We start from the raw sequence: 72089 nt of genomic DNA, 5'->3' as shown, positions 1-72089 counted from the left end.
TTAAACCTGAGTTTAAGTTAAACCCGACTTCAGAATATGGGCCAATGAGATTGGAAAAGAAAGAGGGAGATATTGACCGGGACGTCGATTTTATGTTCGAACTATGGGGCGCCGAATTGATGTTTGAACTAGGGGGGCGAATTAATGTTCGAACTAGAAGAGGGCGTCCAATTGATGTTCGAACTAGGGGTGCCAAATTGATGTTTGAACTAGGGAGGGCGCCCAATTGATGTTCGAAATTAGTGGGGGGGGGGGTCCGCCAAATTGATGTTTGAACTAGGGGGGGGGGGAATTTATGTTCGGGTTAGGGGATCGCCATTTTGATGTTTGACCAGAGGAGACAAATACATATTTCAAGTTATATTTCACATAGGGGCGCTAATTTCATGTTCAACCCAAATTGACCTTAAAGTCGGGGGGCTCTATGCCTATTCATATTCGACCGGGGGCGCAACATTGCTCGTATTGCCTGTTTATAGTGAACTACATGTCCTGCAAAAAAAGATTAAATACATGCGGCTGAACTAAAATATCCCGTTTTTACGTGGTGGGTTACACTTTGTAAAAGACGATTAAAATGTCATTTTTTATATCGGAATATAATTTTTTTTTCGGTTCGCTCTTCGAGCTTGGGTCATTTATAAGAAAATAGTGAATATATCCCCTCCTAATCATTAAAAAAAAAAGTGCATAGATGTCCCATTTTCCCAAGTTTAGCCCGCGATTTGCTCTCGCACAAATTGTTAATTAGGTATCAATCCTGTCAAAAGTGCTCAGAATATCCGCTTTTCAGGTCGGAAAATTTAAAAATAATTCACATCACGCTTCATTTCAATCGTTTCGCATAAAATTTTTCGGGTCTAAAAGTTGGAAAAAAAAAATCAACTCGCGCTCGCATATATTGTTAAGTTTAAGCTCGTGCTTCGCGCTCGCATCAATATTGTTAAGTTATATACGCATCCCGTCCTCACAGTTTTTATGCGAACGAGAAGCGCGAGCTGAAAATATTTGATATTCTTACCTGACAACTGAAAGTGTCCTTTTCATTTCATCATTTTCAAAGTTTTCAGCTAGCGCTTCGCGCTCGAAATTATTTCTTAAAATCAGTTAGGCATCGTGTTTATCATAACTACTTAAGCTTTCACGATAAAATCCATGAACAATTAAAAAAAAATCAGATCGTGCTTCGCGTTCGCATTATTTATTAATGCCTTGTTTGCCTTTTTGGGGAAAATTGGTGTGATACCCTTAACGAGTGCACGTGCAGCCCGCGCCCAAAATAAAAAAAAAAACCTTTTGGTTGGGATTTTTTACCTGATTGCTAAGAAAGCATGAATGCTTGTAAGCAAGCAACCAGAGGACCGACGGCTTAAGGTCCTCTCCGAAGGACCTGGTAATGAGGATTAATGCCTTACCAAAGGGCAATAGCGCACTAAGTGTGAATCGAACCCGGGTCACCGGAATACGAATCCCCCGCTCTACCGACTGAGCTATCGCGCCTCCTTTAAACGTGTTTTTTGGGGGTCACGCATGTATACAGCAATATATTTGACAGCCCCCCCCCCCCCCGGGGAAGTGTCAGGGGGCAATTGTCTTTGGGGTTATTATTATAGAAACCCATGGTCTCGTATAATTTGACCTTTTGACCTTTCGATGGCATTTCATCTCATTATATCCTGATCATAATTTTACACACACCGCGGACTATCGGACCCGCGGACTATCGGACCTGCGGACTAACGGACCCGCGGACTATCGGACCCGCGGACTATCGGACCCGCGGACTAACGGACCCGCGGACTATCGGACCCGCGGACTATCGGGCTGTAACCCCAGCGATCATATCCCCATCAATATTTTCATTTTATCTCCACCCATTCGTCAATTTAGTATGAAAAATTCGCGTTAATACTCCCACCTTTCTTTGATATTATATACTGGGTAGTATTTGATCTTTGTTGACTCTAGGCCTTGATTCCCTTGACCTTCGAAACCGATTCATTCACGGTTGTACTTTTAACTGACTCAGAATTGTGACCAAATAGCGGAGCGCCACTCCGAGGTGATCCACTCGTCCCACAGAACAACCCCTTAAGCGCCTTTCGGAAAGGAGGATAACGGATAGTATAGATGATCGGGTTAGCGCAGGAATTGAGGAACATGAGCAGGATCAAGCTAGAACTCAAAGGACTCCAAATGAAAGTAATGGGTAAGACGCCCAGGTTCACCAGGAAATAGGCTGTCATATTCGGGGTGAAGCAAATGATGTAGGTGCTGACAACGATTAGCATGAGCTTAATGACGCGGTTCCGAGCGACAATATGGAAAGTAGGTTTATCGGTTTTCTGGATCTGTGCTCTCTTGGCGATCGTGCGTTGCTTGTGAAGGGAATATGCCGTGAGACCTTGCGTGAGGAGGAGAGTTGAGATCGGTAGGACTACGGTCACCAGATAATTGAAGATTCCGATGGGGAATACAACGCTTGGGACAGCGCGATAGAGGCAAGTGCACTGGGGTGTTATCACAAAGACAAACGGGATGAACAAAGCGGAAAATATACCAGCCAACCACAGGAGCATGATGGCGATCTTGCTGCGCCCAGAGGTAAACACTAACATGTGGTTTAAAGGATATGCAACAGCCATGTAGCGTTCAGCTCCCATTGCCATGAGAATGTAGGATGATGTCCGCAACCCGTGGAATAGGAAATACCGAGAGTCTATCATCTTGCAGAAGAAGAGACCTAGCGGTGTTCGCGGTATCCTCTTCGATGTTGGCACTGGGATGATAAAGACGGAGCTGACCAAGTCGGCAATGGCCAACGCACCCACCATGATATCCATTGAATGCAAGGCCCCACGACGTTGGGCTAAGACGACAATAACAAGAAGGTTCCCGATGATGCCAAAGACACCGATGAGTACCTGGATACAGTCGAATATTCCCCATCTTAGCGCATTCCATTCCCAAGAGTCACAGGACATTTTGGTGTGGTCCATGCCGCTTTCGGTGCTCAGGTTTCTCTCTATCCTTGTAGGAAACATAGCTTCTTCTCTATCCATCGCAATGGTATAAATTCCTCCCGTGGCTGTAACCAATGCAGATGCATGGTAACCTTCTGTTGTCATAGTGCAATTGAAAAACACATCCTTAACATCAGCTCTTTCACTTGTCAGTGTTACGCCCTCTACGGTTGAACTTGAATTTTGGCCGTGTTCAAATGAGATGGCATCTGCCATAGTACCATAAAGTTTGATCATGAAGAAAAACAAAGCTGGTTGATTTTTCATGATGAGTCTCTTGCCGTCTAATGTATCCAACAATATCTGCCAAAAAAAAAATCGACTTTATATATATATATAAACTAACCGTAAGTTGATCACATGAAATAAATTTATACCTAAATAATTCATACCTATTAATTAAAATAAAATTCACCTAAAAAATGCTGAAAATTTTTATCCAAATCTGATAACAAACAAAATACGAAGTTATTGATTCGTAAAGTTTAGCAATATTCTGTGAAAGCGGTTATATGCACGTCGTCATGAATGTTAATTAGGTGAGACGATGACGTCATTTCACCACTTTCCTTTTTCTTATATCATTAAATGAAGTAATATTTTTTTCCAATTTTCATGCATATGTGTATGATGTGTCTCCATTAAATAAAACAAGTTGCACATGATGTTAAATCAGTGTCGATCCATATTTCTAAATTCTTGGAGGATAAAGTTTGGATTAACACATTTCCATGTAGTGAAATACAAAAGAACAATTGAAGATTGACATCAGTTTGCTCATTGAATATTCATGAAGACGTGCCTAATACTGTTTCACACAAGAAAAAAATAGATGCAAATGTTTGAAATGTTATACCTTGTCCGATTTTTATCAACTTTTCAATGTTTTGTTTGTCTGATTTTTCTTTATCTGTTTAAATAAATATATAATTTTCAACCTGGAGTCAGAGATACATGTAGGTATAATGTGTAAAGAGAGTATATTCTTCGCAATAATGAAAACTGAGTATCTGATAGTTAGTTCATAATTGATTTTGCAATCAAATCTAGAATAACTTTTGCATAGTTCGTATTTATCAATAATCCATACTATAGGACTCGCTTACACTCGAAAAACCTGAGTAAAATTTTACGCAATATTGCGTAAGATTTACAAAATCTTTTTACCCAACCAACATGCATGTTCCCATTTTACCCAATATTGGGTAAACCTTTTTTTTAGAGTGTACCGAATACTGAACGTTGTATAAAGTGCATAATCAAGCAAAACTAATGAGTCATTGAACTGTGTATATTCACACTATAAACACCGAGTTCAGATTAAAATGACATTATTTTTCGGTGAAAATCTTTTTTTTTATTTAAGTAGAAAATTGTCTTTGAACAAAAGCATTTATTTCTAGATCTCTACAGATATCATGAAAAAGCGTACTTTTATCACCTCTCTTTTACCTACTCCTCGTGGTATTATTGAGGACGATGATGATAATAATAACAATAATGATATATGATAATAATAATAATCTACAGGTGAGTCCATCAATCGACTAAAAGATGAATACGGAATCGCGAAAGAAGAGTCCCAGTGACCATTATAATTTAGACTGGATTCTCTTCACATGTAAACATACTGGCACCAGCACTTGCAATAACTTAAAGTGAAATCTCGTACTCTTCGGGATACAGCAATAGAAAAGGTTAAGAAAATACCAGAAGTTACTGAGACTGGACATGGGGACGATGTTGCCCATTTTCTATGCGGCGGAGAGCCTCACATTTAACAAGATAAAGAATGTGAAAATAATGTATCAGGTAATATCAAACCAACTGTACCGGAGAAAATGCGGTTGTATCCCAAGACTCGACAAATGAAGACAGAGATTCCGATCAACGGCTGTTCTCAGCACTGAGGAGCAACTTTGATTATGTGAAGGGAATATCAATATCAGATAGACCACAAATTCCCAAGATCGACACAAGGTGCTGTACTACTAGGAGCGTGATCGAAAAAGTAGTGCTTGACAATGTGCAGTCTAGTCCTTCCAGTTTGTTGGAGGTAACCTAACTTGTCTGGATGGGCAGGAGCAACACCTGTAGCAAAAGTTGCATTCATCAAACCACTCTACCATGGGCGTCGCAAGGCCTTTTCCAGTAGGGGATGTGGAGGCCCTGATTACCGACAAATATCGGTAGCGAGTACCGACGTCCGGTTTTTTTTAATTTATTTTCATTTTTTTTAAAGAGTTCAATCCTATAAAATGTGATTTTCAGAAGCAACATAAAATATTTCATGTGGCCTGAATATAAATTACCACGCGAGCGCGAAGGACGAGCTCAAATTTGTTGATATTTTATATATTTAGCCCTGAAAATTAAACACGGTGAGCAGCTTTTGTAATTATCATGGGGGTATCTGACTTAAAGATCCATGCAAATTTTAAAATACTGGCCAGCAAAAAGACCTGTTAAAGACTGTTGGCAGTGATCCATGAAATAATACATTTCTCTCCGATCCCAAATGCGAGCGCGAAGCGCTTGAAAAATAATTTTATATTTCGACCTGAAAACTTGATTGTAACCATGAAGAGGGTGGATATATCAACCAACCAAACAATTAATGCGAGCGCAAAGCACGAGCTGAAATTTTGATTTCCGACCAGAACACTGGACATTGTAAGCACTTTCTGCATGAGTGATTTGCATACTTCATGTGAGCGCGAGCTGATACTTTAAATTTACCTTTCTGTAAAAAGGACATGTTTACTAAATGTTTGCAGTGACTCATGAACATAATACATTTCTCACTACTCAATTAGACCGAGCGCAAAACGCGAGCTGAATTTTTTGTTGTTGAGATGATGGACTTGAAAATTGGACTGGTTTAACATATTTTTGATAAAGAACACAGTAAACAAGTGCGAAGTGCGAGCTGAAGTTTTCAACAGAACATTGATTGAAAGTAATGTAACCATGAAGAATGTCGGCAAAGAACTAAGCAACTGTTGCGAGCGTGAACTGATTTCCAACACTTTTGCAATCATGAACTTGATGGTTATCTAATCGAACTTAGGTTTGAAATCGGACATTCCATGCAGTTTTTGTCATCAAAGGAAGGGTATTACTGAATAATGCGAGCGATAAGCACGAGCTGAAATTTGTGGATATTTTTACTTGAAAACTAAATATTTGTATATGTTTTTAATTAAAACAAACTCAGTTTCTGCATCTGTAATTGAACAAGCTGTGTATCTCAATTAACATTAATGCGAGCTCGAAGCGTGAGCTGGATTTTTTTATATATTTCAACTTGAAAACTTAACGTTTTTACATGTTTCTACATTAAAACAAACTCAGTTTCTGCATCTGTAATTGAACAAGCTGTGTATCTCAATTAACATTAATGCGAACACGAAGTGCGAGCTGAAAATTTTTGATATTTTGACTTGAAAACTAAACTTTTTAAAATGTTTCTACATTAAACAAACTTGGTTTCTGCATCTGTAATTGAATAAGCTGTGTATCTCAACAAACATATATGCGAGCGCAAGCTGAAATGTTGATTTACTGACCCGAAAGGGAACATTTTTAACATTGTCCAACATGAACAAAAATGGTTCACTGTCGGTATAGAAGTACGAGCTGACAATTCTTAATACTTTGATTTGAAAACTTAACATTTTCACACGTTTTTGCATAAAGAACAATCTTAGATTCCGCATATGTAATTGAACAAGCTGTGTATCTCAATGAACATTGAGATTGTCCACCCTCATGTACCTGTGTTGTGTTGTGTCGTGTTATTGTCTTTTGTCTCTGAATTTCACAATCCTGTATATAAGATTTTTTTTTGCCCATTTCGTTATCTTCATGTATTCCTTTACGTATATTTCAATATTCTTTCTATCCTAACGTTTTGAGGGGTACACATTTTACAAGCTTTGCTTTTCAGTGGACCCCTCCATTCTTCTCATGATATATGATTATATTGATTTAATTATATTTAATTATATTGATTATATTGATTTAAATTTGACATGCATGTTAATTTATATTTGAATCACTTATTGAATATGTATATTATTTATTCAATATTGAATTTTGTTCATGCTTTTTTTTAAACTGAATTGATTTATCATGTAATTATTTGTATTATGTTGAAGAATGAAAAAATAAATTGAATTGAATTGAACATAATGAGAGTGCAAAGCGCGAGCTGAAATTTTTGGTATAGTACTGGCCCGAAAGGTAAATTTTAAGCGCTGTCCTACTTTAACATGAATGAAAATTGTGGAGAGAATATTGATCTCACTTAATGTATGATGCAAAGCGCGAGCTGAAATTTTTGTTGAGATTTAGACTTTAAAACGGGACATTCTAATCACTGTCGGTACAGAAGTGCGAGCTGAGAATTTTTCATGTTTTGACCTGAAAACTTAACATTTTTACACGTTTTTTATATAAAGAAAAAATCCTCAGATATGCATATATATAGTAATCTTGATATCTTAATGCGAGCGCGTAGCGCGAGCGGAAATTTTGTATATTCTGGGGGAATTTAAGCAAAATTTTCAGCAAAATATTGACTAAATGATGCGAAGCGTGAGTTAATTTTTATTTTAGATTTAGATCTTAAAACGGGACTTTCTAATCATTGTCGGTAGCCAACAAAGAGCTCCCCACGATCGCATTACAATTTTTTTTGTAAATTAACGATAATAGTATGCAATTTAACATTTTTTTCTTTATTTCTTTCTTCCTTTCTCTCTTTTTTTCTTTCTTCCTTTCTTTTTTTTCTTTCTTCCTTTCTTTTTTTCTTTCTTCCTTCCTTCCTTTTTCCTCTTTCTCTTCTTTCACTTTTTCTTTCCACTTTCTCTCTTCTTTTTTCCTTCTCGCTCCTTTTTTTCATTTTTCCCGACGGCAGAGCTGATTTACAGACGATATCCAAATTAGTGGGGGATGTCGCACCCCCCCCCACAACCCCCTTTAGCGACGGCCCTGACTGCGCTATATAAATGGGCATTTCATTTTTATACTTTAATTTGCATCATTTTCATCATAATCATTTCTGCGAAAACGAAAGAGAAAAAGAATACCATAACTTTTCCCTCATGGAAATCGTACACTCTAAAAAATGAAAGGATGGAACGGGGTAATAAATCACGCTTTAAAATTGGCCGAGGGTTACAGCATTTTTAATAAGGTTGAAAAACGCTGTCACTCTTCGGCCCTGTTCCACTCTTTTCGCCCTTTGTGTTTTAGATTGTATAAAGCACTATTGAGTGATGTACCTATTATGGGAAGATACTAGACCCAATGCGTTCAGTAGGCCTATGTTTTTACTTGTTTTTATTTCAGAATAAGAAAATTATAAAAGGTGCCTTCCTGGTTTCTATTTTCAAATGATTTATTGCTTTCGAATAGTCACACATTCCAAAATTATTCCTGAATAGTCTTGTATCTCAAATTAACAGTGCATGGGTTGTACAATGGGGGACTGGGGGCATTGGACCCTATGACCAAGAACAAGGAAGAGGGGCGGCACGGGGGGCACTGGGGGCATCCCCCCAGTCAGGATCATTGCCCCCCTCCACTTGCTCCCCAGAAATTTTGAAAACTGAAAAAAAAAAAATGAATAGTAAATTCTGTCAAAAGCCTCCTACTCAAGCTGTATGGTGCTCTAAAACGGCATTTTCACTCTTTAAATATTGAACAATTTCTCAGTCACTGTTAGCTCTCAACAATATTAGTCACTAACGCAAATCTTTCAGGCCATTATATAAAAAAAATCACAATTTCTCTCGGGCTTCGCGGTCGCAGTGGCTGTCGATTGAGAGAGATAAAGGATCTGTTCAATAGGAACACATGTGGCTTAACAATCTAGTGTTAAGTCGATCAATGTGCATAAAATATTATTTTCGTGATTCGAGTTTTCATTATTTGTTTTAGCCAGATACGCATCCTGAATGTTCATAATTACAAAAATGGCTGAATATCAAAAATGTTCAGCTCGCTACGTGCTCGCATTATATATTTGATGAGGTATCATCTTCACGAGTTACTAAAAAGCAGTCTTTAACAGGTCCTATTTCAGGTTATATAGTATAGGGTATATTTCAATATTTTAGCTCTAGCTTCACGCTCGATTGTGAAACGGGCAATTAAAAAAAAATCGTGTCCGCCTTTGGCCCTCCCCTAAATATTATTTTGCCCCCCCTTACACTAATCAAAAAATCCTGGTGCCGCCAATGACAAAGGAGGAACGGTACGTGCTCGGGGGGGGGGGGGGGCACTAGACACCGAACTTCCATAACCAGCATGACCAAGAACAAAATAGTAAAATGAAAGAAAAACAAAGTGGAATTTTCAAAGAAGTTATGTATAAAAAAATGCTGATTCTTGTTTAAAATCTAATACCATATCAAAATAAAACTCTCACGACACTGTTGTGCCCCTCATTTTTGTTTTAATTGTAAATAATACTGCTTAAATATTCATAGTCTTGAAGAAAATATTCATTAATCGAAATTACTCGTGGTTTTGAAAGCGGTTCGAATCGGGTTCGAATCAAATCATATCGTAACATTTGTCAACGAATATCAAATTATTGATCAAATATGAAATAAGTTCCTTTTAAAACAGAAAATAATTAGATTGATGAAGATAATTAAGAGATAGGGCGTAATAACACTTACCGATGTTAATAATAGGCTTCTCAAAAACTAGAAACATTAGACAGAAACTCGTTGATATTTTGTTGCTTCTTCCAATGTTTGAGAGAGAAAGGTGTGTGATTGAATTAAATACTACCTTTTTTAAATATATGCCCCGTGTGTTGAGAGAACTTGCTACTGCGCATGCGCTACTATCAAATCATTTGCATGCATACGCTATTCTTACATAATGGTCATTCGGTCGTCACACACACGCTTGTGCTTATTGGCCTGGATTTATTTACTAGGTTCAGTATAAATCTTTGTTATCATTATCAATGATAGGGGATAATTATTGTCATAATAAATATTTATGTTTTTTTTATTATTGTTATTATCATAATTTTCTTATTTCGTTAATATTACTATTATTATTATCATTGTTATGATTATTCATTATTATTATTACTATTATTATCAACATCATCACCATCACCATCATCATCACCATCATTATCATCATCATCATCATCTTCATCATCATAATCACCACCATCATTATCACCATCATTATCATCAACATCACCATCATCATCATCTTCATCATCATCATCATCATCATCACCATCATTATCACCACCATCATCATCATCATCATCACCATCATCATCGTCATCATCATCATCATCACCATCATCATCATCACCGTCACCATCATCATTATCATCATCATCTTCATCATCATCATCATCATCATCACCACCATCATCATCATCATCATCATCACCATCATCATTATCATCACCATCATTCATCATTATCATTATAATAATCATCATCATCATCACCATCATCATCATGATCATCATCACCACCACCACCATCATCATCATCACCATCACCATCATCATTATCATCATCTTCATCATCATTATTTTCACTACAATCATCTTTGTCATCTTTATCATTATTGTTGTTTGTTATTTCCCTAGCTGTCAAAATCATCATTATATACCCTCATCATAATTTTAATAAAATATCCCCCCCCCCCGTCTAAAAATCATATACTCTCTTTGACCACTCCTCTTTTTATTTAAAAAGAGGCGGTTTACCGTCTAGCTGCACCCGGAAAATTATACACTCACTCTAAAAACTGAAATGTTGAAACGGTGGAGGCCGGGATGAGAAACCTGTCTAAATGTTGCATTTATTACTATGAATGTTGGATTTGGCTTTAAGCACGGTTGGATATATAACAATTGAAAAAAGTTGGCACTCTTCCAACCTTTCGTTTGTTTTCTTCAGTGTTTAGAGTGAAAGATGTAAAACGCTCTTAATATTTTAAGCGCGTCGTTTAAGCCTGTCACTATAACACGTTTTTAACAATTTGTTTAAACTTACTTTTAAACGAATCGTTTAAAAAGTTTTAACATTATTTGTTAGAGTGAAAGGCTTAAACAACGTGCTTAGAAGATTCTGCAGCGTTTTTTAGTGTATGAATATTAAAACCACAAATAAACAATATGAGATTAAAAAAAATAAGAATATTGGTCATGATATTAGTATAGAGAAAACGAATATAAAAAACCCCAGTTATATCGCGGGATTGATAGATTTATAGAAAAGGGGGTGAAACAGAAAGACAAAAAAAATACAAATCTGGAAAACCCATCATCACAACATATAAATATCCGTACAGTTTTTTTTTTCCTTTGAATAATTTGAATACCTTATAGAAAACGGAGGTGAAGGCTTTAATATCAATAGCAACACAAGAGAGTAGATAAGGAAGTGAAATTCTTTTGATAGTTGAGCTTTATAATATTCAAAGTATACTTTTCAGCTAAATGGAATAAAAGAAACAATATATCTTTCAAAACGGTAAGAGCGAACAGTAAGAACGTAATAAAATTGCGCAGCGATAATACTTCCCCAGTCGGATGAAACATGTACTTTTTATTGAATAGATCAAGTTTCGCATATCAATCGAGAGGTCATCATGCTCATATTCCCATTATGTGGCAAGCATGATTAAACCTAACCACTTCTTGCTCATCCTTGGTGGAAAAGGTAGAGAGGAGAGAAATGATTCTTTACTCTTGGCGCCAATACCTCGCAACTTCCGTTGTACTTTTTTTCTTGGATTCTCTGAGAATATTTTTTTTACCGTATCAGCTTATATATCTTTCATCATTTTCTCTGTGTTATTACGCACTTTATAAAATGATTAACTCGTCGCACGGCTGGCAAAAGGGCACAGATTTCTCGCCAAGCAGAATGGCGTACACACTAAATCCCATCTAACCTATAAAATAACTTATTTCAGAACAAATTTACTATGCATGTTGGATTATAGTAAGGGATTATTGTATGGTTTACCATGTGCACAGATTTCAAAATTGCAGGGTGTTCAAAATCCCTGTGCTCGACTTGTGACTAACACACTAAAGTTTTGACATATCACAGTCACCTATCCTGAAAGAAATGCATTGGTTACCTGTACGTTATTATAGAATAACATTCAAGATACTGTTGCTGGTGTCTAAAGCATTGAATGGCCAAGCGCCTAGTTATCTTTCAGAATTGCTTTCCGTGAAAATGCGATCAACCTCATACAACCTGCGAAGTGCGAAGGATAGATTCCTTTTGGAAATACCCTACTCTAAAACCAAGGCTACTGAATTATGGCACCTACTTTCCCTTAGCCATTTTAGCGTTAGAATGACCCAGTCTGTTCCTTCTTTCAAATCATTATTTAAAGGACAAGTCCACCCCAACAAAAGGTTGATTTGAAAAAAAGGAGAAATTTCCAACAAGCAAAATACTGAAAATTTCATCAAAATCGGATGTAAAATAAGAAAGTTATGACATTGTCAAGTTTCGCTTAATTTCACACAACAGTTATAATGCACATCCTGGTCGGTATGCAAATTGGCACTCTGATGAAGTTACCCACTCACTATTTCTTTTGTATTTTATTATATGAAATATGAAATATTCTAATTTTCTCCTCCTTGTCAAGTGAAACAAAGTTTCATTTCTACCTGAACATGTGGAATTACCATTGTGTTAACAGTTTATGGTTAAGTTAAGTTGGTCCTTCTTGTCAAATCTGTAAAAATTGAAATATTGTATTATTCAAACAATAAAGAACATAAGAAATAATGAGTGATGGACATCATCGACTCTCGCATTTGCATATCACTGAGTTGTGCATTTAACTGTTTTGTGAAAAATAAGTGAAACTTGAAAATGTCATAACTTTCTTATTTTACATCCGATTTCGATGAAATTTGCAGCGTTATGTTTGTTTTATTTTTCTCTATCGATTCAAATCATCAATTTTCTGGGGTGGACTTGACCTATAAGACACATGTGTTTAAGGAAGTTTTTAAGTAGATCATAATTTTTAGTTAGTATGAGCAGTAGGAGTAACCAAAGCGCAGTAGAGTATAATTTTTTATATAGTGGCTGCGCTATACAAATTTATCATATTATTATTATTGTTATTATTATTTCATCCCTTTTATTCATTCATTTAAGTTTGGTCTGAAATAAGTTGATATTTTACAGGTTAGATGGGATTTAGTGTGTGCGCCCTTCTGCAAGCCATGCAACGAATGGTAGCCTTTACCTAGCTGTGTAGCAAGATAAAAGAATAATAATAATTGAGGGGGCAGAACATGACGTATGTGCAAAAAGTCCCCAAAACGTTGCGAGAGGAGCGAATTTAATTGATTTTTAAATGAACATCTCATTTTGTGATAGTATACCAAAAAGTATACTATTTTCATATTTCACCCCTTCACCTTTCTTTCCTTTTCTCTCTGTACGTAACTTAAGATCACATTTTTACTGAATTTACGTTTATATTTGTAGTTATGTATTTATGTATATCCAAAGCGCCATGAGCGACTCTGGACGATGTGTGTGCTCAATAAGACATCCTTATTATTATCATCATTTTTTTCCTTTTCTTTTTAGATGGACCGAGTGAGGTTTTTTCGTCAGTACTTGCGCATTCGACGCGAGAGGGCAGTAGGAATGACAATTAGATGAAAAAAAAAATCTTTGAAACTCGCTGTGAGCGAGACTCGTATACCTGTGTCCATGAAACCGATACAGGTTTGCCTTACTGATTGAGCGACGCCCAATCGAGCTGATTTAGGGGTCGGAAATTGCGATATACTAGTACCATGTATACATCTCTATGACTAGTAGTACATGTATCATAAAGTTTGTGTTCATGAATATTCATGAGGCGTAGTCTGGCTAAATAAACTCTATTATAATTACGGTTATTCCTACTGCCCTCTCGCGTTGGGTGCATACACTGCAAAAACACCAGTCTGGTATCTAAATGTATATTGGTCCACACCAAAGAAGCGTTGAAACAACACTAGTTAAGAATCAGACCGATATTGATTTAACACTAATTGGTGTCACCGGCGAATCGGACAAGTTTTATCACTAAACCTTGATAAAACTAGTTATATGCTGTTTAGTAATAAATTTGAAGCTTGACCAAATGATGTAATTTTTGATGGTACTGTCATCCAAAGGGTCCGATCAACTCGATTCCTTGGGCTAATCATAGATGACAAGCTTTCCTGGAAACCGCACGTTGACAATGTCTGCAAAATCATTGCTCGAAATACTGGCATCCTTGGTAAATTAAAACAATTCTTACCACACACTATTATGTTATCCTTGTATTCTACATTAATCCTCCCTTACTTAAATTATGGACTTATTGCTTGGGGTAATGCAACAATTTGGCTGATCGATAGACTATTTATATTGCAAAAAAGAGCTATTCGTGTAATAAATAATGCAGATTTCCGGGCACATACAAATAATCTATTCTTGAAAAATAAAATTCTGAAAATTAAAGAACTGTACACTTTTCAACTTGGACAGTTTATGTTCAAGCTTAATACTAAACAACTACCTTTGCCTCTAATTGATATGTTTTTTTAAAAATAGTTCGATTCATAGTCACTTCACTCGCCAAGCAAACTCTTTTCATTTACCACTGAACAGAACATCATTTGCTCAAAAAACGTTTATTTTTATGGGTCCTAAGCTATGGAATTCTTTTACAATTGATATAAAACAAAGCAATTCTATACAAATGTTAAAAAAACGACTTAAATCATTTCTCCTGAATTATTACTAAATATTTAATTCATCAATTACAAATTAAGCCTTCAGTGCTAAGTAGGAAACCTTTAATAATTTGTATACACTATGAATGATTCATATATTTTTTAATATGATGCATATGATTTGTATTATAATGTATATATTACATAATGTAAATATTGTTATTTGTTTGTTTGTTTGTTTTTACAAAAGAGCAATTCAGTTGCTATAAACACGTAATTACAACATTAGGGGGGCCTACATTATACAAGCTCTGCTTATCAGTAGGCCCTCCCTCCCTTTCAATTATTTATATTTCGATTTGATAATTGTCTATTGTAATTTTATAATGTTATCAATTTTTTGTATGTACTTCAAATGTGATTATATGTTACTATGTCAATTGTATCAAAAATTGTAAATATGAAATTGAAAGTGGAAAATAAAATGATTGATTGATTGATTGATTGGAGGAATGAAGAAGTTATGCCATTTCAATGCGTATCTTCATCAATATTCAATGAACGAACTGATGACGTATTATCCCCACTTTAAAATTTTTGTGTCTTATTACATGATATTATGTTTATTAAAATTATACCCCAGAAGCTTGCAAAAAAAATTCTTAAGTTGATTTCATTGAAAATAGATTTGGAAATAAGTTTACTATCTCATGGAAGATTAAGACATCATTGGCATCTGGGTTTCATTCATTGTCTTATTTTTTGGAGCAAATCAAAATTTACTTCAATGCAAAGAATACCTCTTGATCATCCAAGATTGAAGACATACCACATGGATATGGTACAAAATTATTTGGGAGAAGTTTACTCTTTCTAGCCATATATGATAATTATGAGTTATGACATATAGTTTTTCCTTAAATTGGGGATTTGTGAGGTGTCAAGGTTTTTTTACCCACACGGTATATACCCACTCACTCCTTTTTTTTAATCATATTTTATTTCTTTCTCATTATACATAACATGTAAAAATAATGAATAACACAAAATCATCAACATAATTGAATCAGAATTCATGCAACAATAATTTAAATGATTATTCCAAAAGTAAACTAAGAATCAATCTGTACATTCTTTTTACATGTTTTCTACATTACATACTAAAAGAATGTATGTAAAGAATTATGTAAAATGATATAATTCGTTATTGTTTTTGTTCATATCATAAAATAAAGTTTCTGTTATATATATATATATATATATATATTATATATATATATATAAAAATAACCAATCTGTACAGTGGTGTACCGTGGGTCACGGCATGGGGGGGGGGGGGGGGGGGGGCACCAGTAAAAATTTGAGTCACTTAGTGGGCACGCGAAACGCGCTCAATTGCAAGGTATACTGACCTTATAGAGACATTTTAAGGACTGTGCCATTAAACGGATATGTATCTAACTGATCAAATGATGCAAGCGAAGCATGAGCTGAAAATTTGTGATATTCATACCTAAAAAAGGACTTTATAAGCAAATTTTTATAATCATGGTATGTAGGCCTACCTGTCTCGCTAAACAAAGAATGCGAGCTGAATTTTTTTGTATTTTGTACTGACATATATATATATATATATATATATATAGTTGCCTGAAGATCGCACCTCACGTAGTTTGCGTGAAACTCAGAGTTGCAATTAAATTTGATGAACCTCCAGTCAACCTTGTGAACTTGTGTTTATTATTCAAAGCTCTTCCTGTGAAGGACATCGAGCACTCTATACAAGGATAGAATTCCCGAAGTATATATATATATATATATATATATATATAATAAACACAAGTTCACAAGGTTGACTGGAGGTTCATCAAATATATATATATATAGTTTAAAACAAAGAAAAGTATCAAAACTCTGTTGACAATAATATTTTAACGAATTTTCGCCCATAGGGCTTTGTCAAGTTATGACAAATTTATTAGATTATATTTATATATTATATATATATATATATATATATATATATATATATAATATATATATCACCATAGTTATCTAATGCGAGTGCCAAGCGCTTGCTGATTTTGTTAGAATTAATTACATATGAATATATGAAGCACTTTTTGTAGTCATCGTCATCATGATTATCATGCGCATATCTCAGTAATCAAATACTGTGAGCGTGAGTAAAATATAACATATTATAATGTACAAAGTTTCCCACTAAATAATTTCTCTTCCTTAATTGACATTAGTTCTCCCTCTCTCATTTTCCCCCGTTTTTTTTTTTTTGAGGGGGTTGGGTTTTTTTTTTGCCAGCCGATTAGGGAGCACGTGCCCCCTGTGCCCCCCGTAGTTACGCCACTGAATCTGTATATATTTCTTTACCAATTTGTAATCACAAGGGAAGTTTAATATAATACGACCAAAAAAATAGATGAAAAATAAAAACATGCATGCAGGCCACACAAAATCACCCAATATCGATCGCGCATGCTCCGATCGCATATCGATCACCACGACAACGAGACGCTCTCAAGCATGAGGAGTCCGGGGATAAATTATAAATTATCTCCTTTTTTCAAGACCATAATGTAAATATTGTTTAAGTAGACGGATAAGTAGAATTATCGAATCATTCTATTATATTTTGTCACCTTTAGGGCCTAGAGATCTACTGTACTGCTGGCGAAATGTTTCTTTCCAAACTCAAAAGTTGACGATTTATTGCAATGTGTTCCCACCTATCCATTTGTATGTTTGTAATTGTATGTAACCCAGGGAGCTCCTCCGCCTCCGCTCCGGCCCGCGGGCACCCACGGCTACATCTCAGCCGCCGACTACAGAATAATTGAAGGCACGGCGCATTCAACAAATAACGTTAATTTACGAAAAATTAGTACGAGGACTTACAGAATGAAGTCCTCCTACGAAACTTACGAAACGATGTGAAGTCAACATGGACATGGTCAATTCCTCATAATTTCTTCTTCTTCTTCTTCTTCTTCCTCCGTTAGCTTCGGAGATCAGCAGGGAGATCCTGCACAAAATGGTATATGTAGCTTAGTACGTATTGTAAGAGAGGTCAGTCAGAGAAGGTAGATGTATTCAGCAGAGAGGACTAGGATTCAAGTGTAGAAGATCTAAACATATGGATTTTCAGCAAGAAATTAAGGGCAAGTGTCGTAAAAAAAGATTTTACAGTGTTTGCAGAGAGGTCTTGGTTTGGGAGGAGAATTAGCAGGGCAAATTCTAGAGGGTCATCTATGTGGAGACTGGCACTCATCCCCAAATCAGGCAGCATCTTGTTGGCATTTGCCATAAAGGCAACTCGCTGAGAATGTAGATGGCTACAAGAGGAGATAAAGTGAAGGGTGTCTTCATCACCATCTTTGCATAGCAGGCAGGAGGCAGTTTGGGATTTGCCAATTTTTGAGAGACGCTTCTGGGTGGGGTATGTTTGGGTGAGGAGCTGAGCTCTGATAATCTGTGCCTTACGGAGATGAGGGGCTAATCCTTCTGGAAATAGCAGAGAAGATGGTGGGAGACTGTCAATATCTTTCCAAAAGGACAGCGATGACTTAGATGCAATGGCATTGGTTGTGTCCTGCAGCACTTTTGAATAGATGGACTTCCTACATATGGCTTTCCACTTGTGATATGGGATCGGGTGTTCAATTAGGCAGAGAAGGGTTGGTAGGTTGTACTTGAAGAGAAGGAGGTTCCAGGATTTCACGAGGGGTACACCGCGGATAGAAGCATGTACAAATGCCCTCTTCTCAAAGCGGTCTTCAGATAATGATGTTAGCTGACCTATGATGAGGAGGCTATCCAGTTCTACTTGTGACATGAGGGGGGTAATGCCCGTGAGAAGGAACACTGATTCATTCGCTGCACTCTGAGGGATTCCCAAAATCTTCTTAAATAACTGGTTTTGGGCGATGTTTATGCGGTTAGCCTGGTGGGATGTTAAGGAGACGATAGAGGAGCCATATAACATCCTGGGGACACAGAATACTGTCCACAGCTTCGCACAGAGGTGTGGAGATAGGCCCGATGTATACGCTCCGACACCATGGAGGGAGTAAAAGGTCCTAAGTCCTCTTGCAATGATGTCTATGGTAGGGTCAGATCGCATTGAAGACTTGGTGATACCTAGGTGGGGCTGTTGTAAAACCTTATTGATGGACTGACCCTCAGCCAGCATCCATTTGATGAATGAATATCCCTCAAAATGCGTCATTTAAGCGTTGATTTTTCTTCACGTTGACGAAATACGAAAGCCACCTTTCTAGCTCTGAAATTTTTTGTCTAATGAGCGAAAGAGGGCGCGCGATTTATCTTCATATCAAAGACACTACAATTGAAAGACTAGAGACGAGTCTAGACACAGAAATTATCTTACACGTAAATCGATGCAAAGCGTTATGCGAAGTCGGCAAAGTGTTCAATCTTTTTACTGTAAAGACTTTGGTGGAACGTTAATTAACGGTAGCACTTGCGGGGCTTTGTTCAAGGTACATAGAATTTTCTATATTTTTTGTTTAATTTGTCATCGTTTTGAATATTTTCCAAAAAGTATTATCATCAGCAAAAATAATAAAAAAGTATGTTTTTTAAGTTATTGCATTTATTGGGGTCTCTATTTTATCAAACAATTATTGGAATTGCGCATACAATGAATCATGAATCTAGTTTTAAAAATACCACCAAGCTGAATTAAGGTTGCGAACTGTATTAGCGCCACCAATGACCTTCCTTTTATTTCCGTGGAAGAGACGTGCGAAGCCACTTTCCAGGCGGAGGTAAGCGATTTTGCTCTTTTTTGTGTCCTTTTTAAATTAAAAAAATATGTTGAAAATGTAACGCTTTCTACCAGAAAAAGCCCTGGTGAGTAGCGGAATGGGTTTCGGCTAACATCATTCACGTTATGAAGCGATGTTAACGACAACTCTAAAATCCACTACAAAAACACGTTGGTTGTGCGAGGTTCATATAGCATATACTAACCTCGCAATAGTGTGAGTGCCCGCGGGCCGAAGCCCAGCCCGGGGGAGTGTTTCATCAACATTTTCATCCGACAAGTTGTCAGATCTGACATCTTTCTCTGATGTTGATTGGCTGAGAGGTACTGGTACTATGGTAACTGTCGCATAAAATGGGACTTGTTGGATAAAACGTCCGACAAGTCCTTTCATGAAACGCCCCCCAGGTGCGGTATTCTGAAAAACGTGTTAACTTTGGTGTTAAATATCGTGTTATCTCTCTGATTTAACACGCCCCTAACATACCCCCAAATCGGTATTCTGAAAACCGTGTTATCTGCGTGTTATCTCATGTCCTGTTATCTTCGGCTCCTCCCACCATGGTCCATGCATCTATTTAATCCAATCAAATGCGCTGTTAAAGAAACAAATCAGTTATCACGCAAAATTTTCAGGGAAAAGGGGAGCGCGCTTGATGACACAAAGCAAGCCTGCATTGTGACATCATTTTGTAATCGCATACACTGATACAGCTAAATAAAAGTTAGAGCTAGAAAGAGACGTGGGCGTGGGGATGGGTGGGGATGGGTGATTGTGACAATTAAGAATTGATTATTTCAGACAGCTCGCCAGCATGGACACAAAATTATGACAGGAGACAGAGGCCAAGATTGATTGTGGAGTGGGCAGGGGACGATCGCCCCTAAAATATGGGGGCAAGCATAATTTATACATGCCCCCAATAATTTTGAGAACTTAAAAAGATAAATATGCAATGAAAATTTTAAAAAGTACTTTAAGAAAAACTAAACCTGACATAGAAATATCAATCATACAAAATTGTAATTTTTTTCTTTATTAAAATTTGATGCGTATAGCGATCAGCCAAAAAATTTTTTTTCACTTTTGCCCCTTCCCCCCTCCCCATCCGAAGCATATAGATTGACTGGCGGGATATATGAATCAAGGATAACCTAGAAGCACTGAGAGTTAAACAAATTGTAATCATTGGAACTATACAACCATTGGAAAGAGTACAAAAGTTTGTGAATATTATAGAAGAGTTCCCCTATCGCTAATTCCATTCTTTTTAATTTCTGTTTGTGCTTTTTTTTAGACGTTTCAAATTTTCTTCCTCTCCTTTGATCTTTTTTTTTGTATTTTGGCAAAAAGTAACCAAATAAATAACTCATGAGCATTATGATAATAATTTTAATTAAAATTTTAGCTAACACCATTTTCAGAATACCAAATTTCGTGTTATCTTCTTGGGGGTTGCGCGTTGCGCACTGCGTATTTCATGACCATGCGTGGTGTTACCACTTGGGCCACGTGTTTTTCATGCTAACACGATTTTCAGAATACCAATCGTGTTAGCTAACACCGTTTTTGTGCTGTCACGGTTTTCAGAATACCGCCCCAGGACTCGTCCGTGTAATACTAGGCAGACATATACTCTTCAAAATGGGGGAGAATGGGGTCGCAATAGCACTCCAAATGAAAGGGGAAAAAATAAATTATGCACTTACGTCGATTATATGGATGGATGAAGGTCTATCGTGAGACACAGAATCCTGACATCGAGGCACAAACTGGACCCTCAAAAAAAGGAAAAGTTAGACCTCTCGCTCTGTTGCGTTCGTTCTCGGTATCGATCTAGCCTTGAGGACTCCATGATGATATTTTTTAATATTTTGACATATACTTCTTCATCATGGAGCCTTGAACCACCTCCCATATATGTATAAGTAACACATGTAAACAGAGTCAGAGATGGATTTCCCTGGCCTAGGAAATCCATCTTTGAAGATAGAAATCACGTAAATGTTAGTGATTTTATTTATTTATACACCTTCATACGCCTTATGCGTATTACCAGACCGATCTCATGTTGATCCCTCGATCCGTTTGTCAACAAAGCAAAACCAATAGGTCTGACCCTTGAACCGCTTTGTTATGACGTACCTCGATTTGTGATGTTACAAATTGCCGTTTTGAAGAACAATTTATAGAAAAAATATTAGTATTCAACAAATACTAAAATTTAATACAAATTTATTATTTATTTATTCATTAGAACATATTTATTCAGGTACAAAAGATCAGCATAAAACTGTTTTTCATCAATGACCTGATGAAAACATAAAGAACAACATAAATCATCATATCATACATGAAAATAAAGTCAAAATCTAAGTCAAAGAAAACAATACTTAGTATCATAAATAAACAAATATTGTTACTTAAATGATAATATGAATCAAACTAAAATATTTTCAGTTTTCAAAAGGGAACAGATACTAATTATAAAACTACTAATTGTATAATTTATTCACTGATAAAACACTGAACAATGAAATGATTATGGCATTATAGAAAATCGAGTGAAACAATGGCAATCAGTTATAAATGTATGTCTAAAACTATAAAATATCAAAGGGTTAAGATCATTACAAATAATAGCAACGTGACAATGTTAAAGAGAAATAAGGGAATTGTATATTACAATAAATGAAATATAAGTAAGGGTTATTATGGACAAAATCATTGGATTACAAATACTATGTGGAAAGAACTTAAAAGTATAGGAATATCGGTAGTAACATGAAAAGTGAGGAGAGGTGAAGAATAGAGATGCATTAATATGCTCATAGTGATTGTGTATGACAGCCATTGTGAGTCGAAAATTGACATATGGTATAGGAAATACATTTTTTAAAGGATAATTTGAAAGAATTTACTGAAACTGCATTCTTAAGTGAATCTGGCAAATTGTTCCAGACCCGTGCGGCGGAGAACATAAAAGATTTCTTGAAGCATTCAATATTAGGTTTAGATATAAATAATTATCATATCACACATTATATCTAAGGTAAAAATTTTGATTAAATATCTGTGGATTTTGTGATGGTGCTTGAAAGTCTCTGGCAGCTTTTGCCCCCCAGAGTGTGTGTTAGCTAGGCACTGGGACCTCAATAACATGATGCTTATCTGCATCACATTACAATTACTTAAGAAGTATTTTCTTTTCTTTTTCTAATTCAGACATACCTAGTATTCCATAGTATAGTTCTGGTTTCATAGAAGAATAAAAAAAAACCCACAAAAATGGAGCATCACCTTACAAAGCAGAACACCCTTCCTGCAGAGCCCTTACCAGGAACAAAGAGCTTCCGTTCTGGTAGCGTGGGTAGCCTTGGTACAGAACTCACCGCTGGTACTAAGAGCTTGCACATCTTGGATGATGCTGAACGAAAAGACAAGGAAGAGCAAGAACTGAATGAGAAAGTGGAAGCACTCTTATTGGACAAAGTCAAGAAGGGAGACCAAGTTGCTACCTTCCAGCTTGGTCAGTTTTACTTTGAACAGGTCAGAATCCAATTCTCCCTCACCATCTTGTTTTTCCGATTTGACTTTGAAAAAGAGTGACATTTTAATATTACTTAAGTTCAAACCTTATCATTTTTTTGGAATAATAATTCCTTTTTGTGATCAAGGGATTTGATTTTGTTTCATGTTGATACATCTTTGTTGAAGAAAATATTATTTTATTTCATATCATTTGCACTTTATTGTGAAATTATTACATTTCCTACATGCAATGTGCAATCCATTAATTTTCATTTATACAGGAGAGATACAAGGAGGCTAAGAAATACTTCTATGACATCAGAGAGAATGATTTACAAGCACAGTACCAGCTGGGTATTATATACTTTGATGGACTGGGCACAGATAAAGATATGGTAATAGATGTTTCAATTATGCAATGTGTCATAATATAGAGACTCCAGGGGCCGTATTCTGAAAATTGTCTTAAGAGAAATATTCTTGTATCTTTAGAGTTAAAATAAAATCCGTATTCCGAAAATTCTTGTATCTTTTCTTGTAAATTTCGCTGAGCGCGTGTCAGAGCTAGAATTATGCGTAAAGTTAAAAACGGCGCATAAATATCCCTTTGCGCAAGATAACATATCGAGATAAAAGGTATTCTGAAAATTCTCTTATCTTTGCGTTCTGTTAACTTCCTTGGAAAATACAAGAAAACTTACAAGAGGTAGGGGGCTATTGTAACTTATTGTTGCATGCGATATTTGTCCGCCTGCAATAATTATTTCTTGCTTCATCCCGCAAGAACATCATGTTTCACAAAAAGAGACATTCCAAAGACATTATAACGACGGATTGGTAGACTTTTCAGCGATTAAAAATTGGTGCTCGAGACGATGAATCTTTTCAGAGAAAATATGTCTTTGAGAAGAGCCACGTGTATTTTTAGCGTTTAGCGTCGGGGGTGCAAGGAAATTACACCTCATATCAACAATGCGCTTCATTATTTTTCAGAAGAAACGCTTCTATTGGTTGACCTAAGCATGTAACAAGCTTAATGATTGGTTGATGATGAAATATTGGGCGTGTCAGAGATAAAATAGGGGATGTCCTTACAGAGATAAGACAATTTTCAGAATACCGATTTAAGAGAATATTAGCGAGTTAAGAAAAGTTACAAGAAAAGTTAAGACAATTTTCAGAACACCACCCCAGCATTACTTTCATTGCTTTTAACGTTAGACCATTTTCAACATGACACTCATTGATAATTGCCACGGATTTTATTTTTGTAAGCTAAAATGAGAGCTTTACCAATTTTGTGTATGAAAAATGGTTCTTATTTTTCATAAAAAAGATTTTGTTTTAATCAGAATTCTAGAAAAATTGCTTTATAGTTTACTTTTAAAGTGGATGCAAATTTATTTGTTGGCCATGTCCTTTTCAAGTGTATTCCCCTAATAAATGATTTTTATTTCAGTTTTTTTTTTACTATTTCTCATAATTGCAAACTGCTCTTGAAGATCACTCATCAAGATACACACTCCTTGTTTTTTTTTTTCTAAATTAACACTAAGTGATTAAATATATTTTCTCCTTATTTTATTCATTCATCTTTTTTATTTCTAAAAAAAAAACAACAGAAAAGGGGTTTTGAGTATATGAAGGGTGTTGCAGACTCTGATGCTAAATGGGCCCAGCATCTGATCCCCTGTGCCCAGTACAACATAGGACGTGCCTATTTTGAAGGATGCGGGATGAAGCAGTCAGACAGGGAAGCAGAGAGGTATTGGATCTTAGCAGCGGATGATGGAAATCCCAAAGCCAGCATCAAAGCTCAAACAGCTCTCGGAATGTTCTACTGCAGAGATGAAACAAAAGATCTGAAAAAGGTAACCTGGAACTCTTTTACTCTCAGCTCTTGAGTATTTGGATTAAGAAGAGGATATCAAATTCTTGATAATTCATCAACTTTAGTACAGATGCCCCCTCTCAGTAAAGTGATCATAAAACGGTGGGACCGTTGACTACCATAAAGTTAAGTATGATTATGCTAGCGATCGCAAAAAAATATTCTGAAGTATGCTGAACCCAAAATGCCGTTTTACGAAGAAATAAATGTCGGTCAAGAAGATGAAAAATATCCTCGGCATTTTTAGGTGTCTGATTTACATCTAACTTTGGCTGAAAAATAAAATATATATTTGTGGAAAATAAATCTCCAAATACAACGTGAGAATTATGCCAAATTGTATAAAATTATGCCTGTTGTATTATCGTATAATATTGCAAGATGCCAAAAGGGTTAAAATTATGTCAGAAATCATGACCATGACGACTACATGTATTACATTTTTTTATTTTTTTTAGCACTTTGTTAGGAATGTCCCTCGGTTGCTTTTGATTATTTCATTCCTCTTATATTACAAATCAAAAGATTTTTAAGTCCTTATACTACATACTGTACCATATATTAGTGGTTCGCGCATTGTGGTCTAGTGGTTCTGACTCTTGCCGTTCAAACAGAGGGTCATCATGGTTTGAATCTAAACTATGGCATGTTTTCCTTTAACAAGAAATTTATATGGCAGGTGAGTGGGTAACTGGTAGGATTACCGTAACTCCTTGAATGCACTGAGCACCATTGAAAACCTGGTAGCTTAAGCTAAAGCCGGGGTAGTAATAGCAGCATTTCGTATCCTAGCTCAGGCAAATAGCGCTGTATAAACCTAGATATTATTACTACAAATAAATACTAAAAGGGATTCTAATCATTTGGTAGGAAAGTTCCCTGCCTCGCTTTTTGACTGATTTTTTTTCCTGCTAATAATCCAAATCGAAAGCTGATCAAGTTTAGTAATGCACCATATTCATTCTTGATAATTCCATATGGTTAATACTAAAATGGTGAATGCTGCCATCTCAAGTTCAGACGTACATATGAATTTTATTTTGCTATTGACTACGGCTTAATAGTGAAAGATGCACAATTGATTTCATATCTGTCATAGACTATTATTGATAGGGAGCGTTTTGTTCAACAAAAAAAGGAAAGACAATACCTTGGAAGTTCGCATATAAATGTTATTTTACAATTTTTTTTTCAAATGAAAATTTGTTAATTCCAAAATTTCTATACCGGTAGTCCCCTTTTCACCCTAGAAGTTGTTTTAGGGATTAGGGATTGGGTTGAGTAACTCTTCAAAGCATTTCTTATAACAGATTTGCCCCCCCCCTTTAGTCCCAGGAATCTTTGATTTTTGTAAGAAGTAAAGTGCAAAATATAGTTGTAGAGGTGTATATTGTAGAGCTGTTGTGGCTTAGTGGATAAGTCTTCGGACTTTGAACCACAAGGTCCGGGGTTCAAACCTCACCTCAGCACTCGCGTCCTTTGGCAAGGCGTTTATCTACATTTGCCACTCTCCACCCAGGTGTAGTAAATGGGTACCCGGCAGGAAGTAAATCCTTAAGTGCTCAAGCGTCCGATCTGGATAGCCGTGCTAAAGCCGGGGTGATAGTTAGTAGCACTTAGAAACATTTGTATTAAGCGCTATATAAATGTTGCATATTATTATAGTTAAATTTAGAAGATTTTTTTATTTCAATACACATTCCACAATCTGTCTTGTGTCCTCATATCTTTATCTATGACATCATTTGGTTTGCAATGGAAAATTAGTATGTAGACTTTATGGGAACAAAAACTCCCCTTGTTTTTGTTTTTTATTCTGGGCGATGATCTCATGACAGCTGCATAATATTGGTTGCATGAGCTTGAAATAGTTTTATTTTAATAATATGAGAAGGAGCTTGTCATCTTTCTGCAGTCACCAATTCATCATTAACGATAGACATTGGTTTGTATGAAGTGTTTTATTGTCTCCTTAAGGGTTATTTGTAATTCCATGGCAACCACTAGTCCTCAACAAGGATCAACGAGTAGGATGAGTGGAGATTGATTGTATTTTATTTGGTTTCGCTTTCTAAGGCTTTCTTCTGGCATTCAGAGGCAACAGGGAATGGGAGCCTGGAATCACAAGGTGAGGAATTCTATTTTTTTTTCTCTCATTTGTATTTTTTCCCTTTATTCTTCATCCAGGTAATTCTATGATGTTTTACAAGACAATAAAGATGAAACAAACAAGATTTTATATCATAATACCGGTAGTTATAGCTTGGCAGTGTAAAACTAAATCTTCGAATTGTACATGTATGTAGGGCCACTGTGGTTGACTGCTTTTAAAGGTTTTTATCATATATTTTTCTTAACCTAATTTTATTTTTCATATAGTACTCATTTATTTCTCTATAAATTTATTTTCTGAATTTATTGATTCAGTTATATTTATTCGTTTATTGATGTAATTACTTATCTATTTAACTAAATATCTATTCTTCCAAGTTGACTCGGGCTAGTGCTGTGAGAGTTAAAGGAAACTTAGTCGTAGTACTATCTATTTATTTAGCTCAGTTGTCCATTCATATATTTATTTTCTTTATGCGTGTTATTTGGTTTGTTATTCATCTTAATTTGAATAATATTTGTGGGATTTACCTGTATTCAAAGTGACCAATTACATCAAATTGATCTAGATGATCACAACTACACTGTATCTGTAAAACTTATATGTAGCACTACTTTTTTCATGATGCACAAAGCCATGGCGTGGTATGAGCAGGAATTGTTCAGATTGATTGATTATTGATCGACTGATTAATCGAATAAACTATGAACTGTGTTGCAAGATCAACAGTGAATTTATTTATACGATTAATAATAACATGACTTTTTTCTCTCAATTTCACCAATGTTTGACCTTATCCGTAATCTTTCGTAGCCTCGATTGTAGAGGATAAACTTATATTTAAACACAAAAAATAAACTCTAGGGGTATATCAAATTTAATTTCTCATAAAAGATAAATAGAGTTAATCGCTCGAAATTATTACTTTTGTAATTGTTTCTCCCCCCCCCATCTTTGTTTTCTGCCTGCATACAAATTCAAATCAACTTGTATTTTCATTTTAAAAATCCTGCTTGCAATAACAAAACACTTGAGTCTATTCACTCTTGAATGATATTGTTCCAAGAGTCAATACATTTAAAAAAACAATTTTATCAGGTTTTCGCTTTCATAATTTCACAAATGAATTTCCATATTTTCCCCATCAATTGACGAGCATTGTGGACTTATCACGCACCCCCTTTTAGATTGCAACAAAACAAGAAATTTATACATTTTGATATTCAGTTCCTGTATTGTGAAAAAAAATAGTCCTGTTTGGCTAAGTTCTCACCCACAACTTCTGACTGTAGAATTTGGAATTGCCCTGTTACATAAAGGCTATTTCAAGGCAAACTTGCAACTTGCAAAGTTGCAGTGAACAATAATATCAAAGAATTTTAAAAAACCAATCTAGATGTTCTCATTTCATTATCATCACACTATTATTAATATTATTATCATCATATTATCATCACAAGTTGTTTAAATCTTATCATATCAGTGTTGCGCATTACACATAAATTCCAGTGAAAGCTGTAATTTGTCTGACATGTTGAGAGTTTAATAGTAGGTCAGTTTAATAGTAGGTCAAACGAGAACAGGTACATGTAGTGAAAAATAACGAAAAATTATTATTAAAGTTATATGTATAAAAGCAAGCATTACCATGCTTATTAGTTAAAGCTTGTAAGAATGCCCATTCTTGTCTCACCTGGGGAGCATTTCATGAAAGGATTTTATCCAACAAGTCCTGTTTTATCTGACAATTACCATTGTAACAGTGCCTCTCAGCCAATCAGAATCAAATGTTTTTTTTTGTGAATAATCATTCAAAGTCAGCACTGCTGCTATATTGAATCGTGTAATGCAGGCAAGACTGCCAGAGGCGTTCCACTTATGGAAATCCTAATTCCTGTATTAGGCCATGCTTGAACAAATATTCAGTCAATAACAAAATTGAAATTTAACTCTTGAAATGAAAGGAGCACAAGAGGGAAAGTATCTTTTCCTAAAAAAGTTGGGGTGTCCTTTGGCCTTATTCCTATTACAAGAATATTTCGAAGATTGAATGCTTCACTACTTTAATTAGCTCCTGTGGTTAACTCTCAAGTATATGTTCATTATTTTTAGGCCTACCTCACGTCTCTCACGTCTGAAACTATGTTGCGTGCATTCCATTTATATTGTAAAGTCCCTGGCGAAACGGATACAAAAACAAAACTTGAATTTATTGTTGGCTTGTCAGCTTGACATCTTTATAAGTAATCCATTGTTTCATAATCCTGAATTGACAATCCCTCTTCCTTAATAAAACTTCTCTTGGGAATTTTAAAATAACTTGAGGCCTATATGTACATCTCAGTAATATCTCTTTTTCTTTCATTTGTTGAGATTCTCTCCTTGCAACATATCTTGACTTTCTTTTTACTTTTTCATTTAACTTTTTCTTGTTTGATTCATGGACCGAAATTTGAAGAAACACAAGAGCATATAAGGGTTATATGGAATATACTGTTAGCTGTTAAAACCAAACATTAACTTTTAACTTTTAAATAATTCTGAACTCGTACTGTATCATGTATTTTTAGTAAATTGTTTATTTTTACTTGATTTTCCGGGGGGGGGGTGCTATTCCCTCAAAATTATATTTTGTTGTAATCTTTGCATAAACAAGGTTGATAAGATGTTTATACTCTTTTACTCTATTGTTTGTGCTGTCCTTTGCAACAAATTTGTATCATATGTCTACCAGATTATTCATTTATCGTAGAAAAATGTCTGTTTCACTTTCTACCTTTCTCTCTTCCTCCCATTTAAATTGTAGAATATTTATACTTTCTTGGCACCATGCCACTTGAGAGTTTGTTCGTCTTCATCATCTCCCTTTCATTTCTATCTCTTTCTGTTTTTCATTAGATTGTCTCTGAAAGTGTTTTGATTACTTTTATTTAATTAAATAATCTCTCCTTTTTTAACTCTGCTCCATTTTCCTCACTTCTCTACTACCTCCATCTTTTAAAAATTACCCTAGTTTCTCTCATTAATTTCTTATTGGATGAACACATCTCTGTCTCCCTCCCTGTCTTCTGAATTCATTTATTTCATTAAGTTTCTTTAGTACAACTCATCGGGGTTGAACCAAATTTGCAAAGGTGGTTCTGAAAGTCATCGGTTGAACCTATTGTTTATACAGAATCCTGTATAAATTATGCTTATTTACTGCGTATATAAAAAAAAATATATAAATGAGCCCACAGTTTTTGTCTCACCTGCATAGCAGAGTGAGACTATAGGCGCCGCTTTTCCGACGGCGACGGCGGCGGCGACGGCGGCGTCGGCGTCAACACCAAATCTTAACCTGAGGTTAAGTTTTTGAAATGACAGCATAACTTAGAAAGTATATGGACCTAGCTCATGAAACTTGGCCATAAGGTTAATCAAGTATTACTGAACATCCTGCCTGAGTTTCATGTCACATGACCAAGGTCAAAGGTCATTTAGGGTCAATGAACTTAGACCATGTTGGGGGAATCAACATCAAAATCTTAACCTAAGGTTAAGTTTTTGAAATGTCATCATAACTTAGAAAATATATGGACCTAGTTCATGAAACTTATACATAAGGTTAATCAAGTATCACTGAACATCCTGCTTGAGTTTCACATCACATGACCAAGGTCAAAGGTCATTTAGGGTCAATGAACTTTGGCCGAATTGGGGGTATCTGTTGAATTACCATCATAACTTTGAAAGTTTATGGATCTGATTCATGAAACTTGGACATAATAATAATCAAGTATTACTGAACATCCTGTGCAAGTTTCAGGTCACATGATCAAGGTCAAAGGTCATTTAGGGTCAATGAACTTTGGCCAAATTGGGGTATTTGTTGAATTACAGCCATAAATTTGAAAGTGTGTTGGTCTAGTTCATGAAACTTGGACATAATAGTAATCAAGTATTACTGAACATCCTGTGCAAGTTTCAGGTCACATGATCAAGGTCAAAGGTCATTTAGGGTCAATGAACTTTGGCCGAATTGGGGGTATCTGTTGAATTACCATCATAACTTTGAAAGTTTATGGATCTGATTCATGAAACTTGGACATAATAGTAATCAAGTATTACTGAACATCCTGTGCAAGTTTCAGGTCACATGATCAAGGTCAAAGGTCATGTAAGGTCAAAGAACTTTGGCCACGTTGGGGGTATTTGTTGAATTGCCATCATATCTCTATAAGTGTATTGGTCTAGTTCATAAAACGTGGAAATAAGAGTAACCAAGTATCACTGAACATCTTGTGCGAGTTATAGTAGTTTTCAAAATCAGCACTGCTGCTATATTGAATCGCGTGATGCAGGTGAGACGGCCAGAGGCATTCCACTTGTTTATTAATGAGTCCACTGTTCAAACAGTGGACTCATGAATAAAATAGCATACGTAACCATGGCAACAGGCATAAATTTGGCGTACTGTGACGAAAGCGTGCATCAGTATTGGACACTTTTCAGAATATGCTGTGAATTAAATGTAATTTATTCAGGGAATCTGTATAAATCATGGGTTCAACCGATGGTTTTAAAAACAACCTTTGTGAATTTGAGCCATTATTTCTTTATCAATTTCCTTTTTTTTTCATTTACAAATGTGTATTCTCTCTCTCTCCCTCCTTTCCTTCTTTATTCAAATATTCAAGTTTGAAAGTTATTTTGATTAATCTCATTTATTTCTCCTTTAATCATATCTGTTCAGGTGCTCTTGGGATTTTGTATGCTACAGGCCAGGGTTGCAAGAAGGACGTAGACTCTGCGTTTGAATGCTTAAAGGAATCTGCTGAGCGAGGGAATGTATATTCCATGGGTCATTTAGTAGCTCACTATTACTCCACCAAACTCTATACAAAGGCAGCAGAACTTGCTGCAAGGTAGGTAGATAATTAGGAAATATTATGAAATTCTAGGTTCTATGATATTTTATTCTGATCTGGGCCCTGTTGCATAAAATTACTATTATGGTAACTTTGCCATCCAATGGTAACTACCATGGTAACGCTGATCAACAGCCAATCAGAATCAAGGATTTCATGCAAGTTACCATTGCATGGCAAAGTTACCATAATGGTAACTTTAATGCAATTGGGCCCAGGTGTCACATTTCATAATACTTGTTAAAATAACAAAAGTGCAATAACAGTTTTCATCTTCTGAAATCATTCAATTTTATTGGCTGTTTGTGAACTTGTTGAAGAAGTAGTGCGTTTGTTGTAACATGTCCTTTGAAACCCCAAAGACCCACATGTCAAGGTACATTTAAGGTTGCTAGGGTGACCTACTTTCTTAAGTTTTGACCTTATCTTCTAAACAGATTACATCTATGATTCAGACATAAGGAAAGGACATAATTTAGAGTAGTTTCTTTCAACATTTTTCTCCTCCCATTTTATTTTGATCAATATCCATACAGTGCAACGTATTGCAGGATTGAATTCAGTATATGCTGAAAAGTGGCACAGGAAATCATAAAATCTATATCATTTTGTTCACCACACTTTCCAAACCAACACCACCACTATTGATAATCTTGCAATCTCGATGCTTGTTGTTCGGATATCTCTAATTTTCATATAAAGTACTTCATGGCCATGTGAGACGAAACTAATCAATTGATTGTAAAGCTATTTCTTATGATCAATGTCATGAAAAATTGCCCCCTGTGATCGATCGCTATTTTTGTTTTTAATTCCAAGACTAATATCCCTATTTTTAAAAACCAAATCTTAAGATATTGGTGGGCTTTGGACTGCCAGAAACACCAAGTTGGTGTGATGTAAAGAAGAATGTAAGAAAATTCCCAAATAAAGTAGTCCAGGATTACCGTAGAGAAAGATCAGAGGAGGATGTCAAAGCCTCTAGCCCCTTGTATTGTTTGGATAAATTCAGTTTTTGTTTCAGCAATTTCCACAAGGACTGAATGAAATAAGGATTCGATACAGCCCTAAAACACAGATTACGATACTGGAACCGAGTCTGAACTGAAAACCTAAAAGCAAGTAAAACCTTCACAGTTGCTATCAACATTTTTATTTTGTATTAACAAGAATCGGTCTTATCATTGGATATGCAGTATACAGATTGACAAGTAACAGTAGTTTCATTGAAACCAAGAATGTATTAATTGCCTGTGAGAAAATTGTGACCAGAAGCCCTTCAGACATACCTTTGTTCCCAAACTTAGCTCTAAAAATAGAATCAATCAATTATTAAAGAACAGCACCGATTCACCTTTCCTAATAAGAGGTTTAATTAGAACGGAAAAAGAGAAGTGGATTGGGGTTGGTTTGTAGGAGTGGTGGTTATGCGATTGAGAATTTCTTACCGCTCAGACAAACAGATTGTGATACTGAAACTGAGTCTTAATCGAAACTTTAAAGCAAGTAAAACCTTGGCAGTTGTTATCAAGACTCTCACTTTGTAATGGAAAATAAAATTCTGTGGGTAAAAGTCAGGCAAAAAACTTTAAATTCAGGTGCTATTGTTGAGAGCCTACTCCCCAAATCTATAACATTGGACAAGCTTTACAAGCTTACCGTAAACCACATCAGCGATTGGAAGCTTTACAAGGATAATAATAAGTAATAAGGATTTTCCGGAGATTGTTTTCCATTTTCGGGGTATCTTTGAACATTTTGGGGGCGAAATTGCTCCAAGCCCCTGTATAAATGTTTTCCTTGGTATACAAGTCAGTCGTGGTACAGGATATACAGTTTGAAAGTGGGAGTAGTTTCATAGAAACTATAACTGCCTATGTGAATCAGAATTCTTCAAATGTACCTTTGGTCCTGAACTGGGCTCTAAAAATAGAATCAATCAATTATCCAAGAACAAGACTGATTCACCTTTCCTAATTAGAGGTTAGGTAAATTAAAATGGGGGGAAAGTTAGGTGAACTAGCTGTGCTGGGTTTTGGTTTGTAGATGTCTTATGCAACTGAAAACAGGATGCATAAGCTGATTTTTTTTTAAACTGCTATTTGCATTAGTACAGCTACTCTCTCTCATGCTATCTGAGTATCACCCCATTCGGTATTAAAAGGTAATTATGCCACTTACAGTTACATAATTAGATTATAATGTCATTAATATGATTTATGTCTCATTAAGTGTCTTATGCTACATAGTAGTGAGGATAGAGATCTCAGAAAAGACTGCCATTCGATTGGCCATGAGTAAATGGACTTGACTATGTATTCGCAAGACTATTAGTTGGATTAACAATGACTTAAAATTCCCTCCTCTAATGCATTATTCTTTTGTAAAATGTGGTCTAGCCACCGGCTTGATTTTTAAAGCATATACTTTTACTTCAGTAGCATATACAAACACATCTATAGTGGGGTGTAGCTCAGAATGTGCTCATTTACAGAGTCCATATACACTGTATATCCAAAATCACAATATAAGAAAATGTTTTGAGAAAAATATTGTTTGAAGAAACGAAACTATATCCTTAATGCACACCAAACTTTCCTGTTTTTTGCTGTAAAAAAATGTTTGAAGAAAGAAAAAAAAACCTATATACCAGACTTTAGACTAAGCCTTCTTTTCCCCCAAAAAATACATCCTTTGTAAGATACTGCCTTCCTGTTTTTAATGTGTTCTTTTAATTATATTGATGGTCAGTATAAATAAAAGAAAACAGGAAGGGTGTATCTATAATCTCAGGTTTCAAAAAGAAATCCAAACATTCTCTAAAAAAATAATAATTTAAAAGAAAAAATGCCTTCTTCTTTAGACTCAAACTTCCTGTTTTGTTTGTGTCCCCCCCACTTTTACACATTATCCCCAGTTGATTGTATATCAACAAAATTACAAGGACATTTTTAATAACAAAAAGAAACAATGCTTTAAAAACAGAAATTTCCTTCTTTTGAAGTTTTGACTCAGCCTTCATGTTTTATTATGCAAATTATCAATGCTTGATACATGTATGAAAAAATGAAAATGAAAATCCATATTTTATTGTTCGAAATAGACATGAAATGAAATACTCCGAAAATTTGCTTTGCCCAATTGATCGTGGGCCCGGCAGCCGCTGTGAAGCGCCAGATCGACGAGGCTCTACCCCTTTAATCGTTGAATGCCAAACAGGGTAGCAGCAACTCCCATCTTTAAACGTCTTTTGGTCTGACGCTGCCAAGGTTTGAACCCCCGACCTCCCGGTTGTGAGACGGACGCTCTACCAACTGAGCCAACACACCAAAACAGAAATCAGGGACAATTTCTAAAAATAGTTCTTTAAACAAAAGCCTTCTTGCTTAATCTCAACCTTCCTGTTTTGTTTTTGCTATGTTTTTTTTTTCATTAAGCACATCCGATGTTGATTTTCAGAAAGTTTTCAAGGACAATTTGGAAAACAGCACTTTAAAAGACAGAAATATCCTTCTTTAGATTCAACATGCCTGTTTTGTATTTGCTTGTCTGGTTACACAGATTATCACAGGTTGATAACTTCCAGGAGATAAGTAAAGCGACGGACTGTCTACCTGTGTTCCTAGCAAAGGGCGTGGCTATGGGATGCTTTTACTATGCCAGGTGCCTCCATCTTGGTCATGGGGTCAAGAAAGATAAAGATCTGGCACAACACTACTACTCAAGAGTAAGAATTCTTCTACTTCTCAGGCAAAAAAAAGAAGAAAAAAAAACACTAAATTTAAATAAGGGGTTGGTCATGAGGGATTCATCTCTATTTTTATTTATCAATTTTTTTCACATACGTACCACTCACACACGCACAAAAATCAATGTTTTGACTTGTTTTGGTCGTGGATAAAAAAGGGATGTGTTTCCATTAAATAGGGTCAGATAAGTACAACCAAACTTTTGGGGCCCTTAATTGTTAAAAACAGTGTTTTCCTTTGCTTTTTTTTTAAATTTATTTTCTTACTTTTCCTTTGTTTTCTGTCATCATCTATTCTATTATCTGTACATACATGTATAATGAAAAATGATAGAAATACAGTAGAAATATTTCAAGCTCTTTAAAAAAAAGGAATATTTTGGTCATGATAAGATATAGCCCAAAAGATTATAATTATTCAAGAAAGTAATCTGTGAGCATTTAAAATCGAGTCCTTTTCACGTCTTAAACATTTATAAAAATTGACTTGTCTAATTTTGCTTGTTCATTTATGAAATAACTTTTTTTAAGAAGAAAAAATGCTTATAATATTCTCTTACAGTTTATGACTGTGCAATCAGCTTTATTTTCTGTTTTGTTTAATAATAAGTTATTTCATCCTGTCAACACAGTTTCATCTTCTTTGTTTTTGTACATGTGATCAGCAGTATCGATTTCTTTCAGTTTCTCCAATGTGCTCAGTTTTCAATTTTTCATATTCTTTTTTTTTTCCCATTTTGTTTATTTTCAGGCCTATCAGTTTGATGGTGGAACCACACAGAGATTACAGAATATGGTTACGCATGGACAGATATAAAGATAATTAGATAGGGGATGTCATATCTCATATGTAAAGCATATTCCAACTTTTCTGTTCCATATAATCCACTTTTAAGCTTCTTTAGACAGTAAAATAAGCATTGAAAGTTATTGGATATATGTGTTTCATTGTTTTATTTTCTTTCTTTTCAAAGATACTCTCACTTTCCAAGCAAAGACTTTTACATTGTCAGTGCCTTATACTCTACATGTAGATGTGAGAATGGCAAACAAAAACAAAACATATGAACAAATATTATAAAGATTAAGTCAATAAATGAACAAATTAGCAATACCCAGTCCTATGCACTTTCATATAATAGAGCCTTAGGAACAAGTTTTTCAAAGATGAAATCAAAGAAGAAGTAAACTAAGCAATATATGAACATCTATATTCAAAGTGCCTATTTAGCAATGGTGTTATTTACAGTTTTAATGTAAAATATGGAATGATATTATATCACAGCTTTGCTACACAAGTCTGAGATAACACTTGGTATTATATACATTTGATGTAAACTTGTCTTTTTACTATTCAACAGCAATATCTGTTATATTATGTAGTCTATGTGGATTCGCAATCAGAGATTGCATTCATCATCTGGCTCTCTGATTAACCCGAAATTCTTGCTGCAGCTCTGATCCATTTACGTCATAATAGACAATTTTTGGAAAATACATCAAGCGCGTTCTTCATGCAATCGACGCGTTAACACTAGCGCGTACATTAAATGAATTACCTGATTGCGCAACTTGTAAGCAGCGAGTGACGTCACTTTAGTGAATATACCGCCGCAATTGACAATACAACGCAGTTATATTCACTGAGGTGACGCCAAAACCTAGAATATAACAAATGCGATCCTTGCAGCTATGGTCATGTGATGGTGTATTGACCTATCACTGATTCAAATGTACATAACCTATGTAATATAGAATGATCTTATATATCAGCTAACAGCTTTGCTACACTAGTCTGAGATAACACTTGGTATTATATACATTTGATTCAATACTGACATTACATGTACGGCAATGCACATCCAAAATTGAAGAGCTTCTTTCCAAAGGGGTTCTATTTTTCATCAAATTTCAGTTGTTTGCCTAACTAGCAGCTTGGGGAGATAACAGCAAGGAAATTTGAAATTCCCATGAAAAACTATTTAGAAATCGCCTAGAAAATGTACTTTATTTTCAAAATTCCCTGCCCTTTGCATTTAAAATGCCTTTACAACCTAAATACAAGCAATTTAAGTTTCTTATTTGTTGATGAACGGGTATTCATAAACTGCATTTAGTTTTGTGCCATTCAAGCATCTAGATATGTATCAAAGTTTATCTTAATTGTTCAGAGATTTTTTTTTTTGAGGGTGGGTAATATTTTCCCAACCTCCAAAGCTCCACCTTGATAAAAAAAGATACTCCTGGGAAAAATTTCATGAGAAGTTTTGGTCAGTGACGTTCACCAGCTAATTTGCACTCAGCCAATCAGATGCAGTGATTTGCAGTAGCTTATAACAATGATAAATAAGTGACACTTCTGGACTATTTGGGCCTTTTCAGACGTGAATCTTGAATCTTCATTGTAATTATGATTGCAATCGTCTTTAGAATCATCAGACCTTTCACAAGGAACATTTGTACCGTAATTTGAGTGAAACTTAACTGAAATTCACCTGTGGAGTAGAATTTGAATTTGTGATTCTAGTTTGGTTTCACACGTGCTAAATTTGTCATTAGCCTTATTTTTCACAGGAATCATCATTCAAATAACAATTTTTTTTTCCGTGTGAAAGGGCGGTTTGTTTCATGAAATGCCTTTCAGATCTCATTTCTGCCTGGCAGACTCGGCATGCCTGACATATCAACTCATTTGTTGGCATTACATGGTGTGTTTGTGATCTCAGGGGAAAAAGCTACACTGATGCTACCGTCTCTCATTATCTCCTTAGTGATTGACATTCATTTTTATGTGGATGCATGGTTTGAGTTTTCCTTTAAGAAAGTACCCTTTTTTCCAAATCATTTGAATAATGAAATATATTTAGATATTTTATTAATAAAATGTAAGTTATCTGCATCTGTTTCATATCAAGAATCAACTTGCGTTTTGTTGAATGGAACCTTTGAAAAAAGAATCTTATGAACTTCCCTATTCATAAAAACAACTTGGACTGTGTTCTTATTTTACTCTTGATTGTCTTGTGTTTGTGCAAAAATTTGAATTTCTGAATTATAATAGCTATTGAATATCATATGTTATAAATATATTCAATATGAATACATGTGAATTTATCATGTTATGAAATATTTCAGTATGATAGTGTAAAAACAAGCAATAATCTTGACGGTATTTATTTGAAGTTGATGTATATGAAAGAGAATTAAAGGGTATTATCTATTTCTTCGCAAATGTGATTAATGAACAGCACACAATATGTAACTTCCTCCTTTTTCAAATATATCTTTTTACAGGAACTGTTTTAGCAGAACATTAGGCTGTGGTGTTGCTACATTTACCAGTTAACTTGATTTTGAAAATGATATTGATCCATCATATAGTGCACGGGTGAGTGCATATTAAAGGAGAATGAAACTCTTGGAGCAAGTTAGCTTTTGTGAAAGCAGAAAAATCAAAGAATAAGATCAACAAAAGTTTGAGTAAAATAGGACTAGCAATAGAAGAGTTATGAGCATTTGAATGTCGAGATCACTTATGCTATGGAGATCCTCCCATTGGCAATGCGACCAAGATCTATGATGTCACAGATGAACAACTCTCCCTTTTGGACACTGAAAATATACCCCAAAACATATCTTTTTGCTCATTCTAATCATATGACAAACGATTCATCAATGATATAATGTTGTGAAACCTCTGTACTTGTCCTCTCACAAAGAGAACACCTCACCTTGTGATAGACTCTATAAAAGTGAGAATATTAGTGAAATAATTACTAAAGTAATGAGGGAGTTGTACGTGTGTGACATCACAGATATTGGTCGCATTGCCAATGGGAGGAACAACATGGCATTAGTGATCTCAATATTCAAATGCTCATAAATTTCTTATTATTCATTCAATCTTCCTCAAACTTTCAACAATATGTTTCTTTGATTTTTCTCTTTGATATGGATTCAGCTGGTTTTAAGGGTTTCATTCTCCTTTAAACCAAAAATGTCACTTTCCAAAAGTTTTATGATGGATATTGAGCCAGAGTTTTTGAGCTATCCTATAAATAACCCCTTTCCATCTTCCCTGACATATTTTCATTTTCATTTTTGACATTTCAGTGAGCTCAATTAAACGTTTTTCATCTTTTAAAAAAATTGTCAATTTGATAAAATTAATTGATGTTTGGAGGCGAAATCTAAAAATGTAAATTTTGTAAATGACCTAGTTGTTTTCATAATTTCAAAACTGTGGAAACATGAGACTGTTTAAAGATAAACTAATTTTCTGAATGAAGAAAACATTATCTGTCAGTTTAGAATAAGAAATGAACCATATAACATTTTGAAAAGTGGCAATTTGATTTCAATGCATGCTCACTCATGCTAGACTCAAATGATCAATGGGATTTTCAATTAGTCAATATTTGTAGAAGACTCCTGTAAAATTGTTTTGCTCAAACCTGTAACGTAAAGTGGTTATGATACTTTTATAAAAGGAAGAGTTAATTTTTATGTGTGTGTATGTCTTATGAGAACAAAATTATTGAATATGGAGGTAGACTTTAACAGAGTAAAAATTTTATGAAGTACCCAGTCCTAACACAACTAATTGTACTTCAAACATGCTTTGACTTGGAAAGAATGGTAGAACAAAATGTTGAAAATATATTTTTTTGTAGCATTGTATAAATTAATCTGTACATTAAAAGATTCTGATAACTTATTGAAAAATGATTGATAGAATTGTGTGGTATTTTTTTATTCATTGATTGATGATGATGATGGACTTGAATTTGATAATTTTGATGCTGATAATGACAAGTTGGTGGTGGTGATGATGGTGATGATGACGATGATGATGATGATGATGGTGGTGGTGGTGGTGGTGATGATGATAAGAATGAGAATGATGGTTGTAGACTTGTAGTGGTGGTAGTGATTCGATGATAGTGGTGATGAAGATGATGATGGTGATGATGGTGATGGCGATGATGATGATGGTGATGATAATGATGATGATGAAGATGATGATGACGGTGATGATGATAGTGATGAAGATGATGGTGGTGATGGAGATGGTGGTGGTGATGAAGATGGAGATGTTGGTGATGATAGTGATGATGACGGTGATGAATATGATAATGGTAGTGGTGGTGGCTGTATGAGTTGGCGGAGGTGATGATGGATGATGGTGATTTTGGTAATTATTTTATTATCATTTATTCGGCATTTCAAACAACAAACAGAACCATAGGATGATGACATTACAAAGTATTACACAATTTGAAAGCTGACTCCCCTACTGCAGACCTGGAGTTGCCTGAAAAAAAAAATAGTAAAATTCCTGTAACGCCAGTCATTCCTTCCTACTACAGGTAAGGCAGCGAGGGATGTCTATACAAACATATAATTCAATAAAAAAAAATCAGCAAATGAACTGCAAAATAAATATAAATATCTATCCATATGTCACTGATGTATATATGTAAACAATATAGCAAATGAAATTAAAAAGTAGATAATTGAACCGGTATTATATCTATATGGAAGTTGAGTTTGAGGGGAAAAATCTAAAATGAGTCAAACGGCAAGTTTAAAGTATGTGATATACAAGAAAAATAATGAGGAAATTGCTATTTAATCTAATTCAAATTAATTATTGTGATTGCTGCGATAGGGGATGTTGGTAATGATGAAAGTGATGATGATGGAGATGAAGATGGTAATGGCAGCGATGGTGATACACGATGGTAAATCTACTCTCCTTGTCTCTTACCTCCCCCCTCTCTCTCTCGTGGATCATGGGGGCTAAGGGATACACGCCCCCCCTCTTGACTCAAATTTGTTAACTGATATTTTGTACCTCTTTCTTGTGCCTTCCCCCATTTCAAAGTGATGTAGACGAAAAATGTCTAATTTTTACTGAATATTTATTTATTTATTTATTTGTTTATTTATTGATCTATTTATTCATTTATTTTTCTTTTTTGGGTAAGGGCGTTTTGCTAGTCAAATGTATTATTTTTAGAGAGGATAAGTGATTGATTTGTGCTGCCCCCTGCCATCCCGCAATCCTGAATCCGTGCCCTGGAATGTATTTAGGCGTTTTGAATTTTAAGTGATTCGGTCGATTTTGAATTTAATTATTGGGATTCTTAAGATTCTGTTTTTCCTTTCTAACCCTTTCTAGAGCTATTTTCTTATCTTTCTCTGGTTCCACCATCAAATGCACTTATTTATTATTATTAAAAAAAATCATTATTATTAACCCTATTCTTAAGCCCGGCGCACACTAAACGATCCGACTACCACTCGATTTTCGAGCAAATCCCACTTTGTATTAAATTTTAATGTTCCAACAAGTCAAATCATTTTTAATTTTAAGTTCGGCACAATACAAAGAATACTTAAAAACAGAATTCTGCTTTGCAGCTAGCCTTTTGGTCAAAGTAAAGTAATATTTTAAAAATGGCTTCAAGGCGCCGCAGCCGATTATGACGTCACTACAATTTAGAATTGAATTTGCTTCTATCCCTAGAGGTTCGAAATTGACTGGAATTTGATTTTGATATCAATCCCATTATTCGGAACTTTGATCGTTTAGATTTTCTAGGTTGAAACGTTGTTATCAAACGCTGCCATATTTTTATCGAAAATCAGATTACAACGGATCGTGTATTGTGCACTGGGCTCTAGGCCTTTATGTCCTCATAGCCAGATTTACATATTTTATTGTAAATACAATAAATCTTTTTTTAATGAATTTGAATCAATGGAGAAAAAAAAAACACGCATAACGCTGAAAATTTAATCAAAATCTGATTTAAGATAAAAGTTATGACAATTTAAAGTTTCACTTATTTTCCACAAAATGATTATATGCACAACTCAGTGACATGCACATGAGAGAATCGAAGATCATGATGACCTCGCTCACTATTACTTTTTTATTGTTTGAATTATACCATGATTAAATTTTACTAATTTGACAATAAGGATCAACTTGAATAAACCATAAAATGTTGGCACAATATTACATGTAATTCCATATGTTCAGGGAGGAATAAAACTTTCTTTCACATGTCAATAAGGTGAAAATTGGTTATTTCATAATGAGCGGGTGACATCATCAGTATCCTCATTTGCATATAGACCAGGAGGTGCATATTATGATTACTCTTTTGTGAAATTAAGCGACATTTAAAAATGTCATAACTTTCTTTTCAGCTGCGTCATACTTGTTAGATATTTCTCTTTTTATTCAAATAAACTTTTTGTTGTGATGGACTTGTCCTTTAAGTATTTATAATTTCTTGGGCAACCGAGGGTGGGGCAAATAATCTGACTTAGGGGGCATTCACCCCTCCCACTACTGACTGATATGCATGATCGAAAAGAAAAATAAGAAGACAACGGATTGGGACAGAAAGAACTGATTTACCCTCAAGATTTCGCGTATAAAGCTGCATATGCATTCCAAAAAGCGAAAATAAATGTACAAGGGACACATGTTAAGAATTATTGTATTGATGTATTTGACTTCATTAAGACGCCAGGAACAGGCTTTTAATCATCATGATAATTAAAAGAAAAGCACAAAAATCGTTTCTGATGATAGCAATTTAGCCCCCTCAGTAATACTGCTATCAGTTTCGAGATGGCGCCTAGATCGATTGATCACTTGGTATAGGCGTAACTTTCATGACAACGCACCGCGGCGCCACGGCAGCGCGTCCATGCATTGCTCGTGGACTAATTTGGGGTTCTTTATTCCGATGGTTCGTAATTCTGAAGGTTCGTTGATCCGAAAACGAAATAAGGTTCGTCATTCCGAAGGTTTGTTAGTTCAAAACGATATAAGGTTCGTAAGTCCGAAAACGAAATAAGGTTCGTTAATCCGAAGGTTCGAATATTCCGAATTATTTCATTTATCAGATTAGCGTACCTTCTTAATATAACGAACCTTTTTTCGTTTTCGGACTCACGAACCTTCATAATAACGAACCTTATTTCGTTTTCAGATTAATGAACCTTCAGAATAACGGTGAACCTTCGGAAAAAAACGTCACAAATGTTCGGATTAACGAACCCAATTTCGGATTAACGAACATCGAGGTATAGGCAACTTACGTGTTTCGGAATTACGAACATTTGGAATAAAGAACCTTCGGAATTACAGACTGTAAGCATAATTTTTAATCGATAATGTACACTTCATTAAGTGATCTACTAAATTTGAAAAGCTCGATTCTGAGAATAATACTAATTATTATATTTCTATTAAAAACGATTTTTTTCTTGTCATTGTCATTCTTAATATTGCATTGCAGCTGGAAACATAAATAGGGCAAGCAAAGTTAACGAGGGTTCACTTTTTTTTTAAGTTGTGCAAAAATCTGAATCGCCATTTAATTTTTTAGTAACATTGGTAAATCACTGCACCAACAGAACTACGTTTTAGAAAGGATCGGTGGCGAAGAACCCCCCCCCCCCCATTTAGCCCAATTAGTAGCCCTACGTCAGAGTTGGAAAAGTAGAGATAAATACAAGGCTATACAAATATCAAAAAGTTTACACATAGAAATTTTCTATAAAAAACGCACATGGGGTGTGACAACAGAACTTCAAAAGCCCTCTTGTTCTTGCGCAATCGTTGTTGAAGTGGTTCACTTAAACGGAATAAATTTGAGTTTCGATTAATAATAGTTCATTGTGCTGCAACCACACCGTTATCCAGGTGTGACGAATGAATATGATATTAAATTGTATTTTCAAGTGGCAACTTGTTGAAAGAGAGAGAGAGAGAGAGAGGTAAGAGAAAAGGAAAGGAGAGAGAGAACGTTGTTTATATTTATTTAGCATTCGCAATCGGAATTTCCATTTTCCGAGTATCATTTTCCCGGACGCGATTGACGCTCTCGTCTGATTTTAATTGCGTTTCTCGCCTTTATTGCAAACCATAATTGAGGAATTTGTACTTCGGAATTTTAAAACGCAGATCTTATTTCGAAATAATGTCATCTGTTCATAATAATCATGATAAAGGACAGTATTTAAACCCCAGTGAAATTGCAGATATATATCATTTCTTCCGTTGTAACTACATCGGTGTGAGCTCAGTTAAAAACTTATCGAATTGGCAGGTTTATAGCTTTCTTCTTGTGCCAGGTAAATTAATTAGTTTTGTATCTTTTTCTAAACATTTTTTTTTTTTTTTTTTCTTTCTTTTTTTTTTCATTCTTTTCGTTATTTCTTGTCATCTCTTTTCTTGGACAAAATGTCCTTATAACCTTTATATATATATAAATATATATATTTATATATATATTTATATACATGTATATAAATATATATATACACACACATATAAAACAATTTTATATTTCTCTATCCTTTTCTTCTGAAGTTTTATTTCGTTATTTATGATGGACCCTTATTTCCCTGTGTGATATAAGCACATTGTTTTTAACAACTGCAGCAACCTTTTCACATCGGTAGTTTATATCACAACAAAACCATTACACAACAATAAAAAAATGATAGGCCTTAACTGTCATCATCAGAAATCATATACATGCCGTATTTTGCACACATGTTATGTACCCACGTATAGGAAGACCTTTATGTAGGGGAACCCCATACTATCACCACCCCCCCCCCCCGCATTGCTCGGACCAGACTTACGCCACTGTTGGAGAGGGCATGGGACGTCTCAGTAAATTAAAATAGCCTAAGTCGAGTTGACAAGGTTTATATTTTTACTTAATTCATGATACTCTACCTCGATGATTGAAAACACTTTTAAACCTTTTCTAACATATTGTTCTTCTAAATCAATGCATAGCTTTCATTTTACGTTTTTAATTTCATAATTTCTGATCAAACATTACAATTTCTCAACCTCAGATTGAAAGACAACAACTACTTTAGGAGCACCAAGGGCTGCCTAGTTTCAAGCACAATACCATTATTTCGTCGATCAAGATTACCATATCGGCAAAAACTACAAGATGACGACGCCTACCCTGAGAACGACCACGCTGGCGTCACTTCTGGTACTCTTAATGACGTCATCGTTACAGGTCAAAGGTCAGATATGGACACCCTGTGGTGGTGGTGCACCGTTACCCCGGGCAAGGAGAGGTATATCAATGAACAATTGCTTCTTCAACCGTTCCACCATAATAGCTTTCAATGACGTCATGAAAGACGAGGTTAGTATATATTTACACTGGCATTTTTATTCATTCATTTTCTATGCGTCAGCTTGAGGGTTATAGTGAAGTGTCATGAAATATAAAAAATGTCATAAGATATTAAAATTATGGATTATTTTTAAGTCAGATATTGTTGGATATTGATTGGCATCAGGCCCATTTTACATACTTCCCAAAACAAAGGGAACAAATTGCATTGAATCTTAGACATTGGCACACTGAGGCAAATAATCAAAAACGCTGTTTAAAATTGTAAGCACGTTCTTTAAACCCGTCACTCTATAAACCATTGTACTGTATAAAGTGATAAACAAGTTTAAAAAGTTTCAATTACTTCAAAAATGTTGAAAAAATTGTTGTCAGAGATATAGGCTTAAACAACGTGCTTAATATTTTAACCAACGTTTTTACACTGTACAATGTATTTCTGAAAAAGTGCCAGCAAATGAAGCCAGACAATGGATTTCGATTACAAACGATAGGTTGTAAAGCAAGTTCAAAGTCTTATACAATTTTTATATGAATATCAAGTGATTTTTTAGATGGCCTCTAGTCTTTCCTCATTTCTATACCACGGCTGTGTTTCATAATTATTGATAGGTAATTTTGACATTGGGCATCAGAAACTGCCATGATATAGAAGGACTAAATGGGACTGCAAAATCATTTTTCCCCCTAAAATAGTCTATCCCGCTGAGATAACTTTAGGAGCATCTTTATTCGTTATGTTTGATGTACGATCCAAGACCCACCATTTTCTTTGTGATTTGATTCATTAAACAAAAAATTGGAAAATTGAATTATATTATAATGATCCTATTTCGATTCTCTCGTTCAACAGTACAGAACAGGACTCAATGCTGTGATCAATTCGATGGTAAGTTGACGAGTTTTTCTTAATCGTTCAAGTTTCACTTTAGCCCTTATCTGTAACCAGAAGACACTTCTCCACGAGTCGATTGTAATAACGATAGATGGATTTAGCGCTTTATAGCATTCAATGATGAAGTACCGTTTTTATATTCCATATAACCAGAGGCGGCGCTACAAGGAAAGGGGGGTGTATGTTATATCTAACTCTAGATTATTTTGTAAACACAGTTTTGACATTTTCAATTTTCAAATGAGTAAAAAGTCTACTGGAAATTTGAAGAAAAAAATTATTTACTACACATTAAATCAAACCTATTTTTGTGCAAACAAGAGGTAAATATGGCTGAAAATGTGCTTAAAAACCCGCTAAAAGAAGTCAAATTCTCGAAGGCAGAAAGGAATGTGGCACTACTTAGATAGACAACATTGGGGAAGGATAAATAGCTCATTTCTACAATTAAATAATGAAAATAATCAAATAGCAAACATGCAAAAGGTTGAGAACAGACACCACTCAGTGACAAGTTGTCATTTACTGCGAGTAACCATAGCAACGTATCTCATCAGCCAATCAAACACATCTATTGCAATGTAAGTGAATAATAACCGATAAGAAGCATGTGAAAATAACCGACATAAATCAATCACGACCCCCCCCCCCCCTTATTCGAATAAGATTCATTTTTGATGTGGAAGCGACTGGCAGGCAACTGATTTCTGTTCATAATAAATGAGACCTTTTAACTTGAAATACATCATCTAATCTCTTAAATATTTAGTATAGATTCATTTAAGGTGACTTCCACTTAACAATGTGCATTCGCTTTTAAATATACAACTTTTATGAATATATTGTGCCTACAAATTTTTAAACAGGAATAATCCAGCTGCGACTGTTTTATTTTTTTTTTGGTCTTTATCTTCGATAGAGTATGAAACCTATTTGAACGTCAATAAATACCATGTTTGATGATGTGGTTTGCTATTTTGATTTTATGCTATCGATGGTTGTTATAATATCCCCCCTCAGAATCCAGACGACAGTATTCATAACAGTACGAGCGAATCGACCGTGACATTTCTCTGCCGAGGATTGGTGCTGATGGACTCTTTCATTCACGAGTTCGACCACGCCGACGAAGCCTTATACGAATTCGACGTCGATATTTTCCGAGATCGCCTTGCCGTGGCATACCAATCCCTAAACTCGTCGGTAAGTTAGATCGATCTTATAATGCTTTTCTTAAGAAAAATGGCTTCAGATCGTCTCGGCTTTATTTGGGAAAACTCTTTTTAATGTGTTGTTGTGAATATTTGACACTCGAAAAAAAGTATGAGTATGTTCAGATTATAAGTAGAGTTTACACTATCGACAATATTATTTACAACTACATGGAATTTCAATGTAACACATAATGATATGATATTTGATTAAGACATTGGATTTTTGTATTAAAAGGTGGAAGTTTTACTATCCCTCTCAAAACTTTCGACTCATTACGTCTCTGTGCTCCACTTTTCCCTCGCAGTTTCGATATATGCCTACTTCAGTTCAAATTCATGATATCTTGCGCCACGTCGTTTAAGACGTGACAAACATTGTACGGGCAGTTAAAACACATTATGACAAATATAGACATACGTGTAGGCCTAACTAATCGATTATTGGTTTGTCTTAAATCTATTTGGACTGTGATGTTCTTGTAAAACCTAGCCAGGAAGGGCTAACAATCTTCTTTTTTTATTGGGGGGGGGGGGGAGATTGGGAATGAAAAAAAGTCATCAAAATTATGTAGGGGGTAGGGCACTGTGCCTCTGGTCCCAACCACCACCCCCCCCCATACGCTAGTGTTGGTGGAGATGGTCTGATTCGAGTCTCTTAAATTCACTTCTTCAAGGCTCTCAAATACTAACACACGATATCAATTACTTTCTCTTAACCTTCATCACGAAAATGTTTATACAAGAACTTTTATTTCTATTCTTTGATAATCAAACAATAATAACCTTAACTTTGGCAGGCAGCCTTTCACCTCATACTTATTCAATAGATATTTTCATTTTTATTTTGGGGAGGGGGACATGGGCGGAAATCCCAGGGGGACAGGGGGACGCGTCCCCCTACCCAAAATAGTAGGGGGGGGGGGACACAATATCAAATGGCCGCCCTAATATTTTTGGTCTTTTATGATGGAAAGAAATACATCATTCAAAATCGAAATAAAACATGTATTGTGGACGAGATGACCTTACTTTTTGGGTGATAACTTTCTTTTCTTTTTTTTTTGCTTGTCAATTTTTTTTGGGTCGAAATGACCTTACATTTGGGGTGATAACCTTTTTTTTGGCTTGTCAAATTTTCAAGCCCCTGGTCCCCTACCTTTGGGGAAAGATTTCCGCCCTTGGAAGGGGGGGGGGTAGTCTCGAGTAAAACATTCGATGCCCTATTCTATTCGTCAGTTAGATTTTGTGTATGTAGGGGAATTTAATTTCATTCGTTTCCATCTACCATATTCTCTTTTCATATGACAGCTTACTACAATGGTTACAAAATGTCCTCTTCTAACAAACGCTCCATTACAACTGGAAGAGGTAAGACTTCGAAAACAACCCCCCTGAACCCCCTAATTCTAATCACATCAATTCAAGATTTATAAAAAAGCAGGAATGCAGCAAATAACTTGATAATATAGTTTGTAGATTTGAAAGAAAACTTATCACGCATTTAGATGAATAAATATATCACTGAAAATGCAATAGGAAATATTGATACGACAGGATTATTCTTCCCGTTCTTAGGTGACAAAACAGTTTGACAGTAACTATCAAGAATATGCTAATGAGAACAATATTATCATAAAATTAAGCGGAAAATTAGTCGTGAAAATATGCATTGCTATTATTATAACAAATGTTTATATAACAAAACAGGCCCATACAAATTGGCCTATGAGAACGAAAATGAAAATTTCCTCTTCGTTCTTATTGCATAACATTTCTGTAAAATTCCTTTGAGGAGAAATTTTGGAAAGAAGTGCGTACTATAATTGTATCGTTCCTGCTATAGCCGGCCCCCGCATACTCTAATTTGCAGGGATTAACAGGACTGTAGTTATGGGGACCGATCGAATTCTGGATTTATTTTAAATCCCTGCAAATTTGAGTGCACCCTCCAATTGAGTTATCATACCTCAGTTACACACTGTAAAAAATATTGGGTAAATTAAATTTTAACCAGCACGAGGCTAATTATGTGTCCGGATCCAACCAAGTTTGGGCAGTATTTTATCCAATGCGGGAAGCATATTGTCCAGTAAGGTTAAAAAATAAGCAACAATTACTTTAGATTGGGCAAAACTTTCATCACACTGCAATGCCCAATGTTCATGATGTTGGTTGGACACATAAGCATTACCCAATATCTTTTAGAATGCACTTCCCATACGACGGCTGTACGTCGAGTCGGAATCAACCGTTTTAACATTTTTGTACCAGCTACAGCATATAGGTGACTTGAATAAAAATGAATCAAAACGGCCGTTTTCGACTCGCCTTATGGCCACCGTAGATGAAATGTGACTGAGGTATTACCTAATATCTGCAGTTTCTCAAACAAGACGCATTTTGTTCTATTTCGTTCGCAGGCGGATACACTTGCAACTGTTTCCTTGGCAACAGACCCACACATAGAATCTACCTGGACAAGGTTTCTGGTAGAGGTCCAGAGCAAGCTGGCCCATCTTCTAGCACCACGGTTTACCGGGCCTGACCGGCGGGAGCTCTTCGCAAGCAGCTGTACGCACGAGATACTCTGTGCTGGGGGTACTATTACAAATGCAAACTTTAACCACACCCCCATCAACGCGGAGGGGGGCTGGCAGTACTGGGAATAAACATGAATCGCAGTCATGCAGTCAAGATAGTTCAATCAAATGACGTAGCAGCTCGGGGCGGCGTTGTAGGAGGGGGCCACCAAAGCTTCCAGAACAAGCCCTAGCTCTTCCCCCACAACCATATGATATTTTCAAGTAGTGAAGGGGTGGGGAGTAAATAAGTAAGAATGCTATAAAATAGACATGTATTGTTATACTATGACGTCACCTTTAGGGTATCTTCCCAACTCCTGTCAAATATATTGGCGCCGTCCCAGGGCAACTTAATAGATGAAACTATTGAAAAAGGGATGAGGGAATCAAACTGATCGCTGTTAATTGACACTTTGAAATACATACACTGATTACTTGTACATTATACTTGTGCTTTATTAATAACATAATTTGTATCAGGGCCTACCGTCAGCAAAAACTCAGTGGTGTTAATTGGTGTACGTATAGAAGAAGACCACACCGTCGGACACCATAGTCATTCTAATCAGGTGCTAAATTTAGTATTAGTTCAACACCACTGGGTGTAATTACAACACATTTGGTTGTTGCTTTTACACTCTTTGTGTTATGTTTAAACTCTTGGGTGCCATTATAACACCCTAGGGAGTGGTCATCTAGAGACCAACTGGTGTCAGTTTTAGCACGTACCAAAGCTTTTATCGTATATGTATATAATTATCATGTCTATTTGCATGTTCTAATTGCCTAGAGATTATTGTCTTCAAATTAAAAATCTAATGACCTAACTTTGCCAGTCTTTTGTTAACTATTCATCAGATATCTTCGCAGTGATTTAATATTGTCAAAGGGATTTTTCAATGGTATTTTCTGTTCACTAATATTCATATTTTGTTTAAATTTGGCACTATGAAGTTTATATTTTTCATTGTAAAACGGATTTAAAGAATATCTTTTCTCTTCAATAATTCATATTTTGAATAGATTTTCTCACATTCAAGTTTATGTCTTGATTGTCAAAGGCTTTTACGCATGCTTTCTCTTCACCAATTATTCATATTCTGTAAAAATGTTTATTTAATCAAGTTCAATTTTATGTTCATAATTATTTTTTGTTTATTGTCCGGTTATGTATTTAATTGTATATTTTTCAAAAGACCAACATGGCTCTAATTATACTGCCCTGCTCTATTTGATAAGTGAATAAAATTAATGAATAAATTAATTGTATAAAAATGAAATTTGTCAATATATATGTTGTGAATAGATAAATTAGCAAGAAAATTCCGTGATATTAACGTTATACATATTGACATTTTGTCATGTTCGAGTTTATTGACATTTATTTTATATTATTTTTTGTTAAATTATGTTTTTATTTGTACGTTTACATGTGGATCCAAGAAAATTAACATTATGTCGAATGGGATGTCCTATTATGTTTTCGTTATATAGATAAAGTAGATAAATAAGTGAACCCCCAAAATGTTTCAATTACTTTACACAATATTCAATTATATATATTTACGCACTATTATTCAAAACACTATGTCGCGACTATTAAAGATTATTCAAAATCAAATTTAATTTCTACTAAAAAGGTCAATATATACTACTGGAGAAATAAGAGACTTGTTGGGCATGAAATGTGATAATGTGATAATGATGATGATGGTGACGACGTTGATGATGATAATGATGATGATAATAATGATGATGGCGATTATGATGATGACGATGATGGTGAGGAGGAGGATAATACTGATGACGGTGAATTTGATGACAATGATGATGATGAGGTGATGGAGAAGGATGCCGGTGATAATTAGGATGTTGATGATGATGTTGATGATGATGGTGATTATGATGATGATGATGATGGCGATTATGATGATGACGATGATGATGAGGAGGAGGATAATACTGATGACGGTGAATTTGATGACAATGATGATGATGAGGTGGAGGAGGAGGATGCCGGTGATAATGATAATGATGATGATGGTGACGATGATGATGACGATGATGATGATGATAATGATGATGATAATAATGATGATGGCGATTATGTTGATGACGATGATGATGATGAGGAGGATAATACTGATGACGGTGAATTTGATGACAGTGATGATGATGAGGTGGTGGAGGAGGATGCCGGTGATAATGATGATGTTGTTGATGATGATGATGTTGATGATGATGATTATGATAGTGATGATGGCGATTATGATGATGATGACGATGATGATGATGATGATGATGACGATGATGATAATAATGATGGTGATTATGATGATGGTGATGCCGGTGATGATGATGATTATGAGATGCATGACGACGATGATGATGATGGCTATGATGACGATGATAATAAAAATTGTGCATGGTTACGATGATGATGATGAGGGTAGAAGTAGTGGTGGTGGTGGTGGTGATGATGATGATGATGATGATGAAGAGGAGGCAAAAGAAGAAGGTTGATGATGAGAGTGTATTTCTGACAAAGATCCTCGGTGAGGATGATAGCGATGACAATGGTAATTAGGCGCTGTGGGGAGGGTGTATGGTGTTAATGACGATGACGGCAGAAGCTCCTTGTCAATTGTCCTAGCGCTGCATAAGTCCCTAAATGACATAGAGGAGAAAATATTCCGGTGAGTGAAGCGAACGAGCGTTTATTGCCACGATGTCAATTAAGATATTCCTCTACTGCCAGGTCCACTTACAAGAGACTATTGCTGTGATGGTGCGAGCGCAGAAGTCGAGTAGGGGTAGAGGAGAATCAAAATGATAATACAAATTACCTTTGAAAATCAAGTGAGGGAGGGGGTGGTTTTACCTTTATGTCATCTGTCACCTAATTATGGATTACAAACGAGAGTTTCCCCCCTCGATACTGGTTTCCAGTGAGTAAAATAAATGCATTGCCATAGCCATACTGATAATATACAGTGCGTCCCACAAAAAACGAAACCGAGATTTATCGATGATTTATCATAGCTTAAACACAAATAAAATAGACAAATGACCTACCATTGTAAAGCTTAGAATCTCCTCTTTCATCTGATATTACTTAGATTATTTCTCATTCACGCATGAGTGAGCAAAAACAATTTGAAGAGGGGATACCAAAAAGCCATTTGGCGGGCTGTATCTGGGTTTCAAAAAGAAAACCACATTTCTAAAAAGTTCAATATCTGCTCTTTAATTTGATACCTCAATTACAGAAAATGGTCATGAAATAACAAAGTTCTGGTTATTTGAAATAAGGCTTGAATTTAAATAATTTCATTAAATGAAGAGGTTTTACAGGCTAGCGTTCAAACTCACTCGACACTCCGTTTTGTTGACGATCAGCCATGCATTAAGTCTTTTGTTAGCCATGCGATAGCTTCTGTGGGAAACCGGTGAAAACACGTTTATTTAATGAAATTATGAAAATACAAGCATTGTTTCGAGGGAACATAACTTTTATACTTCTTGACCATTTTTTGTGATTAAGGTATCAAATAAAAGAGCAGATGTTGAACTTTTTAGGCATGTGATTTTCTTTTTGAAATTCAGATACCCCCCGCCAAATGATTTTTGGTATCCTTTCTTCAAATTGTTTTTGCTCACTCATGCGTGAATAAGGAATAATCTAAGTAATATCAGATGAAAGAGGAGATTGTAAGCTTTACATTGGTAGGTCATTTGTCTATTGTATTTGTGATTAAGTTATGATAAATCGTCGCTTAATCTCGGTTTCGTGTTTTCTGGGACGCACTGTATAGCATTTATGAGGCGCCGATTTATCTAGTTTTATATTCAATGGCGCACTGTATATTACCGGTTGTAGCTCCAGTTGCTAAAGGCGCTTGGTGCATTCAAGGAATTAATCCTGCCCGGTACCCATTCGCCCCACCTTGGATGATTGCAGCACAATGTGGATCAATTTCATGCTGAGATTCGAACCCACGTCCCTCTCATTGAAAAAACGAGATTCATAACCACCAGACCATGACGCCCCCATGGGCCATGCTATTATCATATAATGTAGTGAAGAATGGACATCCATGGAAGTGTGTATATACGGCATTCCTACTTTTCCTTTTGCGAGAAGCACCGAAGCTTTGAACCGCCATCGTTTTTGTGTTTTGTTTTTTTCACGCGGAAAAACAAGTCTTTTTAAATATTCTCCGAACATGTCTAACACAATTTTCGAAAATGTTTCTAATGGGTCTACATCGAGTAATTGACCATTATTCGATACATATAGGACTCTTTATGATAAGGAAAAGAAAGAAAGGAAAGAAATTATCTCACTGAGCATTAAAATCTATTTAAGGGAATATGTTTCTTCAATATCTGTATCTCTTTTCTTTATTGTTTTCTATCGTTCACCCTCCTTCCTTTTTTATCTCTTCATTTTTATCAGCAAATATACCCCTCCCTCGGGGTTACCCCACTGTGAACATGGTATATATATAGCGACAAAAAGGAAAAGAAATCAGCAAAGATACAAACTAACACATTATAGTCACTTTTGCTTGGTCCGGGGGGGGGGGGGGGCACTTACATTGACGAGTGGATACCATGTGCGACTAAAAAAACCCGTAAAAAGGATGTCTTTTTCAAGATAGGGCACGTTACGTACGTAAGGGTGTCAAAAACACTAAAATAATGAAAAAGGGTATCTATTTCGCTAGGAAAGCAAGTCTAGGAGCAAGTTTAAGGTCAAATTTGCGAGGGTATAAAAAAGACTAAAATGTCGCGAGGTGTTGGAGGTGGGGTAGTACTAAACCCAACTTAGATGTACATGTAGGTAAGGTAAAATCGACGTCAGTGGCATATAACAATTTAAACCGTGAATAAGAATTTACTGAACTGTTTTATCACAAGCCATATTAATATCAAAGGAATAATGTCGTGATTCACTCTAAACATGACTTGGCCTAAATGTGGAAATTTTATTAAGAATTCCAAAGTCATCAAAGTTTTTGCGAAACAAAGCCACCGTCCATAATATCACTGGATCATTATTTCCTTCAGTACTTTGGCGCAATATCAGGCATGTAAATTTTGATCAACATATCTAAATGCCACTGGCATAGGGACAATTTTTGGCATGTAAATGGAAGCAGTTCAAATGAAGATTTGAAGTTGATTTCATTAAAAATCCCACATGTTCGCGTTACGGATGCGTCTATCATGCATGTATACGTCTAAAGTTCAATCATCAATGCAGCAAAGTGAAAGAGAATTTGTGTTTGTTCATGAAGGAAACAAATAAATCTTGCTCCAATTATTGCCCACGCTTGGTCGACCCCATTTCTATTTTTTATACGTCTGCTCTTGGAATAACCCAAATATTGCTTCTGCGTTGAGAATAATGTATATTTAGTTCATGGCTCATAAATGTGCTTCGAGATTTACTTGCAACACAAGAGGAGTGTGAAACCTTCCTTGACATTTCTTTCTCTGTTTCCATTTCACTTGTATTGGAAAGTTCGTTCTTTTACTCAGTTTTGATAATGTTCTTTTCCATCACTTGTGACCACGCCCAAGTAAATTCTATGAATATGTATATTCAGCTTTATAACCGCAAGACGGATCTCTGAAAATATGCAAATAAGTCGGCGTTGATGGCACTTCGAGCTGGTTATTTTATACATCGATGTCATAACCACTTGACTTCTGTATGCTCGAAGGGGGCACTAGCGTACCTACGGGGGGGGGGGGGGGCAGAGGGGCAGTCTGTCCCCCTGACAAGCCACCACCCATGCAAAGCATGTATGACAAGCCACCACCTGACAAGCCACCACCCATGCATGTATCCCTGCCCCCCCCTGATGAGCTTGAAAGACCTTTTTGCCCCCCCCTGACGAAAATCCTGGAAAATCCTAGGTACGCCACTGGAAGGGGGCGTGGATGGAGACCCACCCCCTTCCTCCCACGACAATTGCAGGAATCGTACTTTTCAACAACTTAACTTAATATAGAACTCATTTGAATATTTGGCCGATTTCATTTTTTATATAACATTGGTAAAAAATAAAACCCCTTTTTTATCAGTGGATTCGTTTGCTCGATTTTTTCTTTAATAATGCTCAGATCCAGCCCATTCAAAAAGGAATTTCTATCTATTTATGCAGCTCAAGAAATATTGATATTCAAGATGAATTACTGTTGCATAATCATATTAAGTTTTTATCAGAATTAGCACACCTTAACAGCACATAATTCGTTAATGAATTTATTTAATGCATTTTTTCTTATTGAAATCAATCGGTTGCATAAATCTTATCTGTGATTTTCAATACTCCGAGTTTTTAACCTCACTTTTGAATATAAAAATCACAAGACACACAAGAGAAATTACAAGACAAAAAGAATACGATGATATTTCTCGTACGATAAACCGGATTAATTCAGACGATTTGTTATGATTATATGCTACATCCGAGACAATTGTAAATAGATGATAATATGATATGATATGAGTAACATTATTAAGTCTATTTTCCATTCAATCATTCGGTCACTCCCTGTCCCCCGTGTTAAGCTTAAAAATCTATAACAGAATTTCATTATATTCACAAAAGATTTAGGAAAAGACCCCTGGACAAAATATGAATCACTTTGAGATAATGTGCAAAGGTGAGTAATTTTTATTAAGAGTGATTATTGATATGAATGATGTAGGTAGTCGCGGTTCAATGACCTCTATCTTAGATGCACCGTTCGACTGCTCAAAACAGGGATAGTTCCCCATCTCCGTTTTTAAACTGTAGATATGGGTCAATTTCTCATGCCAATCGTATATATTAAATGCCATTTGGGCTTCATTCTTGGATTATCTTTCACTTGATATGGTTGATATATTATGAATACTCGCTCTACTGGTCTGATTGTCGTTCTTTGGTTAAGGGATGCAGTTGTAATCTCGGGAGTTCCGAAATACGAGGCCGCTTGATAAAATTTCCTATCGCAGGCGTACAGAGGGGGGGGGGGGGTAGGAAGGGAGCTCTGGACCCTAAGTTCAACGATAGAGAGAGAGAAAAAAAAAGGAGTATGGTCTACTCATACGTTGTGATGTGCCCCCCCCCCCCCCCATTGTTTGTTTTTTCCCATCACATGCACACCTCTGATTGGTATATGGCATCCATGCCAACTCTTTATGAAATGACCCTCTGGTCGGTTTAGCTGGACAGGGTTATCGGGATTAGTCTGTCTTTAATCGACAACTATCTGATTATACTTTCTCGAATATTTTGGACATGTTTAACATATTCATATAGGCCTATACCGGTAGGCCTTTTACCACAACGATGCCAATTTTGTGGGCAACGAATCTTTTTAATGAAAGTAAAGATTTCACGGCAGGCATGTTAGACTGGCATACTTTTGATATAACATAATATGCAAAATAACCATGCCTACAGTTGTATTTAATCAACATCGATGATGTTTAATTATTCTATTTCGAATAGAAAGCAGCATTCTAAAGTTACGGAGTGGGAAACGAAAATGGGAGTAAGATTTCGCAATAATTTCGAAACAGCTTCCTCCTTGCCACTGCTACCCGAAAGGCGCACCCATATTGATCTCTTATTGTTCCACTAATATCACAGTAATGCATAATCAGGCGTCCATGCGAGACGCATGTTTCAACTTAAAAAAACAAATATAACAATAATACACTATCAATATCTGATACCAAATTTGCTTCCGTATTTAAATCGGTCGCAGTATTATCTCGATGACCGGAAATTTTCCGGTCTTACCAATGTTCGTATTCCATCCACACACTAGTATCTTGCACTCTGGATTTTCCCCCCGGTATGAGCTTGAAAATATTACCGTTCTAAAAGCAAAACCCGGACTTAGGGGTGGATGATAAATGCCCCATTTATGAATTCCCAGTGGTATAACTTCTTTAAATACCGGCGTTATGACATTAATTTCACCACTTTTACCAACTTGCATTCGGAGCCAAAGGCGATCAGTATCTCATCTTCAGCGTTAAACTCTTATTTGTTTTTATCGATCTACAATCATATTACCTCAGTCCATTTACAGGTAAAGTATATTTCATTTTCTTTAAAACTAGGCTCCTGAGACAATTTGATTTACAAGTAAACATTCCAACTACGAGAGCTGCATCTAAAGAGTTCATTGCCAGTGTCTTTCGTTGATTCAAAACAATATTTCAGTCAACCTGCACTCTAAATTGCAGGGATGTAAAATAAATCCAGATGGATTGTAATTAGGGACCAATCTAATTCTGGATTTAGTTTGAATTATACAGATATATTTTCAAATCTCGAAGGATTAAAATTTCAAACCCCCTCGAGATTTAACAATCCAGAGTGCAGAATTCGTTGGTCCCTAAATACAGTCAATTCGGATTTATTTTAATTCCCTGCAATTTAGAGTGTACTCCTTCTATTTTTCTCAATCAATCTTGCAGCGGCAGTATCATAATGCAGATCCTCTTCACAGTAAAAAAAAAAGCAAATTGTTTAAGTCTGTCACTCTAACAAAAAGTTGTTTAAACTTTTTTAAAGAACCTGTTTAAAACTTTAAATAATAGTTGTTAGACCGATGGGCTTAAACAACATGCTTAAAATTTCAAACAGCATTTTTGCAGTGTTGATTCAAAGCAAAATATTATTATTATTATAACAAGGAAAAAAACCTGTTCATTTTCGTCAAAGTCTAGATTTTTATCCCACAGTTTTTCGACAAAATAACATTGATTCCATTAGTTCTCCAATTTAAGAAAAAAACATATCTGCACCATTAAGTTTCTGTTATAGCGTAAATCTTTTGCTGAATCTTGAAAAGAAATTGAAGTAAAAATGCAAATCAATAGAACGATCTTACTGGATTCTTTTAGTTCCGCGATACATTACAGCTTATTGCAGTATATTCTTTTGAAGAGTTACTTTGTGTTTAATAATATATATCAAATGTATCTTATCTTTGCATAGAGTAAAGATTAATAAAAAATGAATGTTTATTCAGGGTTTTTGTTATTGCTGTTGTTGTTATTTCTGAAATGAAATAAATTTTAGAAATCTGATTCCGTCGCCTGTTTTGGATCCAATGTGTGAATTCTTCCGCTTTTACAAATTGTAATTTAAAAAATTATAATACGTGTATAATTGAAAAGGGTAATTTCATTGTCAAATATTCAATTTTACTTGGATTTTCAGGAAGGAACAACGTCAATATAATAAAGAGCAAATATTTAGGCGCAATTTACAGACCGAACGGTTATATCAGACTTTCCTCATATTCTACCGACATCATGCACGTGTACAACAAGGTAACGTTGGTGGCGGTATTCCTTGTTCAATTCGTATTCATCGCTCGAGCTCGCCATATCTTGAGTAGATCTACATCAGAAAGTGACGAAGATGTGTTGCCGATTTGCCAATCACACAATGGGACAGGGAACATCGCGGATTGTTTTTTGACAAGTGAATTGGAGCTAAGATTAGAGCAACTTAAAAGAAGTGTCGAAAGTGAGAAAAATGATGCGATTCGTGTAAGTAATTCTGAAAGAGAGAGAGGGGGACCATCTGTTCCTTTTTTTCAAATATCTTATGAATGAAGAAAATTATTTAAGAATTATTCAAGAATCCTTTTTATTACAATGTCTTGTGGGTGTATGTATTTATTGTAATAATACTTAATTCAGTTTAAATCGTACTGATTACGTATAGCAAAATACAATGTAATGTAGCAATATATATCGACTGACAAATTCATACAGGCGGATAATTATTCATAATATAGGGCCTGCCAAAAATAACAAGTTATCCATTAATATCCAATAAAATTCACAAAGGCACGTGTTTTTATTAGTTATTTTTAACATACTGAATATTTCATATAGAATTTCGCAATGATTAATGACACTAAATGAAATGTAATAATATTAAAAAAAAGGATCGAGTGCTCCCAACATTTGAAACATATCGATCATATCAATTCTAGTCAAAATATTTTACCCTAATTCGTTTTGTTAAAAATTGAGAAATTTTATAAGGAGGGATGTTGTCTTTTTCGTGTGTGTTTATATTTATATACAATCTTGCGTTCAAAACAATGAAACGCATATGCAAAGGGAAGGTTGTTGTCATTGTTTACAGTACTCATTCGTTGTATCATTCCTTATTGATGAACCTTTTTGAAGTTTTTAAAGTTTACAGAATACATAAATTTATGCAATCGATGATTCACATATGATGATGATGATCATCATCATCATTACAATATTATCATTATTATGATTATGATGATGATGTAAGGTTATTGTCATCATCGTCATATTCTCATCACGATCATCACTATCACCATCTTCATAATCATGTTAAAGATCATGATAAAGATGGTAATCTTAATTATGAGAATTTCTCTACTTCTCTTGCCCCGTCCTCCCCCACCCCTCCTGGTAGACATCTGAAATATTGTGTACTGATAGATTCTCCTTCAAACAAGTCACATTTAACACACAATTCATATTAAAATCAAACGTTATCTTTTAATTCTATAAATGCACAAATTTATCCTTCGCTGTATATTTCTGGCAAAATAAAGTTATTGTTTTCAAAACAAAATTGAAGAGATTCCATTTATTGTAATGTATAGGCTATTGAAGAATAATTCAGAAATATTTCATAAGCATAATGAATAATTTCCAAATTCTCATCCCTTTCTCTCTCTGTCCCTCTCTGTAGCAAGCGCGTCATCTCCCAGGAAACGAAAGCCTCTTCAGATTCTTGCAAGGGAGGACCCGCTCAAACTACATCATCAATAAATGGGTGAGTATTTGGATGATTATGCTGCTGCTGCTGATGATGATGCTGGCGATGATGATGATGATGTGGATGATGATGATGATGATGACGACGATTATGATGATGACGATGATGACGATGACGATGATGCTGCTGCTGCTGATGATGATGACGACGACGATGAAAATGATGATGATGACCTTGACGATGATGATTATGATGATGATGACGACGATGATGATAATGATGATGATGACGATTATAATGATGCTGCTACCGTTGATGATGATGATGACAAGGACGACGACGATGGTGGTGGTGATGATGATGATGATGGCGACGATGATGATAATGATGATAATGAGAATTATGCTGATCTATGATGATGATGATAATTATGATAACAACAACAACAACGATGATAAAGATAGTAATAACATTAATCATTATGATTATTATTTAATCACGTTAAAATAGCCTTCGATTAGCCAAAGGCTGTTTTTCAGAGAGGCTTTACTAATTTAATGCTCATGATGAAAATGGATTATGCAGTGTAATTTCTTCTTGTAAATTTCCCTAGGTCATTTCGTACCTACTTGTCGAGACCTTGCATGCAACAAAACAATTTCGTAAGGATATCGTAAGCGTTCGTAGCCGAATAACTACTGGAACACAAAGTATGGATGATGTAATCGGACCTTTGGAGTCACATTTAACAGAACTATATTGTAAGGTAAGTGATGTTCGTTATTATGAAAATTGAACACAAGCAGTGTCATCGTACGAATATCGTTTGTTATTTTATCTATCTTAGAGGGGGTATTCCGGGCTTGAAATAATTATATCTAAACAAATAGAGTTAAATTCACAACGCAAAATGCTAAAAGTTCCATCAAAATCTGATAGTAAATAATGAAGTTTATTGAATTTTAAATATTAGTAATATTTTATGAAAACAGTTGTGCGTCTTCATGAATGTGCAATTGGTGGGCTGGTAATGACATGTCCTTACCCTCCTTTTATATTTGTTATTACATGAATAATGTTTCGTTCATATTTTCACAAAATATGATACGTCTCCATTCAGCTGCAATAATTAATTGCTGTTGGTCTTCCATGGAGCCAGTTTACTTGCAAAAAGGCTAGGATTACCATAATGTAAAGGAAGTTGGCCATCAGAAATCTAATACATGTGTTTTTCGATGAAAATGAGAATAATAACTCTCCATTGTAAGTTACAGCAAATTACCGACTAGATGAATTATTTTTACCCATAAATTGTGTATCCATGTTTAGCAATCCTATTTCATAGCTTTTTTTTTTTTCAGGTTAAATCCATTCTCGAAAGCTGTCCGCTGTTTTCCGGTTATTCAATGTCTGACATCTCGCTGGTAAGTCACGGGATTTTATCTTGTTAGAATCTCATTAAAAAACATATCCCTCCCTGTGTTTGAATAATAATTATGATAATAATAATAATAATAATGATGATGATGATAATAATGCGCCACATCTTCTTTGTGGAGTGCTCAAGGTGCAATGAAAGAAAGAAGGCCCGCTCGACCCAAGTAAATGTTTGGTTGAATAAATAGAGAAACACCCAAGAAGTATAAAACACTGATTTTTTTCCTCCATCAAGATCGGAAGAAATAAGAAAGTAATAACCTTCACATGACAGACATAAACCCATGAACCACGATGATTTTTGTGCAAAAAAAGTTTACAATTTTTGCCTTGCCGCTTCGCTCACTTGCAACATTTTAGGATTATTACCCCATACGCCATATTTGGCCCCTTCAAGATATTTGGCTCATTACGTTAATGCATATCTTTCTATTTTACTATTCGTTTGCCTGTCATGTTCGAATACAATGTTAATCGTTATCCCCCCTCCCTCATTCCACATGATTTTTCTCCCAGGAATCAGAAGTCACCGTGGACCAGTCTTGGAAATATGGCCCAGACACGGAGTTTCTTCCCGCCAAATTTTGGGTTGTCTGGGAAGAGAAGGTGGACTCTATCCAAGAGAGCGCCGAGCAGCTGTATGCGAAACACATACCAGACACCGGTCGACAAGATTGCTCATATAGTATATGTGTCGTGCCGCATAATTAAGTTCTCGATATTTTTTCTTCATCTATCCCTTAAAAAAATCAATTACGTAGTGGTTATACCATGTCTTTTTCTGTAACATCATATTGATGACTCATGCTTGTGTGATGAATAACGGGAATTGTTTGTCTGCAATAGGCTTATACCACCATGTGAAAAAAATCGTCTGTTTTTATTTATATAGTCACCTAAAATAGTTGGTCTTATCTAATTAAAACAAAAATTTGTTTTCTTGATTTGTTTTCTCAAAATCAAAATGATACCAATATAAATAGGAATAATATAAAATAGTCCGCACTAAATAAGTGAGGATATATTGCAGAATCCCTATACCATCTTATATATTTGGGCGGGGCTCCAGCGTTAGAAGTTTGCGCGCTTTTCCCCTTCTCTCCGTCTCCTAAGATATTAAAGCTCTTCACTTTGGAAACAAGTTTTTTACACTTTAAGATGATTTTACAGTTAGTTTATAGACGGATATCTAGACGTGGACAGAGGGCGCTAGCATTTTCAAACTTTGGACATGCCTGAATTGAGTTTACCGCCCTCTGAAACCGTCTTTTTTACGAACGTACATTGGTGTGCTTGGTTGTTTATCGCAGACTATCCATTTCTGTGTTTCCGAGCACACTTGAAATTAGTTTATCTTTTTCTTGTTGATAGGTGATGCATGTATCTTGGTGCATAGTGAACATACATTCTGCAATGAAGAAACAATACTATTATTGATAAAAACCATTCCAAATCCAAAGTTTATGTTACCGTTATGGTATTAACCCTTTGGATGTTTGAAAATACAACTTAACAGGACACAGAATCAGAGTATTACAATGAGCGGTAAGATGACTTAAAGACTCCATTCGTGACGATCCCACCTTAGCACCTTACTTCTTGATTGGGAAATCAATCACCATTTTCAATTAATTTTAGCGCGCAAATTTACTATTGTACATCTAACCGAAGTCCAAAATTTCGATTACAAAATTGAGTGCGACCACAAAAAAGCTAAGACAAAATTACAACTTGAATACAACTTAAATTACAACTTAAATACAAGCCGTTTCAAAAAGAAGGAAATCTAAAGAAATAAGGTAGCCTGGTGCAACGCAAAAACAAAAGTGTGATGTGGTCTTGTTAAAAAGGGTTTTTCTATCACTAAAGTGCTATATCATCGCTGATCTCTATACTTGATATGACTGCGATTCACAATAAGGCTGGTCTTAATGATCAAACTATATACATTTTTTAACGTTGTGGGTGCTGATGGTTGGACTGAAAACGCGGAGGATCCATATTATTTACTGCATCGTCATTTGCATGTCCCTAACCAACGAGGTGTGTGAGCTTTATTTTCAGCCCTAATCGATCGCACAAAACAATGGTTTTTTTAACCTAGATTGTCACGATTTTGCATTATATTCTTCCTCTATTCTGATATTATTGTTTATTTTTTATCAAAAGACCCTTGAAAAATCACAAGGGGTTATCGCCCCTTTCCCCCTCCCCTCTGATGTACCGCCCTTGATCTTACAATATTTTGAAAGGTGCATTTCATACTCTTTAATCCACTGTGTTTGAAAAGTAGTATTTGAAAAAAATGGCGTATGTTCATCATTTAACATGTTTCAGATTTGCAGAATGTAAGCAATTGTACATTACATTATAAAGTATGCTTTATAAGCATTATATATTGGGAAAATATTTATTACTGCACATTTTAGGATCTTATATTATCTTTCAAATTGATAAGAATATTTGATCATTATAATCATCCAACTGGTAGTTTGCAATAGAATGATAGTAATAAACTCATGAGATTTGTTCTTCTTTTTAGAGTAATGACAACAATAATGGTCTTAATATATTGATATATATGTATCCAAAGGCTGTATTACAAATTCTTATATGACGTTAATGTTTCAAGTAAAAATATGATAATACTTTGAACAAAATATATAGATAGAGTATACCAAAAATATAAGCCAGTATGCGATAAAGGTTGAACTCCATTCAATCATGCAAAGTTAACCGAAAAACAAAAAATCTACTAATTTTTTTTAGGAATTCTGCTGTTTCTCACTGTGTAAGAAATAACAATAATGATTATAATCATATTACTTATAATTTCTTATATAGCGCTTAACCCTTTATATATTAGAAGTGAGTAATTACGGTGAATTATGTACATGTATGCACAAAACGTGCAATGTTCTAATTTCTTTGGTCATTTAGAATCATGGGTGAGTCTATTTGTATTTCTATTCTATTTTTAACATTATAATAATGGTCGAGATAGTATAATAATGATGATTACACCTTGTGCATTTATATTCGCTTATTAGATTGTGATTTATAGTAAGTTAGAGAAATAAGCTGTATTAGTATAATACGGTTGCCCTTGGGAGCAATAGTATAATCCTGCCCTTGTAATTGATATGAATTTGTGTTAAGTTGTAGCGATATTGCCATAAATATTCACTCTGACGTCACATCGCACTATCGGCAATATAATACTATCCGGAAACCGAAGTTGTTAATAGTTCATAGCCTAAAAACGTATGAATAAAACATTTTTTCTTTCTTTGACGTAAAACGTAATCAAGCTATAAAATGGCGGATATTGACTCTTACATGTCTTAGATTCCAAGTATCATAATTATTTATTCACAAGCTACTCACATTTACTTGTTTATTGTTTTAGTGTGTTGTCATGATTTTGTCAGAGTGACACCCTTGTATTACCACGAAAATAGTCATTTTGCCCTTAAAACCTAAATTATGGCTTATGTATTCAAAATAGAATGTCATGGGATATGAATCGTTGCGTGCCTAATGATTGGTAGTTTTAGAAGAAAATGGTGATGAATTTGCTCCGTATCATAAATTTGATGTAAAAATGTATTCATTTCATTAACCTTGAAATAGTACAAAATAATCCGTATTCGGAATCCCTGTTAACTTAACGATGCTTACTAGATAATCGTATGTGGTATAAATTTCTTGCAATGACGATTTAATATTTGGCAATCGTAATAGATTTCCGTCGGAAAATATTTAATAAAAAGTTTTCTTTAGCATGAATAAAACAAATTAAAAAAAAGAAGAAACATATTCAGTGAAAACACTTTTTGAAATATATTCTCATCTTCGCGTATTTTAGCACAGACTTAAGCCATATTTTAAGTGTAATTTGATTAAAGGAATACGGACTGGTAAATTTGATTATAATCAAGAGTACAAATATAACGCTAAAAATAATAGAATCAGATCATCCCTATCGTTTCAAAATCTGTAAAGAATGATATTAAACAAAAACTTACATAGATTCATGTAATATTATATATGTCATTATGAAAACTTCGAAATCTAAGATTGTATTTATTGATATCGATGTGCAAAACTGTTTGTGAAATTGTAAGCATAATGTAGTAATAAAATCAATCCATACTCAAAAGTGTAAATTGTGATGATATTGTTTTATTAGATTTTTATCCTCTTTAGAGATATTAATCATGCAAGCATGAATGCTCTTATGATGGTTAAATGTAAACACATCATGTTATAAACATACCATCATGGACTAGCTTTTATACAGATAGGATTGTCCTGAAAAATGTTCCAAGATCATGAGAAAAATGGAAAAGAAGGAATAATAGAATTAAAATAAAAGGACACAGGGATATATGATATCATTCTTTGAATATCATGTAAAAATGTATCACAAAAGCTTCATTTTGATTTAAAAGGGTAATTTTGAATGATAAATTTTAAAAATAGGAATGAATTTTTCCTCTATATTATGTTCGGTCCCCTTATACATACCCCATCTGGTACTCATTAAGCAACGTGTTATACTTCTGACGAAGTTGTATGTAAACCACATTGGAGTTCAATTTAGCAAACACAAGCTAAGGTTTAAATTTGAATGAACATTTTGATTTTAAAACTGTTACAGAGGTGCAGAAAGTAATCATTTACATCATTAAATTAGATTAATTCCGAAACGACGTCTCTAAGCGTTATAAACAGATGAGAGGGAGCTTTTGTTGAGCGACATACGAATGATTCAAGGGCAGAGGAAATATATTGTCAAACAGCCCGTTATGACACAGAAAAGCCTAGAAATCTTTCGAGAATTGGTGAATCAAAACAGCAGTTTAGTCCTTTTCTCAGGGAAACGACATTTATCGTTGGATCCGAAACCCTAGGACGAAACCGCTGTTCCGGTTCACCAGTTGTCGACAAAGGCCTCCAAGCTGCTTTTTATCAGTTGACGGGCACTTTCAATACATTAACTGTGTTCGTGAATCCTCCGTAAGTCGCTAAGCGAAAGCTCATGATTGACGCCTTGTTACAGGCCACTCGTCCCACAGTGGGGTTCGATCACACGACCCTCTGATTACAAGGGTCAGAACCGCTACACCATGGCGTTTTTAAATACGATCAAAAGCATATCCCCATGTATATTTTGACTGAATGGATACAACACATATTAAAGTTCAAGGATGGCTAACATCCCGTTTAGAAACAACTTATCATGTGAAAAGGATCAATTTTTCAAAATTCTTATTTTAGATTTTTGATTTGTTGCTTCCTATCTATAAAATGAATATTGTTTCAAATAAATTGCCAATCACAATCATAGCAATATCTGTTATTCTTCCTCATGTTTCATCGTTATCTCATCAATATTCATGCATTGTACTCGAGAGACTATAGGGGGTGTCCCTCCTCGTCTCTCTCCCTCTGCCTCTTCCCAGTTCCATTCTCTCTCTCCCCTCTCTCTATCCCTCTACCTCCCCCTCTCTCTCCCCTCTCTTTCTCAGCTTCACTCTCCTATACCAAACGCCCTTTTACGTCCCCGCAGAAGCACCTCTCCTTTTCCTGTTTGTCATTACTTGCGCTGTAATTTATAGTATCACTACTTAAATTCATCCTTGCCATTTCCGTTTCACCTTATTTTATCAAGCTCTCTCCATTCATGTTTACATATTATCTTATATTTTCATGTCTTTATGCAAGTCTCTTTCCTTTTTCAACCCCACCCACAAATACACCCCATATACATTTCTTACACACTGCATGCTATCTTCCAAAAAGATATATATACACCAACAGTATTCGACACCCAAACACACACTCCCAACATATTCCCACACACACGCACACACACTCCTCCCACACACACATCCAAACACCCTTAGCACACCCAACCAATCCTCCCCATGCATTGTTCTCCTCACATGTAACATACACAATCGGCCCCACGTCAAACCATATTAATACCCATACACAATCACACCCTCACACACGCACACTGTCATCCATCCTACCGATCTACAGCTACAACCCATCCAAACCAAACCCACCCGAACGCACTTCCTCATCCATCGCTTCATCCAGACAGTCTGCCCCCCTCTCATGCTCATTCTCCTTTTTTTTGCCAGCATTGCCTTCTTGGATTATACACACACACCCACACACCCTCACTCTCCTCACCGAATATTCATAAGCTACCACCTTTCACAGAGATTTACAGCTATACCCACACCAATCCTCCAAACCCATACACGTTAATACACATAAACCACCACCACCCTCATCAACCCACCCTCCCACACACACACATACTAAATCATTGCTAAACGCACATACTGTCTCACGCACAGTCTCATCCATTCAACAGCACTCTCCCTCATTATAAAACACACACACCCTCTCACATACAACACCCACACTCGCACAATACCAACTCTTGCTTATACAATACATAGGCATGCATACTCTTATTGCCTCACCCACTCCCACTCTCTCCCATTATAGTCTCAAAAAACACGCCAGCATTGTCCCACACCCCTTCACTTGGGTGTACTTATCTTGCTGCCAGTATGCATATACTTTTATGTTATTTTCAAATGGTTTGTTCAATTTATAATTTATCATTATTATTATTATTATTATATTATGAATAGGTTTCAAAATAAAGTATAGTCCTGCTTGTTTTGAATATCTACCCCTTTCTCCCCCTCCCCCTCTCTCTTCTCCAACCCTCTGCTTTGTTCTCTTCCATCTCCACCTGTATATTTCTTTTCTCCACTTTTATCTTCATTTCGCTCTTGTTCTTCTTTTCCCCCCATCAATGATCATCAAGTCTCCATCAAAATACGCTAACACGAGAAACGGTTTTTTTATAGGCACAAAATATAAGAGACTTTATTATCAATATATTATGTCAATATTATAAATTACGAGCCTCCAATAAATACTTTGAAAAAAATAACATTTTGGAAAGGTACCCTTCAAAATTGCACGCATCCCAACGAACAACACAATAATACCAATAAGAAAATCTGCCAATGTTCTAGTATGATCACGGAACTATGTCCATGGTATTATGATACCAATAAATGGATTCTTTCCTAATACTAGCCTAATAGGTTTTTAAAGGCAAAGTAATGACTGTGTAGCACCAGAAGTATATCAATAATACCAAAAATATAATAATAGTATTAATTAGCAATATGAGTTATATTGTTGTGAATAATAGTTATAACAATGATGATGATGATGATAATAATAATGATAATAATAATAATAAAATACTAATAATACATAATAATAGTAATTATGACAGTAATATTAACAATAACGATAACAATAATGATAATAATTTATCAACAAATAATCTTATCATTTATCCAACAACTGTGTCTATAACTACTGCTAGTGATACTACTCTTAATGGTACTATTACAGCAACAACTACTACTGCTGCTGTTTACACTTCTACTACCACTAATATTACTAATACTACTCCTGATACTACTGTTACTCATGGTGATGTTGAACACGACGATGATGATGAAAACAGGCAAATATTATAGTAACTTGTATCAATTATCATATTCATCGTTATTGTTGTTGTTATCATCACTGTTATCCTCATCATAATCATCATCATCAATATCAGTTTTATCGGATGGCCTACAGAACTGCATAAGATTTTAATATTTTAATGATGCGCGTGCTACAATTTTTTATCTTCATTTTCAGCTCTGTTTGTAATATTATCATAAAATCTTTATAAATATATATATAGATATACATATATTAATAAATAAATATATATATATATATATATATATAAACGTATGTATATATGTATGTATGTATATATGTATATATATATATATATATATATATATATATATATATATATATATATATATATATATATATATATATATATACGCTTCATAACGTATTTTTGTGGAATTATTTTTAATACCGTTAGTTTGTTCAAACCCTCGCCTACCAACTGCGTGTTGAAGTCACAATATGTCCAAAAAATTCAAAAGAAGAAAAATCAACTTGCATATTATAAGAACATTCTATAAATTGTGCAAGCTTGTCACTCTTGTATTTAATATAATCAGATTTTGATAACACACAGTGATACACATATTTATAATTTCATAAAAAATATATAATTTTCTTTAATGTTGTAACAGGAGGAGAGCTATGAACCTTAACATCAAACTACAAATATATATTCGGCAACAAATAGCATCAATGTTTTAACCTATCAACTTTGATATAAAAGATAATACACATATCTATCATCATTTATCCCATATTAATGATTCAATTCTTCAGTTATATTCAATCGAAGACATTGATAGGCTTATAAATACATTAACTTTTACAATAGCAAATGATTTTCAATAAATAGATTATAGACAAATTCGTCTTAACGACATACGTTTATATAAATAATGTGAAGGGAAAACGATATATACATATAGACTTACATTGTAGAAAATAAAGAGATTAAGTACGATAGATTGGTTTCAGATTTTTGGCTAAAGATTTTAACATCTTGGCTCCGTATCATAAAGGTTTGTAACCAATACCTAAATATGAATAACTAATTAAAACCATCATTGCACGCGTGCTTTCACCATGCACGATCCAATCAGAGGGTTTCTTTCATATTTGCATTTCGTCGTCCACCTTTATGTTACGGAGCCCTGGTGTTCCAGAACGGAGCAGACGTCGGTGATTGGCTAGTATGAATGATGACGTCATCACAATGGGACAGTCCTGCATATAGTTTCTCGCACCCTTCTTAAATGGAGGTCGCTTATGATTTGAAGGAGTAGCCTAATGACGCTAGAAATTTGAGCTCGCAAAGATTCGGGGGCTATCACATCAGGAGGGGGTATCACCTACAAAATAATAATTAAAAAAAGAATAGTCTTTTGGGATGTTTCGTTTGAGGAAAACGTCAGTAGATTATCAGTGACTGCAATCTGTAACGTTTCTCGCTGAACATCTTAAAATAAAGGTGAAACCCACACGACCCATAGACGAATATTCGATGGCGAGTGAAAGTCATTCTACTCTCCATACATAATATAATTTCATATTACATTTGAAAGAGGTGAATGTCACAGGAATTCATATTACATTTGAA

The 72089-nt window shown here is 35.2% G+C and overlaps 4 protein-coding genes across 4 annotated transcripts in view; 2 read left to right on the top strand and 2 right to left on the bottom strand.

Moving 5' to 3' along the window:
• Window positions 1–1964: 1964 nt before the first annotated feature.
• LOC129272744 (allatostatin-A receptor-like) lies at window positions 1965–3239 on the bottom strand. The gene has a single exon (XM_054909850.2). It carries the CDS (start codon window positions 3237–3239, stop codon window positions 1965–1967), a length of 1275 nt encoding a protein of 424 aa, XP_054765825.2.
• Window positions 3240–17285: 14046 nt separating this feature from the next.
• Window positions 17286–40507, top strand: LOC129272742 (LRP2-binding protein-like). The gene is made up of 8 exons (XM_064107599.1): window positions 17286–17375; window positions 22812–23135; window positions 23399–23512; window positions 24740–24988; window positions 27085–27136; window positions 31857–32028; window positions 35593–35758; window positions 36531–40507. Exons 2-8 carry the CDS (start codon window positions 22875–22877, stop codon window positions 36594–36596), a joined length of 1080 nt encoding a protein of 359 aa, XP_063963669.1. The 5' UTR covers window positions 17286–17375; window positions 22812–22874; the 3' UTR covers window positions 36597–40507.
• A 4351-nt stretch (window positions 40508–44858) lies between these two features.
• LOC129273174 (uncharacterized) lies at window positions 44859–52281 on the top strand. Its single transcript, XM_054910210.2, has 6 exons — window positions 44859–44941; window positions 45680–45987; window positions 46832–46867; window positions 47894–48076; window positions 49396–49455; window positions 50508–52281. Exons 2-6 carry the CDS (start codon window positions 45784–45786, stop codon window positions 50754–50756), a joined length of 732 nt encoding a protein of 243 aa, XP_054766185.2. The 5' UTR covers window positions 44859–44941; window positions 45680–45783; the 3' UTR covers window positions 50757–52281.
• Window positions 52282–70872: 18591 nt separating this feature from the next.
• Window positions 70873–72089, bottom strand: part of LOC129273173 (uncharacterized) — an 8131-nt gene continuing 6914 nt past the window's right edge. Inside the window, exon 6 of the mRNA XM_054910209.2 lies at window positions 70873–71841. Within this exon, the coding sequence (XP_054766184.1) occupies window positions 71701–71841 (141 nt within the window). The 3' untranslated portion in view covers window positions 70873–71700. The remainder of the gene's footprint in view (window positions 71842–72089) is intronic.

This window comes from Lytechinus pictus, chromosome 12, assembly GCF_037042905.1.
Source record: "Lytechinus pictus isolate F3 Inbred chromosome 12, Lp3.0, whole genome shotgun sequence".
Lineage (NCBI taxonomy): Eukaryota > Metazoa > Echinodermata > Echinoidea > Temnopleuroida > Toxopneustidae > Lytechinus > Lytechinus pictus.
Note: the sequence above shows the minus strand (reverse complement) of the source record. Positions and strands in the feature narration are given on the sequence as shown.

Excerpts from the sequence above, each read along its gene's own strand:
- LOC129272744 (XM_054909850.2), bottom strand. The coding sequence starts at position 3,239 with ATGGCAGATGCCATCTCATTTGAACACGGCCAAAATTCAAGTTCAACC.
- LOC129272742 (XM_064107599.1), top strand. The coding sequence starts at position 22,875 with ATGGAGCATCACCTTACAAAGCAGAACACCCTTCCTGCAGAGCCCTTA. Across the intron at positions 32,029-35,592 it reads GCAGCAGAACTTGCTGCAAG|ATTATCACAGGTTGATAACT; the intron begins GTAGGTAGATAA and ends CTGGTTACACAG. Across the intron at positions 35,759-36,530 it reads CACAACACTACTACTCAAGA|GCCTATCAGTTTGATGGTGG; the intron begins GTAAGAATTCTT and ends GTTTATTTTCAG.
- LOC129273174 (XM_054910210.2), top strand. The coding sequence starts at position 45,784 with ATGACGACGCCTACCCTGAGAACGACCACGCTGGCGTCACTTCTGGTA. Across the intron at positions 48,077-49,395 it reads ACCAATCCCTAAACTCGTCG|CTTACTACAATGGTTACAAA; the intron begins GTAAGTTAGATC and ends TTCATATGACAG. Across the intron at positions 49,456-50,507 it reads CTCCATTACAACTGGAAGAG|GCGGATACACTTGCAACTGT; the intron begins GTAAGACTTCGA and ends TTTCGTTCGCAG.